General features: G+C 37.9%; 4 protein-coding genes and 1 pseudogene across 5 annotated transcripts; 3 read left to right on the forward strand and 2 right to left on the reverse strand.

The window, feature by feature from the left end:
* Window positions 1–342: 342 nt before the first annotated feature.
* LOC148854758 (carbon catabolite repressor protein 4 homolog 3-like) lies at window positions 343–9,599 on the reverse strand. The gene is made up of 12 exons (XM_088984856.1): window positions 9,314–9,599; window positions 9,028–9,096; window positions 8,862–8,927; window positions 8,688–8,739; window positions 8,481–8,566; window positions 6,105–6,191; window positions 2,308–2,400; window positions 1,992–2,198; window positions 1,609–1,737; window positions 1,349–1,434; window positions 1,151–1,235; window positions 343–863 (listed from the first exon to the last, which is right to left on the reverse strand). The coding sequence occupies exons 1-12, from the start codon at window positions 9,542–9,544 to the stop codon at window positions 708–710; spliced, it is 1,347 nt and encodes a 448-aa protein (XP_088840982.1). The 5' UTR covers window positions 9,545–9,599; the 3' UTR covers window positions 343–707.
* A 342-nt stretch (window positions 9,600–9,941) lies between these two features.
* On the forward strand, window positions 9,942–22,629 carry LOC148854759 (protein FAR1-RELATED SEQUENCE 5-like). The gene is made up of 7 exons (XM_088984857.1): window positions 9,942–9,977; window positions 10,122–10,231; window positions 16,985–19,325; window positions 19,444–19,527; window positions 21,092–21,154; window positions 21,219–21,279; window positions 22,555–22,629. The coding sequence occupies exons 1-6, from the start codon at window positions 9,942–9,944 to the stop codon at window positions 21,273–21,275; spliced, it is 2,691 nt and encodes an 896-aa protein (XP_088840983.1). The 3' UTR covers window positions 21,276–21,279; window positions 22,555–22,629.
* A 1,496-nt stretch (window positions 22,630–24,125) lies between these two features.
* LOC148854760 (Ribosomal protein L12/ ATP-dependent Clp protease adaptor protein ClpS family protein) lies at window positions 24,126–28,450 on the forward strand. The gene is made up of 3 exons (XM_088985593.1): window positions 24,126–24,515; window positions 26,922–27,072; window positions 27,701–28,450. Exons 1-3 carry the CDS (start codon window positions 24,452–24,454, stop codon window positions 27,960–27,962), a joined length of 477 nt encoding a protein of 158 aa, XP_088841719.1. The 5' UTR covers window positions 24,126–24,451; the 3' UTR covers window positions 27,963–28,450.
* A 2,236-nt stretch (window positions 28,451–30,686) lies between these two features.
* On the reverse strand, window positions 30,687–40,685 carry LOC148854761 (GDT1-like protein 5). The gene is made up of 12 exons (XM_088985594.1): window positions 40,241–40,685; window positions 40,080–40,148; window positions 39,164–39,223; window positions 39,005–39,052; window positions 34,066–34,154; window positions 33,192–33,228; window positions 33,068–33,115; window positions 31,833–31,901; window positions 31,712–31,756; window positions 31,545–31,606; window positions 31,115–31,187; window positions 30,687–31,007 (listed from the first exon to the last, which is right to left on the reverse strand). Exons 1-12 carry the CDS (start codon window positions 40,259–40,261, stop codon window positions 30,936–30,938), a joined length of 693 nt encoding a protein of 230 aa, XP_088841720.1. The 5' UTR covers window positions 40,262–40,685; the 3' UTR covers window positions 30,687–30,935.
* A 17,823-nt stretch (window positions 40,686–58,508) lies between these two features.
* LOC148854762 (putative disease resistance protein RGA3) lies at window positions 58,509–61,002 on the forward strand (annotated as a pseudogene). The gene has a single exon (XR_016112976.1). The product of XR_016112976.1 is annotated as a putative disease resistance protein RGA3 (transcript).
* The last annotated feature ends 2,384 nt before the right edge of the window (window positions 61,003–63,386 follow it).

Below are 63,386 nucleotides of genomic sequence, written 5' to 3' on the forward strand. Positions count from 1 at the left end.
GGCCACGGGCGGCCCGGCCCAATTTACACCTCTAAGCGTATCCTATCAATATTTTAATACTTGAATGACAAGAACTTTTACTTCATGTCTCTCTCAAAGTCCTCCCCCCTTCCCTTCAATTCTTGGAAACTCCCCCGGATTTCGCCAACTCAGAAAACCATTTTCCCTGCCATCTTCTCATCATATACATTTTGGCCAACTCAGAAACCCATTTTCACTTGAAGTCTTAAGATACAGAGGATAGCTCCTTTAAAATGATGAAAACTCAAACTTGTACTTGGGTTGTCTGTTCAGTAAACAATCTGTGTACTTTCCAGAAAAATCAATAATTAACACGTAAACTAGACAAGTAACCTAAGTATTTATTATAAAACTAAAAAATGAATCATTTTGATACTCTCTTCAATATAGCTTTCTAATAATACATCTTGAATAGCAGCAAACACCAGAAGCATTTAATACAATTTTGACACTGACCCGGTAAACATATCTAGGAATGGTGCAAGCTGAGTTTATTAATAGCAGGTATAGTCCAGAAGCTACCAGAGCCACAATATTGATAGCAGGTATGGTCCGTAGGTCATGAAGCCAAGCTGAAAGAAAAGCGCTCCTGCCAGTTTATGATAACCAAATTCTTTCCACATTGTATTGTATATTGGCAACTTTTCCCCCTTGCTTTTGCTTATGCTCTTTCCTTTCATCCACCCTCAGTTACTCTTTGCTGTCACTTGAACTAATCTATTTGTCTTTAGTTGCTGAATGGATGTCTGATGTGGGTCTTGATATGGTGTGGGCTTCAACTTCCCTTCTGCCTTCTTGAAGGCAAATTCAGAAACCAAGGCTAAATGATCACTACCCAATTTCTGTATGCATTAGAAAAGAAAGTGGAGGAAAAGGATCAGATATGCATGGCTTTAGATATAAACAAGATGGAAATTATCAAAGAAACAAGGAATGCTAGATAATGAGGGAGACATCATCCTTGGCATTCAATCGGACTTAGTGCACAGACATGGGTTTGCCACTGGAAAATCAAATTTTCTTCCCAATTTCAAGTTAAGCAACAGGAACCTCATATCCAACATATTTGCATTTAGGAATTACTTAACTAATGATCGGCAATGAACCCTTGAACCAGAAGAATGCATACCTTGGATGGCAAACCACCTGTCTTCCTTAGCATATCAACGGGAGGAGTGTCAAGAACTCTTGTAGGAAAAAGACCATCTGAGTACCTATATCAAGAGTGAAAATACCCGCATGTAAGCTTATTGTAAGAAGATGCCTCCTACCTTTTTTTAAGAAGCAGCTTTCCTTTTTATATTCTTCAGCAATGTCACTATTTTACCAGAGATAGTCAACAGTTCCGAGAAATCTTGAATGATATGTGGTAGCTAATGGTTCACCATGGGAACCTCTTGTCCTTGCAGATCCCTGCACAAGACAAATATTAGATCTTAAAATTTGTCCTTATAGATCCCTGCACAAGACAAATATTAAATCTTAAAATTTGTCCTTATAGATCCCTGCACAGGATAAACATTAAATCTCAAATTTATGATGCAAACTTAAGAGAGGAAAGAAGTTGAAGTGAAGCAATTTACCAACCTTTACAGTTAAGTAAGAGCTGTTGAGTTTCAAAGGATGCTCAACTATGGTGCGATTGGGAATGCCAGTTGCGATGTTGACCTGTTCACCACTCCAGCTATAATTCAAACATCTGGAGTGAAGAGCAATAATTCATTGGTGATTGCAGATTTCACTTAACAAAATGAAAGTCTATAAAGGAACTTGTGTGGTGAAACTTAGGTTTCAAACAGTCTATATGAATGCATGTAATGGTAAGCATCAATTAAATGTGGCAGAAAACTAGAGCAAGTTGTGACACTCTCATATCAATATCAGCATAGAAGCTCAGAATAAAAAGTTACCCATCAATCAAAACAAATGGCCTTCTCATTGGTATTTGGCCTGATAAATATCTTCTATCATATAGTGTGACATTCAGCAGCAAATAAGGACCATAAGATAAATTTCAAGAAATTCAGGTATATACCTAGGAGTATGAATTGTATACTGGTACCATTAGATTTCCCCCCCATTTCAATACCATATGACATAAACAATATCTGAGATAGCATTAGCATTACTACAGAAAATTTCACCTCTGATGACGACAAGAACTTGTAAACTGTGCTCTGCAGACAATTAAATTACATTTAGCATTTACTGTATTAAACAAAATCCTTAAGTCCCTAAATCTTACATACAGAAACAAGATGAACAGCAATTAAATAGGCATTAAACCTGAGGAGTGCTGTTGAAGTCACCAACAAGCACAACAGGGATATTGCCCCATTTCTCTGAGAGAGCATGTGCCCTCTGCAAAAGCAGACGGATCTGAAAAATAGAATGATTCAATATTAAATCATATCAAGGAACAATTTAGAGAACTAACAAAAAGCAAAGCTAGACTTTTTTTTTTTTTTTTTTGATAAAAAGCACAGCTAGAATTGGATGACAAAAACAAGATATGTGTTTTGGGAGCTTCCTTAGCTCATACAATCTAGATGTAATGTATGAAACGGTACAAAGTGGATGTTATTAAAACAATTCATTCATATATTATGCACATCTAGATGCACAAATAAGCTTTTCACAAAGTTCAACAAATTTCCATCAGTAATCATGGACTTTATATTCACACTTTCATAAACACATTTGGAAAGGGAATAAACAGAATGGAATGGCAAAACAGGATTCATATGGCTGACCTCATATAGTTGGAAAACTTAGATGATGATGATGAAACAAAGATTCGGAAAGGGTTTATGAGAAATTCAAAAAAGTTCTGGGGTTTTAGAAGGAAAGAAACGCAAACATCTTTTTATTGTAGAGCTTCTTGAGCTAGGCTGCTCATTAAAAGTAATATTATGGTTAGAAAATGTGAAAACAGTTTTACCAGTTGGCTTATGTCTGAGTCAATATGAAATCATGACAGACAGAAATAAAATCAAAACAGTAAAAGCAATTGTTTGAGGAAAGTAGTAGAGAGAGTAAAAACAACTTAATAATAAAAACTACTAAAAAGGTAGATAATAAACATGTAACATTTACACACCATCCTACTGCTAACAACATTCCGTTAAAGTAATAACATAGGTTGTGATAACCCTGCATTTTGATGCCTTAAGGGCATCAATTCAAGGGTATTTTCGGCCTTAGAATAGTCAAAGTATACCCTTTTCCCAGTTAAAATCAATTATGTTACCTCTGAGGGTTTTTAGACTGAAGTGCAGTTTTTGGGAAGCTGGTGTAAAGACCAGCTAAGAGAGGGGGTGTTTTTGTAAAGAACTGAGAACAGGAGGGCGCCTCCTATCTGCTAAGCCCAGTTGGCACCCATCCTATTGTATTACCATGCTCCCCTCTCCTTAGTAAACCCTAGGGAGCTTTTTTAACCTAATCTTTTCACTCTTAGCAAACCCTAGCCACCCCTAGGTGTTTAATTTCCACCCTCCACCTCTTTTAATCTCAACCACTCATTTTAGGGCTCTCCTTTATAGCTTTTAAACCCTAAGGTGCCACTTATTCTGCTAAACCTCACCATTCAGCTCCTCACCATTAAATCTCAACCACTCTCTCCATCTTATATCCCAACCATTCAATCTAGGGCGCCACCTATTCTTTTAATCCTAATCCATCAACCCTAGATGTTCTAATCTACACCCTCCATTCCAAGGTGCCCAAATCTCAGCCCTACATAATATTGGGCGCCCTCTCTTTTTATTTTCAGCCATAGGATCACCCCAAAACCATCTTAGCCATCCATTAGAAACCCTAGGGCGTCCCTAACTTTGTTAAAACCCAGCCATAGGATCACCCCCATCTTTCTCCTTATTTCCAATTGTGTCCACCCTTCCCTATAAAAAGGGTCCTAGTGGCCCTGTAGAAGGGGTTGGTCAATTCACCCAGGTAAGAAGGAAGGCTGGTCTTGAGAAGTTCAAGGGTAGAGGAAGAGGAGGGGTTCCTACTTGCAATTCGCCAACACCACTACTGCCACCTCTGGATTTGAATCCCAACCATTTTTTCTTCAGTTTTAGAATTACTTTCTATTCTTTATTTTAGTTTATTTTTCCTTCATGCAAATTTACTTTTCTTAGATTTAATTTGTGTTTTAATTTTCTTCTGTAGATTTGAAATTCGGCTAGGTAAGACGAAAGGCCTAACTCGAGAAGTTCGAGGGTGGAAGGAGAGATCCGGAAACTGCTACCTCTAATCGGATTCTCAAACATTTTTATTTTGTTTCTTTTATTTAGTTGTTTCTGTTATTTATTTATTTTTATGCACTTGTTATTCTCAGTATTGTTCGAATTTGGTTTTAATGAATTCCATTTTTTAATTAATTAATTTTATATTTCTGCAACTCCCCTTTGTGTTCTTTCTCCCAGATCTAAGAAAATATTAGTAGTTGTTTGAGAATCGGAATAAAATTATAAATGTTTAAACTAGTGTTCCGAAGTGGTTAACGACACACTCCAGATCACACCAAGCTGCATTAAGCTACTTGGGTGGAAATGGAACTAAATTACTTGTCAAATACTGACAAGCTTCCAAATATGCTAAAATGTGTATATCATGGGCTTAACATTACTAGTTTTAGATTCCCCCATATGTACAAATAGTGGAATCTGGAAACTTGTAGAATAAAAATATTGAATTCTATTTTCTGCTCCAATTTCCATTGAAACAAATGGTCCTAGGAAAAAAATTTCAATTGTTTTGCTCATTTGAGGGAAGGCATTGAAAATGTTTAAAACGGAAACTCCTCATGTGATCTTGAACAACAACTAAAAATAATATTTAAGAGTGATATGGTTGACAAAGTTGTAATCACCACCTTGCAAACCACTGAACCATTTCAGCTTTTATCTATTTTGATATTTGGGCATTCATCATTTCAGGGAGTCTTGATCTTTTCTTTTCCTTTTTTAAGCATTTATGAAATTTCCACAATTATTTCCATTTCATCTCGATTGCTACATTTTTTAAAGGTCCATCTCAATTGTTGCATTGGCACGGGTGGTTTTGTGAGTGCCCAGTGCTATTGTAGTTTTTGCCCTTAAGTACTATGTTAAGAAATTAGGCATTCTAATGATAATTGCTACACAAGATATAGCTTCTATCCTATGTTGACTTTAAATTCTTACCTTAGTGCATATGCCACAAATTATTGCTGGGTAGCCACCCTAACAGGTTGCAACATTGTGTGAGTGTTAAATTTCATTCATGAATGGATGAAACTCCAGACTCATTTAGAAGTGAAAGATCAATATGTAACATAATCTGTATGGGTCCCTTTCTCGACGGATATTGCATTTCGTGTTCACCTCATAATCAATCCATAACCTGAGTATTATTTTATCTCAGCTAGTCAGCTTCATAGTTATCAATGGAACTTATTTGAGATGAATGTGCAAATTCAATAGTAGATCCCCAGGTTGTTCTGGATGGATGTCAGATGATTCAAATGGTCCATGGCCTTTGAGACCTATGATCAAGAAGGTAAGAGCCTTGACTTCAGGGTAAACATCCTATTCTGATGTCTCCCAGGGTCTGGTATCAAATAGTTTAAACCAGGAATTGGGCTTCAAGATTTGAATTGTAGCTGCTCCTTAATAAAATTTTGTTAGAATCAAAAAGAGTTGGCAGGGGCTATTGCTTGGTGTAATGGTAAAATCTTGTTATAAAGGCTTTTTTATCTAAAAGAATGTTGGAAGTGTGAAACTAATTCTCTTTTAATAATTTATGTTATTTGATCTGAAATTTATAGAGATAATTTTTCTCACATGCATTACAGATAGGGCTAACTGGCTAAGTTATTTTTCCTTCAAATTAAGTTTTTGTTTTCTTATCTTATTTTTCTTTTTTTCCTTGTCAGAAGTTGGATATCAACGTTTGATGTATGCAGGGATCCTAGTCAAAAGAAAAATAGCACTAAGAGAAAGAAAATTAAAAATCCATGGTTAAAGATCTCAGATTGACAAGAGAGAAACGAGTTAGTAACATCATTCACAACAAATAAATAACACTATTCAGGAACTTACTTGACCTAGTTTAATATCTCCCCGGCTTGGGTTAAAAAGCACATGGATATTCCCAACCAATACTCTTCTTGAATCAGCCCTACACATCTGACTGCATGGCACAAAATAAGATACAGAACATACAACATCCTATCTTGCTTAATTTAAAGAACATAAAACACTGCTTTATGCATAAGAAGGTCTGCATAGCTTGGTATCCTGGTCTAAATTCTAATGCAAAATATCTACAGAAATATAGTGAATAAGGATTTTGTCATGAAATTTATTAAAGTTGTTAGGTGATTCATGAACAGGGGACACCAAAATGTTAGGCCCCTGCTCACCTGGTATGTGACGAAAGCTCTTTATTACTTGCAAAACAAGACTAATAGCTAATATATTATTTATCAAATCCTTCTATGGAATTAGTTGTATGCAATAGGTTGACCAATACAATCATCTATTCATTGCTTATTAGCAATAAAGCTTAGCTAACCATGTAATAGTAAATAGTTAAAGATCAGCAGTACATGATCATCCATTGGTATCAAACTTTGCAATTTTGATCCAGTGTCCTGAGGCACAGCAGATCATCTCACTCAATGCTTGAGGACATCTCATAGCCATGGAAAATGCCTATAGATGAGCCAGCAACACATAAAGGGCATAGCAACCCATGTCTAGAAGTAGGCCTTATTAAGTTTCAAAAAAGGAGACAGGCCAGTAATCCAGCATAAGGTCATCTGGTTTATGAGATTGAATTAAAATTCTCTATAGGTAATTCTAATATGGTATTTTCTTTGATTTCTAAGGAAACAAGCATGTTTTTATATAGGATAGTTTTAGCCATAAGATGCAAACCTGTGGGATCACCGAAAAAAGGGAAAGAGACATGAACTTAAAGGTGCCAACTGGCTCAGTTATTAAAGCTTCTATCTGGTTGTAGTGAGAGACTTGGGAACAAATCCTTCCTTTACCAGGGTTGGGGGGATTATGGGTTTGCGGATGGACTGCCCCCTGTTGTGTAGCCCCATGGAACTAAAAGAAGTTGCTAAGTTTATAAGAGTCAAACAAAGAAATGAATGATAAGAGGAGAAATGGAAGGGGAAAAGAATTAGTAGCAGAACTAGCAACAATAGAAACAATAAACTGTTGGCCACAAGCACTTTTTTTCCTATTTCTATTACTTCTTCAATATGATTAAATTTCTCAATAATTCAATGAGTCATTAGTCACTTGCCTGTCATAGGAGATATGACATTAGCATCATGGCATTTGACAACAGCCAGAGTCCATAACCACATTTTCTATATAATAGCTTCTTCTAGGGACTAAATAGGCCTTTTACAACTTTGCAAGCATTCACCAAGATGTGGCAGTTTGTAACATGTAAAAACTCATTATCATGCTGACTGCATAGGCAATATAACACTGACTAATCATTTAGTGGATCGCTCATAGGATCAAACTTCAAATTGGAAGTAACTCAAAATTGAAACTTATTATTATCGTTATTATTATTTTTTTTTGGTGCTAACAGCATCATACCTCCCTCGCCCCCAACCCAAAAAGGAAAAAAGTGAAAGGAAAGAAATAAATGGATAAAATAATGGAAGAATAAGAGAGGATATGAAGCCAGAAAAGCATACAAGATTGGAAAATCAGGGACCAAGTTTTCATCTTAGATTGTTAATCCAGATGTGCATGAGGAATTAGTTCTTTTCTATCTTATAGAGTGCAAACAAACTAGAGTCTTCTTCAGCATATTTGCAAGAAGTGTTCGTGACCATAAAATTATTATGCAGGTATGATAGAACTCAACCATGGTATATTCCTAAGAAGGTCTGAAGGGTAACATGGCCTAGGTATACAACAAATAGGCTTGTACATGGATTACAGCTTCAGGGTGAGATATAAATTTCTAAGGAAGATCGCAATGCTTGTTCATCAAATTTTCATCATTATAAAAAGAAGAATCTCCAGTTTGTTGGTTGCATGCTCATCTGTCAAATGTCCATTTCCTTTTTGGACCATCTACAGTATCAACAGGAAGAAGTGATCAGTTGCAAATTGAAGGGTTTAGAAGAGATAGGGATGGCCCAGAAAGGGCGTGGGTTGAAGTAAGAAGAAATTGTTTGAGGGTCTGTACTTTAACAGTGGATATGAAACTCAAAGAGTGGAATGACAGAACAGGATTCATGTAGCTGACCCAGTATAGTTGGGACAAGGCTTAGTGACAAGTTGACTTGAGTTGGATCATAATAAGAACTTACAGTTTGTCTGTCATCGAATCCTACTAAGATATACACGATTGAAAACCAAGAGGCTAAAAGAACATGCAATCAAGACAAAATAGAGCAGCGGCCTTCTAAACAAAAATACCAATTTATAATTTACTACCTCAAAAACAGAAAGTTGAGCAACATTATCACGAAGACCAAACATTCTGAATTCAATGCTCTCTCCCTCCAACAGCCGAAACCCAACAAATGAAGCAAGAATTACTCATTCCAAACTAAATTAACCTAATTCTTTGTTTTTGGGTGGAAAAAATAGCTTAATTCAATTAAACAAATTAGCAAATCATATCAGGGAATTCTCACGTAGTAGCTCTCCAAAACAAAGCACAACCATCAGTAGCCTGTCCAGTACGTCTCTGTAATAATAAGTAAGCAATTCAGTTTTCCACCATAATCTGAATATGAGACACATGTGGGTCCAATAACCAAATGTCGACCCATGTAACACCAAGAGAGATGGAGACAGACATTCATTAACCTTGTAGCTACCAGCATAGCCGTTTTTCTCCATAATGCTCAATAGATCATAATACCTATCCACCTCCTGAAAAATCAAACCAAGACCCACAATTTCCAGCATCAAACAGTTGAGTTGCAGCACACTCTATCACTTAACAAACGCCATACCCAACCGGAACACATGCCTGCAAACAGATAATATCAGGCTTCCATCCAATGAGTTCCTGGCAGATAAGCCTTTTACGCCGTTCCCACTGAATATAATGAAAAACCACATGTGAGTACAACTCTCTGTGATTGGAAGCATTCTTATCTCCCAATATGTTATACGAGACAACTATGAATTTCTCTGGCAAAACAGAGCCCCAATACATTCAACGGTCAAAATCTTAACTTATAAAACAAAGTATTTTAATTCACCCGGAAATTTCCATTAAAGATTGCACAATTTATATGGACAGTATTCGGTACCTTTGGAGTCGAATATAGGCGGATTATCAGCTTCAATCCAGTAACGAACGATCTCCGGCTGATAGACTCGTTTCTGTCTGTCGGGGTTGTACCAACGACGGACTTTGTGCGTGGTTGCATCGGTGCCATAGTTGATGCAGCAAGAGAGGTTGGATTTAGAGAACCGCTCGCATTTGAACGAACAATGAACCCTTGTGGCCAAAGGCGCAGAAGGGAAGAACCACCAAGCATGACAAGCCATCGATACACAGCGACTAAGCGAGGGTGTCATCCAGCAGTCTACGGCTAAGATACGAGATTTCTACTGGAAGGAAATGTTGTTAGAGTATAGAATATAATACAGTAAGATTTATGTGAATGCATCTCGAACCGTTCATCATTATCATCATCTGTAGACTAACCTGAACGTATAGAATATTCTATTCTTATGGAATACGATGCACTTGCAAGTGACACGAGAAAAACAGGGCAGATCATAGGATATATACGGGCCGGTTCATCTTCATCCATGGCGGTTCCCATTTCGTCCCACAATTTCCTTTCTCATATTAATTCTCTCGGGAAATCCCATACCTCTAGACTCTGTGTCTCTCTCTACCTCTCAAAGCCTACCTTTTTCCTTCAATCAATGACAATTCCAATATCTATTCACTTCAGCTTTCAGGTATATGCCTCTCTCTGCCTTCTTTGGAGCCGCTTCTTCTGACCTGTTCGATTTAATTTGAAAGAGCTCCTCTAAATGAACAAATTCTCCCAAGGTATTCTAAAGCTTCCATTTTGATTTCAATTTCTCTCCTTTCATTGTTAGTTTATCTTCACAGAAGAAAGAGGGCTTTCTTTACTTACACAGATAGTTTACAGGTTTTTGGTTGGTTTCAGACGCAGTGCAACGTTGTTAAATTACTCTTGTGTTGAGAGGTATGTACATCTCTGTCTCTGTTTGTGTGTACGCCTATTTGTCATGAAGCTTTAGCGCAGGAGAAGATAAACATCAGGGCAGTGTAACAAATACTCGACCCTATAAGAATCATGTAAGTCGCTACCTTCTTTGGCGCAGCAACAAAATCCTGGAATGTAGAACCTGGGATTGAAGGCACTACCTTGTTTAGCGCAGGAAAAAAGATCGTGAGTTGGTAATTCGTATAGATATAGGTATTTTGGGTTCCAGAACTTGATTGGAGTCTTGGAGCTTCAGGGTGAATTTCTTTATAACTAAAGCCAAGGTTAGCCTGCAGAATATAGGTAACTTATGTATGTATGCTCCCGAGTCCGTTGCTTTCACACTTCATCATGTCAAGAAACTTTTGGAGGATCTTTGAACTTTTAATAAAGAAAGCATCAAAACCTCAAAAACTAAAAGTAGGCTTTGCAGACATCTAGGAGGTATTTTATCTCTTGTTTATGCAAGTTTTTGGTTGTATGATATCCAACACAAAAATGCAAATGGATCCATGTCATGGACTAGGAAAAGAAAAGAAAAACACCAATAACATAAAAAAAAAAATGACGAAGTACATCTTTAAATGTATAAACTCAGATTATCTTACTGCCCTCTCTCTTGCTCTCAAAAATCCATATAGAGGGACACCACTTCTATCCTAAGGAAACCAGAAATCAAGCTCAACATATCTACTATTTCTTGATTTTCTTGAGCTGTACCTTTACTTGCCCGTATCTCTCTATTTTAGGAAAACTGGAATTTTCTGTCTATCCCCAGATGATATGTCTGGTATGAATTGTACAACTGAATGGCTACTTTTAGAAATGCATCATCATGTGAAGTAGGAATTGGCGAAAGAAAAGTGAAATGGCAATCAACAGCATCAGACAGTCATAGAAGAAGTCAATGATGTTGCTTAAATTCTAATAAAAAATAGCTTCAGAAAAAATGTTGCTTTTAAAAATCAAGATGTCTCATTATTTTTTTTTTCCCCTCAAAAGTTGATCCATAGTATACTGTTGCAGGCAAATATGTGAACTACGAGAGAAAGTAGACTAAGATGGTTTGGTTATGTGCATAGAATACCATCTACAGCACCTAGAAGAGGAACTGATCTGTTGCAAGTTGAAGGGGCTAGAAGGGCTGGGGCAGACTAAAAAGGACATGTATTGAAGTAGTAAGAAATGATACTAACAATTTAACAATGGATATGACACTGAACAGAATGGAATGGCGAAACATGATTCATGTAGCTGACCCCATGTAGTTGATAGATAAGGCTTAGATGATGACGAGTTAGGGATATCACTAGCCAAGTTAATTCTAGTGGCAGTACCTGATTTTTTTTTTATCAATAACAGCTTCATTAAAATTAAAAGAAAAGAGAGATTATGGATACAAGAGGGGAGATAAAATATCTTAGCTCCCCAATAATAGAATACAAAGAGAAAAAAAATTAAAAATTAGCCCAAAAGTTAGACTCCCTATTCACCCCTTGCTTGGCCAACCCATCCGCAAATGAGTTGGCACTCCTCTTTACAGCTGTATTGTATCTCCATGTCCCTACACAGCCATAAGAACTGTTTCTTTTCATTGTTATAGCTCCACAAACCACTGTCCTCTTTCTTCAACCAGCTAATCACCACCTTCGAATCACTTTCCAGGATCAACCGGCTGATATTTAATTCTTTTGCTCTTCAAATTCCTTCCAGCACTGCAAGGATCTTAGCCCTAAGAGAGTCACCTTCCAATAGGGCCAGAGAACAAAGCAATAACAATCCCTTCCTCATTCCTAAAAACTCCTCCAATCCCAGAGGGCCCTGGATTCCTTACACTACTACTATCAAAATTCAATTTTATAAAACCCAAGGGGGGAGGGGACCAAGAGGGACAAAGAGTCCTCTTGCACCGAGCAGTGGTAGCAACCTCTTTCTAATTTCTTAACAAGTCATCCACAGGAAAGTCTGAAAACAACTCCAAAGATTTTAGCTAGGGGCAGCCTTAATAGAATTAGGTTTAACAATTCTTCCAGGTTTTTTCCTTGTCTGAAAAAATACATGAATTTCTTTCTTCCCACAGTGACCAGCACACAGCTGCCCTAATACTCCTCCACATAGTCTTCCCTCGCTTCTTAGGCCATCTGAAACAAGGAGGAGAGAACAAACTTTGGACACACTCAGGAGGATTCCAAGAACACCCAAAGCGGAAAAAAACCCACTCCCAAACAGTTTTAGTAACCTTACAAGAGACCATGAGGTGGTAGTCGGATTCCCCATCAGCTTTACAAAGAGAACATCTATTAGGAAGTAGACAATAGTTGGGTCTCTTTCTCTGAAGTAAGTCAATTGTGTTTATTCTTTCCAAGAAAATTTCCCAAGAAAAAAAGCCAACCCGAGGAGGAATAGGCTTGCTCCATATTTCCTTAGTCGGAAAGGACAACCCAATAGGGACAGAAGGTTGAGCTAAGGTTTCAAAGAGTGAAGCACAAGAGAAAGTACCAAAGGTGGAAGGGGTTCAAAATCTGGTGTCTTCCTTATCAGGATTTAGGAAGACATTCTCAAGGGTGACTAGTAAAGGTAACATGCTCTCCAAATTTGTATCCCTGATTGCCCTACGTAGGCCTAGGTTCCACCCAAAACCAGAAGTGGAGTCTGAAGGAACCAAGAAAGAAGAAATATGTTCATTTTTCAAGTCTGACAGACCATACAAGGATGAAAATTGGTCCTTCAGAAGTGAATCCCCGACCCAAAGTTGTTCCCAGAATTTTATTCAGCTACTAGAGTTTACACCATACCTGATCCAAGGGGAAAAAACTGGAAGCAAATTGTGAATGGATTCCAAGGAGAAGCATCTGTAGCCCTTGCCAAGATTCTAGGATCCCAGCCATTGTCTTCCAGCCCATGTATGCTAGCCACAATCTCAGTCCACAATTTATCCCTTTCCAATGTAAACCTCCACAACCATTTTCCCAGCAAAGCCATATTCCTTTTCTTGATGTTACCAATCCCAAGACCTCCCAGTTTTTCACACTTAGTTACCACTTCCCAACTCATCCTATGATCTCTCTTCTCCTTTTCAGGCTCCCATAGAAAATTCCTTATTAACTTTTCCAAGAGATTGGAGACCTTAGAAGGGATCTTAAACACTGATAGATAGTAGACAGGTAGGTTAGATAGGGTAGACCTAATCAGAGTGGCTCTCCCTCCTAAAGAAAGATATTTTCTCTTCCAAGCCGCCAGCCTCTTCTCAAACCTCTCAACTACTGGATTCCAAAAGCTTACATTCTTAGGATTATCTCCTAAAGGGAGGCCCAAGTATGTCAAGGGCCAATCCAAGATTGCACAACTTAGCTTACCTGCAAATTCCCTTAGGTCCTTTTCATCCACATTCACTCCCACCACACAACTCTTATCAAAGTTCACCTTGAGGTTAGATATCTGCTCAAAGAGTTGTATTGCCAACTTTAAATTCTAGATCCAATTAATGTTCCCTCCTTCACAGAACAAGATTGTGTCATGGTACTTGATTCCAAGTTAAAAATGGTCTAATGATTGAAAGAAACCCAATTCTGTTCAACAACCTTAATTGGGTGTTCATCACAATGTCTTTCTCACATAAAGTGAGTATGTATCTGAAAATGGAGATGTTATTCTGATTGCATGCAGGCATGCAGGTAGTAATGATGTTTCATTAATTGAACCTGTAAGTACTGCCATTTGATCTTCAATCAGATGACTCTGGTTGGTAGTATTAACCAAGATTTAGAGGACTCTGGATCTCCTGCCCACGAGATCTCTGCCCATGCCTACCCATAATACACTACCCCCGTGAATTAGGACAATCTCCCCCTGCATAATTCTATGCAGGGGATGAGATATTCTCTATATGTGGCTGCGATAAATGTGGGCAGGAGATCCGGACTCGATTTAGAGCTTATATGCTTTTAGGCCAGTAATGAAGCTATGCCCATTGGTTCTTCTTTATCCTCCTCTTGGGCCTAGAATCTCTGAAAATTTTTTGTTTTTTATTTTTAAAAAATTAAAACCCAAAATTTCGTAAATTAATCTAATGTGGCAGCATATTGTCAAGCTCCACTTCAACAATGAAACTTTCAAATATTGAATTGGACATAACATGGTATCCGACATATCCCAACCTCTTGAATCAGTTTAATCATTTCTAAGAATGAAATTAAATCATGATTCATTAAGAAACTATATTTTGCAGTGCATATGAAGCAACAGTCTAGGAAGATCCACTATTGGAAGGAAACAATGGAGAAGTTACTGTCAAACTCACAAATGCTGTTCCAAAGGACCAATACCATTAGGGCACGTGGTCAATGCTGTCCTGCTATTTCGAGTAGTGGAGATAAAATGTGAAGGAAGAGGGAATATGGAGATGGGGCTGATTTATACATTTTTTCCTGCTCTTTTTTTTTTTCTTTTTCCCTTTAATTTTAAGTAGAAATATCTTTTTTCCTACCCAATAAGGGCCATTTTTTTACACCATTCCCATGCATCAGAGGTCCCTAATACCATACACTATATAATAGAATGTATTAACACCACATATCGATAATAAGATGCAGCCATAGCGATAATATTATAATAGGGTGTCCGTCTTGTGATTTTTATTGTCTAGGACGGCACCTAGTTGCTTAGATAGATACCTTTTTTATAGAAGGCATTCAGGTTAGGCACCCAGCCAAGGGCAGGTAGTCACCTAAGCAACACCTTGACAACTATGCTAATTTCATAGATCTTTCTTCCTCAAACAGATCCCATTCATTTAAGCAAAACACTACTTTGCATAGAGAAGGTGTAGTAGGATTTACCCAACTTATTTCATGGAAAATGCAGTGAGAGTGGAGTGGAAATAAAAAATTAATGTCTATGCAATTCTCTCTTGAACACTTGGGAATGTATGAAAGCTTCCAATGGGTTCAATTCTATTTGCAGTTTATATTGAAGGTCAGAGATTGTTTTGTAGTTGATCTGAAGTATCTCTTTGTTACTTGCAGTTTTAACTAAAACAATGGTTTAACAAAATAGCTTGAAAAATATCCCTTTTTTCTTTGTAAGTGCATTAAGGGAGCTCACTTGTAGTTTGTTAATGGATATTTATGGAACTGGAGGACACTAAAGGACTTTGTAACTCTGGAATTGGCAGAAATATTTGATTTTTAATAGCTTAATAGAAATAGACACACAAGTCTTATTAAAGCATGAAGTCTGTTCTCATTGTCCTTCTCTTCTCATCCATAAATTTTCTTTAGTTGAAAGCAATGTAATGATAACTATTAAATTGCCATCATGCACTATTTCCTTGAAACTCACTTAAAAATAGAGATGCTACTGGAGTAGCTTCTCAGAGAATATTCAAGTACCTGATTTCAAAATTTTTTATTATCTGTAATCTAAGGATTTATAAATTGAACTGACAAACAAAGAAGTTGAAACTAAAAACTTGTATGATTACATATTAATATATTTATTCTTTTTTATCATCTATAGTGTCTAAAGTAACTGTAACTACTTCTTAAACATAGACAAGGTAACCGTTGAAAACTGGGTGTACACACAAGTTTAGTTTGTATTGTCCTTTACTTTTTTGGTTGGGAGTGTTTTAAATCCCACTCGTTTTTTTTTTTTTTTTTTGGTAAGCATGGTCCCATTTTCAGTTGAGATTTTCCCCCTAACGAAATATGAGACAGAGAACCCCAATAATAGTGTTTGATTCACATTAACCTCCAAAGCTAACAAAATTATTGTTGGGGATAGCAATGTTAGAAATTGCACACCTGATTTCTAGAGAAGGGGAAAGTTTCAAAGGATAAAAATGCTTTAAAGTCTGCCTAGGTTTTAATGAAGATGATATATGCTTTTCAATCTTAGGTAATCAAGTCTTGTTTGTGCATGGCACTGAATCTTTCATCAATGTAGAATATGAGACAGAGAAGCCCAATAATAGTGTTTGATTCACATTAACCTCCAAAGCTAACAAAATTATTGTTGGGGATAGCAATGTTAGAAATTGCACATCTGATTTCTAGAGAAGGGGAAACTTTCAAAGGATAAAAATGTTTTAAAGTCTGCCTAGGCTTTAATGAAGATGATATATGCTTTTCAATCTTAGGTAATTAAGTCTTGTTTGTGCATGGCACTGAATCCTTCATCAATGTAGAATACTGCAATAATAACACTTCCAATGAGGATTGAAAATTAAAAGCTCTATCTGAATTGTAGAATTTGAGGAGTGGAAGTGGAATTGGTTCTCCAAAGTTTCCTTTCTTGTCTGTTGAGTGGGAACAGTTTATGGCGGGCTTCCATTTTCATATGGGAGTATAGATGTGTTATTAGATATCCACATATGTTTTATCTATATAAAGAAAAAATAATTCTACATTTATGCTTTTGACATATTGGTTGAAGTTTTATATATTATTGATGTAAATACATTGCAAAGCTTCTTTATTTTATGCAGGTATTTGTTTATCAAATCAGGTTTTACATTTGTTCTTCATATTGCATAGTCCATCGGGTTTCTTGCATCAGACCTTTGCCTTAATCTATTGAATCTCTCCAGACCAAAGTATCTCACTATTCATCAATCTAAATGTATGTGCATTTAATTTTGTTTCTATTTGTTTTATAAGTTTAACTGCTTATGGGAATTTTTAAACCCATTTTGTTTTTCTTGTCTAACTCACTCATTATGGAACATTGAAGGTCAACATCAGCATATAGTGGTAGTTCTCATGAAAGTAGTTCATCTGAAAAGGAAAGTAATCACAATGGTGGAGTAGCACGCCAGTCAGAGTTGGAAAGTGAAAAGGAGTGTGAAAACTTGGAATGTTTAGATGAGTCAAATTCTCAGCTTAAATCTCCAGAGATCAACATGGAGTTTAAAAGTGAAGAAAATGCATTTGATTTTTATCAAAATTATGCCTTGAAAAAGGGGTTCACTATTCGAAAAGATTGGAAAAATAAGAACAAGTTGGGGGTGGTAACAAGCAGGAGGTTTTTTTGTAGCAAGCAAGGTTATTGGAAGCCAGATAAACGGGATAAAGGAGTGAAGAAACCACGTAAAGATACAAAATGTGGTTGCCGTGCCTTTATGACCATCAACTTGAAAGAGAATGGTAAATATGTTATTGCCCACTTGGAAAAAAATCACAACCATGATCTTGTTATTCCAAAGAAAAGTACTTTAAAATCACAGAAAAAGCTTACTAAAGCTCAAGCTACTACAACAGACTTATCAGATGATTCAGGGGATGCACCCAAAACTACAGTTGAATTCATGAGTAGGCAGGCAGGTGATCAAACAAACAATGGCTTCCTTTCATTAGGTTATAAGAATTGTCTGCTTACAAAGCGAGAGAGAGCATTAAATTTGAGAGATGCTGCTGCAGTGATGCATTATTTTCAAAAGAAGCAAAAGGAGCATCCCTCATTCTACTACGCTATGCAACTTGATGTAAGTCAAAAGATAACAAATATGTTTTGGGCAGATGCTAAGATGATTGTTGATTATGAATATTTTGGTGATGTGGTATGTTTTGACACAACGTATATAATGAATCGTGAAGATCATCCATTGAGTTTGTTTGTTGGTGTTAACCATCATAAGCAATCCATAATTTTTGGGGGTGCTCTACTATACGATGAGACTACTGAATCATTTGAGTGGTTGTTTCAGACATTTGTTGAGGCAATGTCAGGAAAAAGACCAAAGACAATTCTTACAGATCAAAGTGTGGCTATGGCTAATGCAATTAAGTCAGTTTTTCCAAATACATGTCATCGAATTTGTGTCTGGCACATATTTCAAAATGCAATGAGGAAAATCAGTTTTGCCTTTCGTCGTGGGTCCACCTTTGGTAGGGACTTCAGTAAATGTATATTTGATTGTGAGGATGAGGAAGAGTTTGTACAAGCATGGAATAATATGCTTGAGGCACATGATTTGAAGGAAAACAATTGGTTGCAAAAGCAATTTAGTAGCAAAGAGAAGTGGGCTTTGGCTTATGGGAGGAACACATTTTGTGCAGATATGAAGAGTACTCAACAAAGTGAGAGCATAAATAGTGTGTTGAGGAAAGACTTGAACAACAACATGGATTTGCTACAATTCTTAAAGCATTTGGAAAGGGTTGTAGATGATTGTCGCAATGCAGAATTAAATGCTAATTTTAAGGATAGCCAAGGTCCTCCAAAGTTAATGGCAAAGGTGATGATGTTGACTGAAGCAGCGTCAATTTATACTCATGCTGTTTTTAAGAAGTTTCAAGAGGAGTATGCTAAATTGTTGGCATGTGATTGTGTTTGTTGTAGTGAGTTTGGTACAGTTTTTACATACAAGATTACCATGGAAGATGAGCAACGTGAGCACTTGGTTACATTTGATTCATCTAACGAGACTTTGGATTGCAGTTGTAGAAAGTTTCAATTTACTGGGATTTTGTGTTGTCATGCAATAAAAGTTCTCAATTTTAGAAATATAAAAATGATACCACGACATTATATCTTGAAAAGGTGGACAAAATTTGCAAAAGTGGGAATAGTAAATGACTTGCAAAGATCTGCCATAGAAGTTGATCCTAACTTTGAAGTATCAAGTCGTTATCAAATTTTGTGCCCCATTGTGGTTAAGATGGTAGCAAGAGCAGCAGAGTCTGATGCAGCCTTTAAATATATTTTAGGGCATTGTGATGATTGGTTAAATCGTGTTAACGATCTCATTGTTAATGACCCTCCTAACAAATATCCTACTGAGAAGGGGCATGGCAGTACAGTACAAACTGAAGGTGAAAAAATTTCCATAGATGGGACTGATTATTATGTTAACATTGATGAGGGTTCACAATCTGTACAAGTTCAAGGAGTCGCTTGGAATGAAGAGTGCTTGCGTGGTAATAATAAAAGAACAAAAATCTGGAATGAGAAGCTCCCAGCAAGACGTAAGACAAGTTCACATGTTCCATCACAAAACACTTCCTCCAATGTTGACAATAATCTTTTGTCTAACTGTTCTGTTATAGACTCATCACAGAATCAATTTGAACAGGTATGACAACATATATTTTTACTGTAGCAAAAAAAGATGGCATATATTTTTATTTGGTTTTATTATTTGTATGCTAAAAATGAATTAACATGTTTATGGAAAATATGGGTTTGAGCAGAGGCATTTGGCTTCTTTTAATATAAATGAGAATCTTCAGGCCTATCATCCTGTTACAGTCCCATCACAGACTCATGTGGAACAGGTATAAATAATATTCTACTTAATTTTATTTTTTATATTGTCAAAATACTGAAGTTGGAATTTTAATTTTATAGGGATCACATGGGTTTAATTTAATGGACTCAACTTCCTAGTTCCCATAATACCAAGAAGAATATTCAGGACACCATCATGTTGTTATCCTACCATAAAATCTTATAAAGTAGGTACTACAGATCCATAACAAATACATTTACTTGCTTTTATTATTTGTATACTTAAAATGATAAAATATAGAGTTGATGTTGGGCAGGTTCCTCTACCATAGAAATGTAATGGTGGAAAAGGATTCTTGGGTAGTAGTGGGTTGGTTAAAGAATAATAACAGGGCTTATGGAAATAGCAATGTATTATGAAGGAAATAATGATATCTGGATAGGTAATTGAAGCTACCTTCAATTGGGTACAAAGATCAATTAATAGTTTTGGCCTATGCAATGAGAATCTAGAAATTGACTGTTCTCAGTCAAATCTTTCTACAAGGATTGTCAAGGTCAAATGGAGAAAGTTCAGAATTGAAACGAATCTGGGGAAACCCTGTCCCTCCACGGGTGGAAGCTTTTGCATGGCTAGTAGCATTAGATAGCATTTTGTCATTGAATCATATTCAAAACAGAGGTTTTCACTTAGCTAGCAGATCCTAACTTTGTGAGAATGCAGATGAGAATGTCTTTCATTTGTTTGTTGAATGTCTTCACTCTAAGTTTATTTGGGGTTTCTTCTATGGGATCTTCAAGACTAGTTGGTGGTCTCCTAATTTGGTAGAGGAGATTTTCTCCAAGTGGCCAAGTGTAAGGAGAAATGTCAAGGCAAAGATCGTGTGGAACTGCATTCCTTTTGCTGTTTGTTGGGAACTCTGGAAAGAAAGAAATAGGAGAATATTTGAAGAGAAGGTTCAAGCAAGGAGGCATATTACCCTACTATGTGGTAAAAGGGGACTGGGTTCTCATTCTCCCAGAGTTTGAAAGACTCACAAAAGAAGACCTTGGTTCTGGTTTTTGGAACATTCTGGAGTTAGCTTAAAAGCTTTGCATGTTATTGGTTTTTGTATTTCTTACTTTTTCTATTGAATGTTTCCTTTTTGTTTGCTTTTATCTCCTTTGTAGATTTGTTTTCTGGTGATACCTCATCACTATCAGATGTACTACACTCTTTTATTAATATATTTTCTTTTTTATTTATTACCAAAAAATCATTCAAGGGGTGAATATGGACTGTCTCTTTGAGTGGGGTGGTTAAGGATCTCCCAATGATGGTTATAATTTGTAAATAAACAGGGTAGCTAGCAAAAGGCTGCTTAAAACAAAGGGGTGCTTGCACTTTTTCGTAACTTTAATTCTTCCACTATTTATAAAATTTGACTATTAACCATAAAAAGCATTATAAAATTGGAAATATAATTACATCGGGATCATATGGATTTGAACCAACACATTTGGATCATTATCAAAGAATGCTTCCATTGTTCCAGACACAGTATATCCTAACTATTAATTTTATTCAATTGAATCTGTTTATTTCTAAGTTTCTTTGTTTTGATTATACAGGATTCAACACCTCAGTTATATGTTTGGGAATCAATCTTTAGCAACAATTCTCAACCATGTCAGGTATAATAAACAGAGCCTTTATAGTGAATATTGTTCATGTGCACTGACTTCCTTGCATATATAGGAGTCTTCGGTGGTTGGAGTTCCACAGAATATAAGTGGTGAAAGTTCTGATGGCTGAAGAGGTACAATGCGTCAAATCACTGTTTTTCAATTTCTAGGTCTTCTACTTGTAGGTTCTTGTGAAATGAAACTTTAAGCTCTTCTGGGCTTGCATAGTAAATGTTGGCTTCATTTCCAGGCCTCAGTTAAAATGCGTGGCATGGTCAGTTTTTGCTAGCACATTCAGTACAACAATTGGAGAATCTTGCTACTTGGTTGCACTCACCTTTTGCTGCCATTTAACAGAAAGTTATTTATGATGGTGTGGCGGCTTATTATGCCTTTTTTTTAGATAGTAAGAATAGGCACTCACATAATGATTATGATATGGTCAAGATTCCATGTTTAGGACCTAATTGCTTGTGAACCTATGCCTATTAAATTCATCAGCAGTTACTCTTGTGCTTCAACTTTATCATAAATCCAACTAGATATTTCTGAATTTCAATATGGAAAACAGAAACGTTTGATATTTTTTACAATATTATACACACTCACATGTAGACAACAACACAATTAAAGAGATTGTATTAAGAGGACAACAATATATTTGATAAGCGAAGTATATAGACAAGTGGCGTGCACACTAGGTTAGAAACCTGCCCTTAAAATATATATTTTCTGATAAAAACATCACTGTTTGTTCATTGTGCCAACCATTGTTGGTCATTTGACTTGGTTAAGTCTGGCCTCCCACTATTACAACTTGCCCAGATTATGTTACAAGTTGGTAGCATCCTCGGTTTACCTATTGAATATATTTGAAGGGATTAAAAGAACAGTCTAGGTCACCTGCCACCTATCTACCTTCTTGTGAGACCCCAATAATGGTGGTTCAATTGCTGGCTCTTCAATGATTGCGAGTGTGTTATATTGGTGTGGAGGACTGGAACATGGAAAATGCAAGAGGCATCAGGCATTTAACATCTTGATGTTAAAGCAATCCCATGTTCATTGCCATTTCTTATGTGCATTCTACATAAAAATGGTGGCTTATGTGACAGCACCTTTTATGTCATTGCCTTTCCTCTTGTCCCAAGTTTCAGCATGGTACCCTTGCACCTCAAGGAGCTCTCTCTTTTGGGTCTCTTTTTTAATTAGAACATTGAACTTGCAACAGCTAGGGGCCATTACTTGGTATAATGGTCAAGACTCCAGATAGCTGGGACCAACAATTGGTAATGGCCAATGGCTGGTGTTGTTATATAAGCAAGGGGAAAAACAAAACAAAACAAAACCTTGTGTTTGTGCATGTGTGTGTTTTTATCTGGCATTGAATTTTGCCTGCATGTGAGCAGGCTCTGTGTGAAGCTCTAATGAGGCAAGAGAAACTACTTGAATACATAGGCTGTCAAGAAGAAATAACGTTCCAGGTGAGTTCGATATAAGTACTGCATTGTTGTGTACAACAAGATTGGTTAATTCATTGGAACGGAATGCAAAACCTCTCCTTTTATGTTGAGCAGAGAAAAAAAGCATGAAGCTTTTGCTGGTGAATGAGAGAGAGCACCAGAGAAGTTGTGTTGCAGATTGCACACGAGCAGTGGACTTTGTCTATATCCTGTCATTTCTATGCAAATGTTTGAGGTGGTGCTGCAGATGAGTACAGGGAGAGGCCATACTGATATGGAACTGCGACATTTCAGGCCATTGAGGAATGCAGAGTCTGATCGAAAAGATGGAAATAGAGCAGGATCTGTTCTGAAGTATTGCTTTAGTAACTTGGGGATTGTATGCGCTATGCAAGTATGCAGTGGATGATATGCACGGATCTTTTGTATCCATTTGCCAATTAGCTTTTTGCAGTTTACCAAATAATTTGTAGTAGTTGCTTAGTTTTGTTTGTAGAGGCAAACTGGGTGCAAAGAAAATGTGACAATAACACCAAACATACCCATGCTTAAATAAAAGAAATAACAATATCTACTCCAATCAGTTACTCCATGACAGTTCAACTCAGACTTCAGATAGACTGTTGAGACTAGGTATGTAGAGTACATTCTGGTTCATGCAAATGCAAATTTGGCTTAGTTTTGCATTGATAAAGTTACTTTCTTGACAAATGATTTTTAGTTGTAATGGGTGTAAACATGAGTCCCGATATTGTAATGTATATTGATCAACTTTGAATGCAATATTTTACAACCTCCTTCCCATGTAAATTTTGCTTTCATTTTGCATGCAAACATGCCTTGAAACTTGTGAAAACTATCACTATGTAAACGCAATCTTATCAAACACCAGCAAAACTGCACCAAACTAGCATTTGCACTCTTTCCTAAATAAACATGAAATTTGGATATATTGGATACAATCCATGCAGCCAGCCCTAGTTTAGACAACAAAACTTTAAAGAAAAAAAAAAAAGAAAAAGAATTATTTACATGAGGGTGACCGCTTTTATGCAAAAAGAAAAAAAAAATCACACATTGAAAATTTAAATGTCATGGAAATTTGTGAAATTCTAAATGTACCAAACGGTAAATAGTTACAGAGAAAAACCTACACGGAGTGACGGAATAGGAAATATATCAGGGACATTACAAAAATCCCTGAAACTCTGAAACTGTGTTTGGGATTCCAACTCTTCATTTTGCCCAAATTTTGAGATATAACTTTATGATAATAATATAAAATGTATTATAAAATTTAACTAATTAATTAGTTCTTTTATTACTTTGCCCTGGGTAGGGATGGGCCGGCCCGGATCAGATCCGGGCTATTTCCTAGCCCAAGGAATCTTCATGAACATGGGTGACCCATCATTAACCAAAACGGCAAAACTGGGTCCCGCTGCTCCAGCATCTTATAAATCCGGCCCTGCTATATAAGCCTACGTCATGACAGAAGATACCATTTGCATGGTGTTAAGAAATTGATGCTTTCTATGAAGGTCCCACCAAAGGTAATCTGAATGGTCCAGATCAATATTGGTGGGTGATGGTGTGTACAACACAGAAGTTTCTGTGTTACATCACACACGATATAATATTTCCAAACTGAAAAGCCCACCACTAGTGATTTATTGTATTTTTTCCGACTTAAAAAAAAAGGAAGAAAAAAAACGAGTGGGAGAAGCGGAGGAGAGGCAGCCAGTAGTCAGAACGCCAGTTCTGGTTGAATTTTGTCATCGGTCGGAGAAGAGGGTGTTGGGTGAGAGTGAGGTTGGGTTGGAGAGAGAGAGAGAGACCGGCTATGGAGACTGCCATATGTGGGAGAGTCACTCTTTCGCCCAATCACGTCTTCAACCCTAAACCAGGTTTACTCTCTCTCTCTCTCTCTCTCTCTCTCTCTCTCTCTCTCTCTCTCTCTCTCTCAATTAAAAAATTCATCTTTTTCTCGTTTATTTCTACTGGGGGAAGATTTCAATGCTTAGAAATATAGATTCTGCGGTTACTTTGATCCTTTCCTCTTTTTCTAATACCACCTTCTCTTCTTGTGTCTCTGTGCTAGCAATTGCTAGTTCTGTCGTTCTTTAATAGACCTTTAATTAATTCATATGCCTCTTCAAATTTATCTGATTTCTTCCGATAGACGGTAGTAATTGGGTTTAGTAAGTACCATGTCTTTGTATTGAGTGTAACTGAGACTTGTACTAGAACTTTTTTGTTTTAATATTCGTATAAGCCGAATATAAGATATGAGCTAAATATTGTAGTGGGTGTCTTATTAATAACAAATGTTTGGCGAATTTTGCACTGGATTCTGAAATGCTTCGAAGACTGAAATTCTGGGATAGATAAGATATTGAATTAATTTTTGGTAATTTCACTAGATTTAATTTGATGTCCAACTTAGATGAAAATACTAATATCTTTTTTTTTTTTTTGACATGTAAATTGTGCTTCTTCTGAATCCTAGATGTAGCAGTTCCATTATAATATCAGATTCGTAATATTCTGGGTTTCCAACTTTCAGATGGAATAATTTGTCGTAAAGTTTCCTGGTTGATCTTGATGATAGGAATTGAACGAACATGGTAGGTTAGAGGGAGAAAATGGTATAGAGAAACAAGTTGGGGGAATATTCTTATCAGACTTGCTGTAAAGTTTCCCACTCGATCTTGATGTATCGATAAGAATTGAATGATCATGGTGGCTTTTCAGTTGCTTTTCCCTAAAATGATTTTACAGGTTTCCCCTTGATGACTATAATATGTTTAGTTTGGCCCTCCTATCTTTTTGTAAAGTAATTATGGAACAGGAGTTCTGTATCACAGTTAATCATAGTGTTTTCTTCCTCTACTTTTGATGCTTTTTAACAACCTTTTTTTCTAACTAATCGAATGTTATCCCTTTTCTTCTGATCTTTTCTTTTTTTACGGGAAAATTTATGATGCGGAAAAGATATGGTATGGAAAGAGTTTTGACCAATCAAAACCCACCCATGAATTTTGATAAATAACACCTTATTCACTATCACATTTATGATTCCAGTTTATCGGTCAGTTGTTTTCGGATATCATATCTTTTCCATGTCATGGTCGAAACCTTTTTCTACACTTATAACCTGGCTGCTAACTTTGAATTAGAACTTTGTCTTCTTGACATCTTCATTAGGAACACTTATTGTGATATTTATATAAGCCTTGCAACAATTTTATGTGCCTTATCTTGGAGGTCTTCCAGAATGAAATCTCAGATTTCTCCTAAGCATCCAAAAACTTTTGCTTAGATGATCTCTTATATGTGCCTTTTAAGCATGCATGTGGATTTTGGTGACATAGGTGCCATATCTGGTGTATTAACATTTCTTTATATTAATTTTGATTGTCTCTCTATTACAAATAAGTGATGTATTAAATTAATTAAATCTTGATTTGAGTTTATATGAAGAGCTCAATTCTGTAGATATCTCCACTCACCTTATGCACATCTGAGAAGAAAATGTGTATGAGTTGGCATGTTTAAAGAGAATAGTATATCGCTATATGCATCTTATGGAGGTTCAGCTTTTGTTTTCAATTTGCAAGTTCCATGTTTAACATTAAAGTCAGTGATTGCATTCATATGCATAAAAAGAGATTCAGTTAGTATGGTTGCTTTGTGTTGGGTGCTCCTAAAAACCATGGCCAACTATACCTCTTATGATTGATAATGGAGATTTTATCTAACCCTTGAAATTTTATTTAGGCATATCGTCGGAAGCACCAACAAAGCTACTCATTGGCCAAAGGTCATTTAGCCCTCTTTTGCTTTTTAGAGAACCTTTTAGAGGCTATTTACCAAGAAAAGAAAAAATTCATGAACATTCTTTAGCAACCAAGTATTTTTTGTTTTCTTTATCTTTTTCCCCTTTTGTTGAAAATTTAATTAGTGGTACAATTATAGAGATGTATAAAAGCAGGGTAGGTATACCCCAGAAAGCCTTTACAGCATACTACACTCCATACTCAAAACAGAAACCCAGTTGAACATAAAATCCCTCCTTTTGAAGTTATTGAAATCTTTCATTGGTAAATTCCAATTTATCTGACAGTTGCTAACATCCTATCTGAAAGTTGCTAAATTCCAACCCAGTCGAGACATGCAGTTTTATGCTGAACTACCAAAGCATTGATGTGTAATTTTGAGGCTGAAGCATCAAATGCCCTACCTTTCTATAGATCACCTCTAATGTATATATTCTGACCGTCTCTCCCTGGTGCCCATACTGTTTATTACAGGGGATAAACAGCTTCTTTATAAAGGATCATGTATAAATCGAGGCATTCTCATGTCAATGTCAGTTACTTCTCAGGGAAAAGGTGGTGGTTTGTTGGAGAGACCAACCATAGAGAAGGCCACTCCTGGTCGTGAATCTGAATTTGACTTGAGGTATATATGGGATTCTTGAAGTTTACTACTTTTTTGAGTTGTTTTCTTTGTCATACAGTATTATATTACATGTCGTTCCCAGTCCCAGCCAGATATATCTCAGTCATTACTTCATGAATAATGCCTACTGCATTCTAGATTAACCTGAACAAGGACTACTATCCTACGCCTTTCATAATAATTAACCAAAGATTAGTATTTGAGAATCCAGGTGAAAGAGTTGGATTTGCATTAGGACACTTGGCATTCAGAAACAAAACTTAGTATCGAAATATTTGACATATGGAGCATTGCAGCTCAACCTGCTTAAAAATCATGTTATTTAACCTCTAGCAGCTAACACCTTTTATAATTTCAGGGGAAAACCACATGTAAGTCAAAATTGGTATTTTCTCACTTTCTAGTTTTCATATTGCTTATTTGCTTCACACCATGAAAAGCATTCCTCCTTTTTAAAAGAGGCGGAAGTAAGTTTTCCCCTCAATATTGGGTATGGAACATTTTCATAATTTTTTGGAAGAATTGGTGTAATGTTTGCTTGTTTAGTGAATAATTCGACATGAAAAAGCATATGAAGTATGAGGAAAAAGAACCCATTTAACTTCGATCACTGACGCCTAATTTTCAGGAAATCAAGGAAAACAGCTCCTCCCTATCGCGTATTATTGCATAATGACAACTTCAACAAGCGAGAGTATGTTGTTCAAGTTCTAATGAAGGTCATCCCTGGAATGACACTGGACAATGCAGTTAACATCATGCAAGAGGCACACTACAATGGCCTGGCGGTGGTGATTATATGTGCCCAAGCAGACGCAGAAGAACATTGCATGCAGCTGAGAGGCAATGGTCTCCTGAGTTCAATTGAACCTGCAAGCGGTGAGTGCTGAAGGACAGTGATCGTGGAAAGCATACATTATCTCTGCTACTGGTTATCTCCATCCTCTTTTAAGCTATCCGTACAGTCTGAAAATTATTCATATTATGTGAATCGACTTCGATTTCGTCAGGTTAAAAAGCAAGGGAGATGGATAGTACGACATTGAGGACACTTGTACAGTGACAAGTCTGGGCATTGTGGTTTTGGGGCTTAATGAATTGAATAGTATAAAAATGTAAATGAAGCTAAAGAATTCTTAGTTCCGAAATTGCTACTTTTAAGCACCCCCCCCCCCCGCACCCCAAAGTTTTGATACGGAGACGTTGAATGTCCTCTAAATAAGTACCAAAACCACAATTGGGACTAGGGTTTGATAAGAAGGAAAATTGAATTTTGGTTCTGGTGTGGGTCATGCTGGAATTATACAAGGTTCAAAATATGGATATTGTATGTTGTATTGGAAAACTTAGATATGGATGCATATTGCACTTCAAATACGCATTGATACAATAGCCAATGGGAGCATATAGATAGGTTTAGATGAGTTCACAGGAAGCGTGAACCCACCAATACGTATTGAACACGTAGCCAACAATGGGTTAGAGGCAAGCTAATGGGAACTAATGGAGCTATTCTGTTAATGGCCAGCTAATGGAAACTAATGGAGTTATTCTGTCAACGGCCGTATCATTGGTTGGACTGATCAGGCATTAAAAGACAAATTAAGAAACCCACCCTTTTTAAAAGATTCAAATGAACGAAAATCCCCTTCTCCCACTTTCACTCGAACTTCCCTTCCCCTCTCTCATCTAAACCCTAGCCAAATTAGATCACCGGCGATGTGTGTGGGGCAAACCGACGTCCAACAATGTTGTGGTGAAAAACGAATTCTTCTTTTGCTTTTGAATTATTTATTATTCCAGAACCGAAGGTACCCTACCTCCACTCTGAAATGACTAAACCTCCAAATCGATCGAACACATGGTCTCCTTGGTGAAGCCAATCTTACCTAGACTGAAAAGTTATGGTGAGTTTAAGAGATGCTGAAAAGTCATGATGAGTTTTAGATAATTTTCAAGTAATAAAATTATAGTTTAGATTTTATAGTTTTCCAATCATAGGATAATTAACAGTCCACTTCAAACCATGGTTTTGAAAACTGGACCGGACCAGAAAAACTGGGAACCAGTTTCACTTCACCTTAAAATTGCTTTTTGGCCAAATTTATTGATTTGGTCAGCGACCCACTGACTTGGGCAGTTGAACCATTGAACTATCAACCCAAACAGTTTTTTATCGTTTTTTACTTTTTTAATTTTTTTTATTTTTAAGTCAGAATGGGCCATCCGTTCAAACTGGACAATCGGACCATTCAACCCAGGAACCAGTCCCAGAACGGTTCCTTGTACAGTCCAATTTTAAAAACCTTGCTTCAAACTTACACATGGGCACTTGGTTCTAAGGGGAAAGTAACACCGATCAGGCAACGATACAAGGTCTGAGGTTTGAAAATGATAGCCTCACGAGAGTGAGCACCAGTGCACCACCAGGATCTTCAATTTCAAAAGACAAATCACGCTAGCATTGATCCAAAGGGTTGTTGACAGATGTAAGATTGACTTTGGGATGTTTCTGCAACGGTGAAACCACATAAATAAATGAAATAAGAGCATCACTCTAATAAACAACAACGGGTGATTGCGATGATTTTCTCAAAACTGATATTCGGCCCAATTTATATTAATAACTAATCTAAGTGGGGACTAATGACAAATGAGTGCTCTGTTTTTATTTAGTTGCACTCATGCAAAGGGATCATATGGCCATCAATAATATGGAATCTGGATTGGAACAGGCTGCGTCATTCTCGTGCCCTACCCACCACTTAACTGTCGTTATGTGGCTTGCATTTTTTTCAAGTATATGGCTTATGGAAAGTGAATTCTGTGACAAATTTTTGAGTCATTTTTCTGGGTAAATTTTGCCCTTCTGTCTTCTGTCAGGTGGACAATCAGGTGTCTTTATTAAAATTCATGGGTGGATTGTGATTGATAAAAACTATTCAGAATTCAGATACCATGTCTTTCCCGCATCATAAATTATCCCTTTCCCTTGCTGAGAAGTTATTTACTCAGGCCTCAGGTCAAGTGTCACCTGATTCTTTTTGCCGGGAAGTTGGGTTAACGAGTCAATTTCTCAAAAGAACCTTAATTTTTGTGCGCAGTCTGCGATATTTTAGCCCCACAATAGTTTGGTCAATTTTTTATTCTTTGGCTAATGAATTGGCTTAATTAAAAGAAGCAAGAAAATGACAGGGAATAGTCTCCAATTTTCTCAGGGAAGACTATTCCACTTCCTCTTTTTCAATAATTTTCAGAAACCTGGAAATTATCTTTCCATCTCCCTGGAGTGTAGAATGTGCGCTCGGGGGGTAGAAATTTTACCAATCTCAAGATCCAAAAGGAATTTGGTTTGCCAGCTAATCAATGGCTGATAATATCATAATACCCATTGGCTATTTTTGGTAAATTGTAGGAAATTCTTCAAGTCTCAAAACTCACTGATTTTGACACAAGAACCGACGTAATACATCATTGGCTGCAAAAACTGCATGGGGTACAACTGTACAAGAGCCTAGGAGGACTCAAAACCAAGTAAAAAACAATAAATAAAAATAAAAGGGCAAACAAATACATCATTCCCCATACCGGAAGCTTCTAATGACACAGAAAACTTTGAATGCACAAAGACATTATTTCCTTATACAATGTTTCCTGTTGTACCAGAAACAGATACAATGTTTCCTTTTTCCCTAATAAAAGCTATTGCCCTCCAAAGAGTGAGAGTCCGAGAGGTCATAGCAATCCCAAAAAAAAACCGTCACAAAAATTAATTTTTATGTTGAAATGTAGCAAAAAAAAAAATGTGCATCGGTACAAGGAATTATAGGATGCGGATTCGTTCAATCAGCAAGCCTTTTACATCATGGTTCGACGGTCGATAAATAGGACTGGATACCAAATACTAGAAAAAGAATTCCACCTGAGAATGCAACCTGCACAAAGATGGATAAAATTTGATTTTACAAAAAAATCAAATAAAGGACCAAGATTCTATTATTTCAAGTAAAATTCAGATAGCACGTTAAGATGACTCAGTTACCAATTTCTCAGATATTTGAGATGCCAAACTCTTCCCACCAAGGACTGCTGCAGTAGTACATAAGGCTTGTCCTCTGCAGAGAACCAAAGGAAAACAATCACCACAAACACACATAATATAGGGTCTGCATACTGGAATCTGTGCATGGGGCATGGCATATGCAGCATTACTCCACAATAACTGAGCCATTCACAACTATTTTAACCATTTGATTATAAGAAGCGGCAATTCTTGATCTTCAAGCGGTCAAATGTTCACATTGTTGGATAATTCCTGACCAATTTGACAGCCTAGCTTGCAATAAGCCAATTTTTAAGATTACTAGGATCAACAAAATACAGTTATTACATCTATCAAGAAAATGGTGAATAGCAGTGAATGGTTGAATGTCAGTCTTTACTAGGACACAGTAAAAGATGGTAAAACATACATGATTCCACCAAGGACCACGCCCAATGGATTTTCATCTGCAGCCAAACCAATTGTAGCAATCTGAAAAGGTAGCAATTGTCAACTGAGGACACTGACAGACGGACAAAGTAGACTAACTGTAATCCAGTTAATATAGGAAAAGCAATTATCGGCTTTGCTACTTACCTGGCTCTTGTCACCCCACTCGCCAAAAAAGGTAATAGAAAATGCCTGCAAGATGGACAAGATGAAATCGGTTAGATGACTACATAGTCAGATCTCAACCAAATAATATAAGAGTTTCTACCTTTAAAAGTATGGGTGAGAAGAACTGTGTGAGAAAGGGCTTCCTCTTCTTTTTTAAATCATCATCTGCCTGGAATAAGAGTACTAAGCATTAGCATCATTTAAAGCAGTGTTTTGAATATTGATTGGAAGGAAAGTTGCTGGTATGCGGAACCAACAGTGAAATTATCAACTTAAAAGAACCAAGTTGTCCTTCTCACTTGAAAAAGATGGATATTGATTTTGAACACAATTTCTATTTTCCAGTGTTAAAAAAAGTTAGGATCCCATAAAATGCCTGATGAAGATTGAGGAACTGTGTTAACTTCACTAGACTTGAAAGTATAATAATAGTTAGCATGTTTTAAGTGGGCCATCACAACACTCGGTACATTATCGGCATTTGGCAAGCATATGGCATTAACTGGTCATAATAACAAGACAAAAGTGTATACCAAAGAGAAACTGCCTGGAATATATTAAAGAACATATAGCATACAAGAATAATCCTATAGGGCTGGGCATGAGCCAGGAAAATTGGGCTTGACTCTGCTCCAGTTGAGCTTGGGTTTAGACATCAGGTAACCAAACCCAAACCCAACTCGAGCCTCCATACCCAACCTTTTATGATACATGCATCACTTAGTATGCATGTACAATATGCTCATGTATACATAATACAATGGATGAATTGATAAGCTGACAATGATGAGAAATTGAAATTGAACATCCAAATTGCACTTTGATTTGGGTTGGGGGATATGGAAGCCACTATTTGAGTCGCATTCTGATAATAAGAACAAGCTTTCCAACTAAGATTGAACAATACGTACAGTTGCACACACATCACAATGAGTTCATACTGATTCCAACCCAACATTTTATGGTAAAATCCAACCCAACTGAGCCTGCATGCCAAAACTTTTATAATACATGCATCACTTAGCATGCATGTACAATGTGTTTATGTATTCAATGGATGATTGTTAAGATGACACTGCTTACACATTTAGCATCTAAAGTGCACTTTGATTTGGATTGGAGAATATAGACAAGCTATCATCTGACTATCTGAGTTGCATTATGGTATAAGAATAAGCTTTTCAAATAAGATTGAACAATATGTACATACACAGCAATGAGTTCATATGATGAATGATGCTAGCACATTCATACACTTTAAATGCACAACACAGAGAAGAGGGAGAGAAAATATTAAGCAGGGGTTGATATTGGTTGCTATATTCTTCACTTCACCTTGGGATCTGATTTGGTTTTTCCTGTGTTTCCCTTCAAATCAGCATCCTAATCATTTCATGAAAGAAAATGTCAACAAGAATTAAAGAATTAAGGATGACTAAAAAAAAAAGAAGATACCAACCAGTTTTGCTTCAACTTCAGCCAACTCTTCAGCCTCCCTGTTGGATCAAACAGAATCAACCTTTAGTTAGGGCTGTTCACGGGTCAGTTTGGTTCAGTTGCATTTAATTTTGTCAACCGAACCGAAAAAGTTTGGTTGACTTTGAGGCCAACTGAAACCGACCAATAAAGAGAGAAAACCAATTTCAATTTTCATTTTATTTAACAATGGTTTAATCGGTTTTAGTTAAACCCAACCAAAATTAATGCTTATAGCCTAAAAAGGCCGATGGATCTAACCTGTACCTTTATGCTCCCTACATTTTATGACCACTTGCAGTTGGTTAGTTGAGTGTTAGTCAGTCCCTATATAGGTCCAACCTGTACCTATATGCTGTCTCTTCGGTTTTCACTCCTATGAATAGACTCAAAACTTTTTACTTTTTTGTCAGTCCCTATATTTAATTTTTGTCAGCTAGATTTTACTTGGAAAAAGATGGAGATGATCAGAAAATAGTGGTGTCAATCAAAAGTAAAATAAGATATATGAACCACAAAAGGCAAATATGTGTATATATACATACTCAGTTGGTTTCACATAGGGTTACAAAAAGCATAACCACAACCGAACCAGGACATCAGGTTTTGCCCTTTTTTAAATCGAGGCCGACCAAAACATTTTAGAAACCGACCATCTCAGGTCGAGTCAGTCTGGTTTGGTCAATTTGGTCGGTTTACAACATCTTCTGAACAACCCTACCTTTTTCTGTGAAGAATAGGGAGAAGATATTGAAAAATAAAGAAGACGAACTGAAAAAAAAATATCCATAAAAGGGAATTGTAATAAAAAAATTAAAGGAAAAAGAAAACAATGAAATTGAGGAAATAGGTTTTACCCTTTGTCAGTGAATCCATCCCATAAGGACCAAAGCCCAAATGCCAAGAATAATATCGTTGTTATATGATGAGTCCACTTGCGAGAAATCTGCATTGTTTACATCATTCAACATTGGAAATGGCGAAAACAAAGACGAAACGAAAGCAAAATTAGGGAAAATAGAAATAAAAGAAAAGGATAATAGTAATAGAAGCACTCCTGAACAGTTTCAAGTAACTTGGTCATACATGAAAACTAATGCTAGTTAACCTTTTCAAACTAAAAATGTTCACTGCAGCTAGACCTGTTCATAGGCCGGGTAGCCCGATGGCCCGGCCTGCACCCCAGTCGGGCTTGGTCATGTAATTAGGCCCGCGGGCCTGACCTCGGGCCTAACACAGTAAGCCCAACTGTTACGGGTCGGGCTCGGGATTTGTCAAAAAAGCTCGGCCCAAGCCCGGCCCGACCTGACTCAGCATTATATATTTTATAGAATACATAATATGTATTTTATATATTATATAAAATATATAAATAATATAATATTTATTGAAATATATATATTTATAATTTAATATATACATTTTTTTTTCTTTATAATTTCTCTCTCTCTCCCTATTCAGCTGCTTTAGCAGTAGTAACAACATGGGCTAAATTTTGGGCTCGAGCCTGGGCTTTTTATGAGGGCCGGGCTCGGACCCAAGTTGTAGGCCCGACGGTCAGGCCAGGCTCGGGCTCGGGCCTTAGAAAAATTTGTTAATACAGAGTGAGAGCCCGGCCCGGCCCATGAACAGGTCTAACTGCCGCTATCACCAGGAAAGGGCACAAGTCATGGCAATTGAAAAGATTAAAAAAAGAAAAAATAATAAATTGATTAGGTACTACTCACCTTAAATGCTATTCTTATATTATTTTTCCCACCTCTATTTTCCTATACTTCCATCGCTTAAACTGTAGCCTAACTCCAACTAATTTACACCAACTCCTGTAGTCCTATAAGGCCATGATGTTATCTTGACAAACATGAACAGATGTCTTTCACAAGCATGTCTTCATTTTATGTCTTCTGCTTCAGATCAACTGTCTTTCACAGTTCACTACTAAAAATATTTCTATATTTCTGTCCAAAATTATGCTTGTTTTCCAATGGCCTAACCTTATAATTGCCGAGCAATACAGACCATTTCTGCGTCAAAATCATTGGACCATACAGGAGAGAGAGAGCACCAGGGGTTCAAGGAAAAGCATTTTGGCTTTCATTCATTAAATTTCTGAATTCCTCTCTCTGTGGTCTCATGCCTTAATCTATTATGTTGACTGTAATCCACCACAAATTGAATTAGATAGGATGATTATATTAAACATAGTCAAGCACTGAATTAGATTCCCAAATTGTGAACTGTTTCTTGGATCAGCTTATTCTACTCAGATTCATCACTAACATCTTCTTTGAGTGTCCCATGGCTCCCACATCTGATCAAAAGGTTTATGTGGTCAAGCTGCAGCTTGATGGTAGCTCCAAAAGTATCCTTAGTCCAAGTGGGATGTTCAGTGGGAATTCTACAGATACAGAAGGGGTCTTCCCCCTTTTTTTTTTTATAAATGAGAGTAATTTTATTGAAAGAGTATCAGAAATACATGCAGCATGGGAAGAGGCACGAGATGTTACCTCCCCCAAGGACTGAATCATAAGCACTAAAACATGCCCAAACCTGAGAAACAAATTACAAATTAGCCCAAAACAGATCACCCCTTGCTTGGCCAGAGAATCAGCCATTACATTTGCTGATCTGCTAACCCACTGGAACCTAACAGTCATATTTCTTGTCACCATTTAACTTTCTTTACCAGATCCCTGTAGCCCCAACAAACTGTGTCTGGGCTATTCAGCCAGCCCACTACTACCTTGGAGTCTCCTTCTACTAACAAATTGCATCAAAGTTCAATTTTACCACTCCATTCAGTGGGGGTTTCCATTCAACTTGTAATTTGTTCTTGGTGGAGACTGTAGAAGCCACTGCTTCCCGAATTCTCCTTAAGTCATCAAAGGAGAAATAGGACAAGAATTGTGAAGATTTCAGCCATGAAATTGTCTTTGTCAATATACTTTCCATGACTTCAGCAAGACTTCTTTCCTTTTCTTGAAATATTCTAGCATTTCTCTCCTCCCATAAGATCCACAAGGTGGCGGCTCTGATACATTTCCACATTATCTTCCCCCTTTTTGTCAATCTCCCAAGAGCATCTGGAGTGAACAGTAGCTTTATTTCAGAGGGCAAGTTCCACCTGCACCCAAATAAAGAAACAACCCAATTCCAAATATTGGCAGCAAAGAAGAACGATATCAGCAAATGGTTACAGTCCTCACCCTTCACTTTACACATAAAGCACCAATTTGGGGACAGACACAAAAAAGGTTTCTTCTTTTGCAAGTTTTCCACAGTATTGATCTTACCAAATCTCCTTTTGGGAGTTCAAATAGCTAGATGGCTCCAAATCTCCCACTTAGTAATTTAGGGTGATTCCAAAAACGTAATCAAGTTTCACCAAAATGTGGGCACTGAGCAGCAGTCCTTGGAAGCTGGTACACTGCCTTAATGAAATGAGAGAATTACTGGCTATGAATCTATGATCAATGTCCAGGGTAGATGGATCCCAAGGGAGTTTAGTGATATGCTTTCCAAATCAAGAATTGATAAGGTCATTTTGCACAGTGACAACACCCTGCTTAAGTAGTTTTAAATTAGAAAGGGGCTCACTTTGTCCAAATTTTGTAAAATCTCTACATCCACACAGGCACTTGCTTATTTCTAATTAGGGGTGTCCACGAGTTGAGCTTTTCACAAGCTATTTGAGCTTGGCTCATGAAATGCTCGATTTGGCTCGGTCTAAACCGAGCTTCAAACCAAGCTCGAGCCAAATATATAAGTTTGTTTGCTAATCGAGCCGAGCTCAAGCACAATAAAGCTTCGCTCGTGAGGCTCGCAAGCTTAATTGAGCTTTTACATACATACATGCATACATACATATAAAAAATAATATACATAAATAAAAAATATTATAGATATGATATTTTTTATTATATATATATATATATATATAATAATAACTAGTTTTTATAATTCTTAATTCTTTATATGTCAAATAAAAATTTTTATATGTGTAACTTTTTATTTTTATTAAATGTTTGGCTCATAGTCAAGCTTGAGCCGATCTCGAACTTATGAGCTTTTGCCTTGACCTAAACTCAAGCTCGAGCCTTATAATTTACTGGCAAACCAAACTCGAATAGCTAGATATTTGGTTCGGCTCAACTCGACTCGAATCCACCCCTGTTTCTAATTACAAATCAGTTATGGAAGTGGTAGAGGCAGTTATGCTGGTGCTTGCATAACTGGCAATTATGGTGATGATGGTGGTGGTGATACTTGATAGCTATGGAAGTGGTGCAAGCAATATAGTGGTGATTGCAGCTGTGGATATGGTGGTGAAAACTTTGGTATTGGAGGTAGTGGCAGTCACAGCAGTAGTAACTACAGTACTGGGTGTTATGGTGGAAGTGGCGGTGGTGAAACTGGCAGCTATAGCACTAGTGGTAGTTATGATAGCGGAAGCTCTGGTGGCCATGGCAATGTCAGCAGCAGTGAAAAATATGGTGTTACAGGTGGTGGGGGTTACTGCAACCAAAACAAACCGAGCTGAATTTCAGCATGTCTTGGCTCAGTTAAGTTCAACTAAAATACTCGTATATTTGAACTTGAGTTTGAGTTCGATTCAAGCTCCATTTTTGTATTTGAGTTTGGCTCAAAAGTTCAAAAACTTAATATATATTAATCGAGCCAGGCTCGCAAACTTTCAAGCTGGGTATTTTATTGGTAGAATTTGAGCTCAAACTGTTCAATCAAAACTCAATTCGATTGCACCCCTATTGGGGGTGGCAGTGGTGCAAGTGGTAAGAACAGATTTGCAAGTGGTGGGTATGATGGAAGTGAAATATCATATCATGGTGTATACTCTAGTAATCAAGGCAACATGGGTGTTGGAGAGTATGGCCAAGGTGATCCATTAGATGAGAATTTCAGGGCCAACAATAATGATGATGATTATGCAAATAAGAAGGCCTGATAAATGCAATACAGCAGTTGCTAAGGAGAAAAATGGTACTTGGACCTTCGTCATAATCTAGCCTAATTCTCTTTCATTATGTTTCCTTTCTTTCTTTTGACTTTCTTTTGAAGAGTAATAAAAGAAATTTTATTAAAAGAAAAAAGATAATAAGGCAGAGGTGACAAGCAGGCACCTCGACAATACAAAGCAGCTAAAAACCATAAAAACAAACTGCAAACTACTACAAATCCGAAAAACAAGTACAATCCACTAGATCTCCCCCAAATCTCAATTGCAACTCTACTCAAATGCTGGGGTCATCAGACCCAATCCAAGACGAGATGCCCAACTAAATCCACTGGCACCTTAATAGAATTGAAACACCACCCCTAACAGGTCAGCACTTTTGGATAAGAGGCTTCTTATCAGGTTCTCACCAAAGATCTCCTGTTTCTCTTCCTCAATCCTCTCTAGTTCAGCTTAACAACCTCAACCTCTACCCAAATCTTTCAAAACTAAGAGTTTGACTCTTCACATACCTCACCCAACACCTCCTCCTCACCCATTTCTTCATCCCACTCTCTCTCTCTCTCTCTCTCTCTCTCTCTCTCTCTCTCTCTCCTTGCTTCTCCTCTCCTCTCTTTTCTTTTGACTTTTTTTTGGACCGCCATGCAAGTGCATGAATACAGTTGTTTGGTAATATGAAATTTCCAAATAACTTATTACTAATGAAAAAAGATATACGAGAAAAAGGAGTTATATCTTAAACTTACATCTAAACAACCAAATCCAGGAACTATTATCAAATTTACCATTTTTGAGCTCTCATTTGTTATAAGTAAACATCTTACCATATTGGGGGCAGCCCAGCCAAGAAGCACAGAAAGAATAGTCATTACCTACAATTCAATGAAGGCTTCTGTAACTATTATACTCTAAAGAAAAAAGTAAACATCTAGACTAATAAAATAATAGAGCATCTAAATAAAATATTGACAAGGCAAACTTACAATCAAAGCTGCCAAGCAGCCTAGCAAGACAGTCCTCCTTGGGTGGCGCATTGCCAAGATCTAAAAATATGAATCACCATGTGAGATAGAATCGAGCGAAGGGCTTTGTCATTCATGAAATAATCTCATACGTTCTAGGAAGAACCTTTGTCATTGTGTATGTCTGTGTGTGTGCACGTGCATTTTTCTTCCTAAGTATTAATTTGGTAAGAAATACTCATGAATGGCTCAGTGCATTTTATTCTCACTCTGCAGTTGGGAAAGACTAAATTTTAAAGATAAAAAAAAAAAAAAAGAACGGTCAAAAGGATAACGAAAAAGAAAAAAAATCCTAACGCTATGTTTGGTTTGAAAGAAAAGGTAGGGAAAGATACCTTTCCCTACCTTTTCTTTCAAACCAAGCACAGCCTAAGGTTGCAGCCCAGAAGGTTTAGTCGTTTAGGTGAAACAGAAGCCAAAAAATAGAATTACCATATAGATTGGAATCATGATTGTTTGCAAATCTCTTCTGTATCACTAATTGTCTATCATTCAAGAACCCTCATCCCTTATATTTTTCAATTTATTCTTTTCAGTATAGACTATTGCAAACCATAACACGTGTAATAGAAAAAATTTTGTAGGAGGGTTGTGCTATTAGCACCACTTTCCATTTTTTTCCAGGCAGTTTGTCTGACGTTTTTCTATACCAACTAAATTCTTTCGTCCAAACAATCCCAAATCGATGACGACCCAATTCCAATATCATAAATTGGTTCCACCCCCCCCCCCTTGATATAGTGGTTCTAGGCTCCGGAGACACCAAAACACATACAAGCAATCAAACAATAGATCTTCCAAATTGAACAGTAAAAAGAAATTGGAATACAAGCATTACGTATCAGGAAGAACAGCAATGCAACAGTAATATACTTACAGCAGCAGCAAAAAATGTCTTGTCTCCAATTTCAGAAAGCACTGTCATGGCAAGAGACTTGGTAAAACCCTAAAATGAAAAAAAAAATACAGAAATGAAACAAAATTCAACTCTAAAAATTCTGGAAATGAAACTTGATTGACTTGCAGAGTGAAGTGTACCTCCAATACAGAGAAACCCATGTTTGCTCAGTTGCAGTGAGTACAGCAAAAGAGAAACAAAATACGAAGAGAGAGACAGACGGAGAGAGAGAATCAGAGTACGAGAGAGAGCAGACAAACAAGACTCTCTCTAGTCTCTCCGCCTCGCGCACGAGTCAGCGCTTGACTCGTCCGAGGCTGAATAAAGCTTAAATCAGGATTGGCGGATTGAGGCGCAGAAGGAAAACTCGCATATCAGAATCAGGATTCCCAAGTGCAGTTATTCCCACGACGAGGTCTCGAGAAAGTGGAAAAGATGCATTTTCTCTTTTTTATAATTAAATAATTAATCATTAATAATAATTTTTATTTTCTTATTTAATTTTATTTATAGGATTCCGCTTCATAAGGACTTCTTTGGCTCCGGGTCCTACACTTGTACATAATTCCTTCTGGGGAGGTTTCCATGTGCAGAGTCAACTTGTAAACGTGTTAAACGTTAAGAGCATTGGGCCCACTTAAGAAAATCAGCCTAACCAGATGCCAAATCGTAACCATTCAAATCCTTCTTGTTCGTCTGATTGATGTTGATCTTTGTGCTAAGATTGGAACATCATTTTTCTCTCCCAGGAACGAGGAATCCTCTCCCACGTGCACTTGCTTTAACATTAAACACAAAAGGACAAAATTTAAGCATAGTCCTATACGCTAATTCCTAGGGTTTAAGGAGATGGATGGTGACACCTGATCTTTTGTGCTTAAGTGTGTCGTGCTCGTTAAATGTTAATTTCTAATCGTTGGATCGGCATCAGTGCTGACAAGAAGTTGGATTGGTATCAATACGTCAACTAGGAAGATTCCTTTGGGCCTTAATTAGGGAGACCAGCCCAATGGGCTCCCAAACCTATAATGTTGGGTCCATGCCTTACTTTCGTGTCAATGGGTCGGATTCGGTACGGGTTTTCTTGACTCCGATACTTCAATTTTTCCACCTGAACCTGACCAACCACACACCACTAGTAAACATGTAATACGCCAATACTCTCACGATCCTGTAGGGTTCAATTCCATGTTGACTAGGGTCGGTTTACGGTCTTTCATTACATTTTTTGTAACAGATTTTGAAAACTTAAAAGGGTCCATTTGCATTTTAGGAAGTTGTTTATCCATTTTCTTTTATTTAAGTAATATAATGACTGTTTTAACCCTAAAAATTTATTATTAAAAGGAGTAATTTTATTGAAGTGTTAACAATTTCCTCATGCGAAAGTTAATTACCCATATTATTCACCCGGGTAATTGATATCAAAGGAAAATAAATTTTTCATATGCCTCACATAAATCTAAAAAAAGAATATAAGTATATTTATTAATAGGAACCAAAATCCCATTAACCAATTTTCACCCTCTCAAAATCCAAAAAAAAAATGGATATCCCTAATAAGGCATTAGTAAGTTGGAATTTGATATATAGGTTCTAATCTACCATTTCTTCCAATAGAAAAACCAAAATAAACATTAATTTGAGTCATTTTACCCTACACCTGAATAAACCTAACCCTAACCCAAACCTATAGGGTCCAGTCAAGTTTGACTTACTACTTAACCCAACCCATTAACATCCTCTACTTGAATAAACTTATGTGGTGAAAGGCCATTAAGTGTTAAAGAGTTTAAGAACTTTGATGGATAATAGTTATGTGTGTCATCAATTGCAAGGTCATAATTGTAATAAGTCCATATTTCAACTTTCATTATACCAAATAAAGTTACCACATGAAACACTAAAAGCATTACTTATAAAACTTGACAGAACACTCTTAGAAACACTACCTCTATTCAAAGCAAACAAAGACAAAACTCCTTGGAACACTAAAACCAAGACCACAGGACACAAAGACATTGACTCAAAACACACTGTCATTTTAACTCATGTCAACAGTCCAAAAATTCCATGTCTAATTGCCTCCAACCAAATAGTACTCTTTTTTTTTAGGATCGTCTTCCACCTCAATCACTTCTATTAGGTTTGAAATCTCGGCCTTTAATCCTCAACGTGATCTTCAAATTGTCTACACTTTTAACGATAGCTTTCTAATTGTTTATAGTTGACAAAAAAAAATTATGTTAAAGAAATCAACCATTTTCTTGACCACTTCAAATGAGCCATCTTATTCTGATTCTCTGTTGTTAATTTTCCATAAAATCTCATGTTGTCTTCTTTAAGTCTAATAATAATTGTAACTCTAACGTCTATATCAACATCCCCAACAATCATTCTTAGAGGTGAAATTTGCAATTGTATACTCAACTCATTCAATATGTTCTTGAAGGAAGGTTGGCTTCGTATGATCTAGCCATTTATTTATGCAAATAAATTAAATTGAAACAAAAAAAAAAAAAAACTATGCATATACTAATTAAAACTATCACCTTCGTATAACCTTAAGGTTTCTTTTTTTTTTTTTTTTGATATTGTAGATATAATAAAGACAAAAATAGACTATAGATACAAACAAAAAATAAAGGATTTGAAATAATAAAAACACATTACATGGTCTCAGTTAGTCAAACATTTCATAAACAAACATAGACCGCAGACACAAATTCATTATCAAATTACCATATATAACTTTAATGGTTTTCATTTGAATTTTGGTTTTTATTTACTCAGAAAGATAAAAAAAAAAAACAAAGGGAAGGATTTGAAATAAGTAAAAAGCACCTTCAATGGAATTGATTAAATTTTGATTTATTTATTTATTTGATAGAAAAAATATGAAGAAGAGATAAAGAAAAAATGAAGGATCATAAGAGTACATGGAATTGATTAAACACGCATTAAGTAAAATGAACCAACAACGAAGTATTTGTTCAATTTCCAAATCCATGAACAACACATTGCATTGAAATTAAAAATTGAAAATATTAAAAGAGAAGAGAGAAACGTCTCACCTCTTCTTGCTCAAATGCTTTCTATATTGTATAAGAATCCTGAGCAAAACCTTTAATTACATAAGATGTTTATTAGGTGCACCACGTTTTAGAAGATGAATTGCATATAAAAGGCAACAAAGACGCAATTAGTCAAGTGTGTAAGGGGCACATGTGGTAAGGCCTAGGATGGTGGCACGTGGCATTGGTCGGATGCAATCCTGGCCGCCCATCACCAATCACCTTCAATCACTTCTAAGGCAAGGTCAAGTATAAATAGGGGTGCCCCTCTCTTGGTAAGATCATCTAGCTCCTCATTGTTCTCAAGCTCTCTTGCTCTCGAGTGACCTCATCTGAGTCCTCACCTCAAACCTTGTCCAATCCCCTTACACACTTGACTAATTTGACTACCGGAACCTTTGCCCCTGGGATAACACCCAGGGCCTCTGATGCATGATCTCTTATTTTCAGGTTGGACACTTCAGCCTCGGCTAAGGAAGTGGATTTACCTTGTTGCCCTCAGCCCATCATTGGTAGCAACAATTAGTGTTGTCTATGGGAGCATTGCTAAAATTTTCCTTAAGTGAACACTTAACTGAAAACAACTAAGCTTCCAACAATGACTGATAACCAAAGACAATAATCCAAATGCTAAGAACCTAGTCACCATGGACCAACTTAGAATGGTCCTTGATAGATTGGACAACATAACCCAAAAGATTGGACGAGGTGGGGCATCCAACAGGAGGCCGCCCATGAGGTAGCCGCCCCGTTGGGAGCCAAGGGCAGTACAATGGACATTCTACTCATGCTCCATTGGTCCAACACCCCCTTGGCCCTCGCAAAGCCAACCCCTCAGTGTCCTACGACAGTAGTCAACGTGCCAGCAATCCATTAAAGACATCCTACCTCCCCAGCTGATGGGGAGATGATCCAATAGGGTCCTATGACAACCGTTGAGACCATGAACTTTACCACCATGTAGAGAGCCACCGGGACGAAGGCGGGCACTTTGGTCACTATAGTCCTCCTCCGAGGGTTGGAGGCTGACATCACGCCTCACCCTCTCTAGTATTGGACCTCCACAATCTCCTCAATGATCGCCAAGCCCGAAGGAACCAAGACATACTAGCATCTGAAAACTCTAGGAACCGGGCTAACCCGTTCTACATTAGAGAAGACCACAACAAAGCCCAGGCTCCCATCAACCGATAAATTGGTGACCTACATGGCGTAAATCAGCACCATGAAAGACAAGCTATAGCATGTGAAGGAGGGCCGAGGTGATGCCTCCACCAGTTAGAACCCGTCGTCCACCAGGATGAACGCCTTCACTGACTCCATCACCTCGGAGTCATTCTTGCCTTACTTCAAGGCTCCCACACTAGAGACATATGATGGAACCACCGACCCGAACGACCACTTGGAGAGCTTTTGGGCGCTCATGCTTCTCTATGTGTACTCTAATGCCCTGATGTGCCAAGCTTTCCAAGCAACATTCAAGGGAGCAGCGTGCAGATGGTTTTCCACTCTCCCTCCCTAGTTCATCAACTCGTGGGAGTAGTTTGCTGACCTCTTCCTCTCCCACAGCATCCGACGATGCCAAAAAATCATCATCTCGCTCATGTCAATCAAACAGAAGCACGAGGTCTGAGGCATCGACCCCTCAGTATCCATGCATGTTGCCATCAACGACCTCCAACCTGGGCCCCTTAAGTGGTCAATTTCCAAGACGTCGCCCAAGAACAAGGCTGAATTCCTGAAGAAGGTGCAGAAGCACATCACCGCCGAGGAGGCCTCGGTAGGAGAGCGCCTCCAAGAGCATGAGGCCAACACTAGCTGAGGGGCTTCAGAGAAGAAGAAAAAGGATAGAAATGGCCACAACCACAACCACCACAACCACAACCACAACCACCACCACAACCTCAACTCCACCCAAATGCATATCTGCGTACAAGTGAGGAAGGAGGAATACATGAAGTGACCAACAAAGATGAAGAGGAACCCCAAGAGGGGTAATCCGAAGAAATACTGCAAGTACCACTGCGGAACCAGCCATAACACTGAGGACTGCTACAAACTCAAAAATGAAATCGAGTCCTTCATCTATCGTGGTCACTTGAAGGAATACGTGGGGGCGGCATCGGTGCCTTGTCCTTATAGCAGCAGCAGCAACATCACACCTTGGCTAGGGTCGATATCATCGTAGGGGGCACAACCTCGAGTGGAGCCTCAACCTCGGCTTGAAAGGCCTACGCTAGGCAACTTAGCATCCAAGGTCCAACTTCCAAAAAGTCGAAAACAGACAACGCCATCTCCTTTTCAGACGATGACTTGAAGGGGGCCTCGGTACCCCATGATGATGCATTGGTGGTGTCGATGACTATCGCCAGTTATATGGTGAAGAAGATACTTGCAGACAATGGGTCATCAACAAACATCCTCTTCTATAATACCTTCGAGAAGATGAAGTTGACACGAAATCGGCTACACCCAGTCGACATGCCACTGGTAGCTTCTTCGAAGCTGTCATTGAACCATAAGGAAGAATCACCCTACTGGTCACAATAGGGACAAAGCCTCGGTAGGTGAATAGGATGACTAAGCTCTTAGTTGTGAAGATAGGCTCCCGTACAACACCATCATTGGGAGGCCAACCCTTCATGCACTCAATGAGGCCATCTCCTCCTACCACATCGCCACGAAGTTCCCAACTGAGCACAACATTGGAGTTGTCCGAGGTAACCAGCAGATGGCCAAACAGTGCTATGCGACAACACTAAAAGGCAAGAATAAAGGAGCCCTACCGTTGGAAGGGCTCGGCCTTAAGGATGAACTAGTGAGCCAGGGCCTCGTCTTGGTTCCCCTAGACAAGGCCAAGCCCAGGAAGACGATGCACGTTCAGTCCAACCTTCCTCTAAACACCCTTTTCAAACTGGTAAGCTTCCTCAAATCTATTACCGACATCTTTGCTTGGTTTGCTGTTTACATGTCTGGAATTGACCCTTGGTCACTACTCACTGGCTAAGCATGAACCCAAGTCGTAGGCACGGTTCAAAGTATCGATACGATACATCCGATACAGGGCATATCGTATCGTATCTTTTGAAAAAGATACGGTCCGAAACGCCTGTTTCCATGTGTTTCGGACCCCCAATTTTTTTAATACTAAAAAGCATGCTAAAAGCTTCCCAAAAAACCAAAATGTAAAAAAAAAACTAAAAAAAATTAAAGTTTCAACTGTTTCTAAGTATCAATACGATACGATACGATCAAAACTCGTATCATATCGATACTTTGAACCTTGGTTGTAGGCCAATTTGGCATAAAATGAGAAACTTTGCACTGGAGCATTGGAAAGCCATCAGAGAAGAGGTAGACAAACTACTTAATGTTGGCTTCATCCGAGAGGTACACTACCCTAACTAGTTGTTCAATGTTGTCATGGTTAAGAAAGCTAATGGGAAATGATGGATTTATATTGAATTTACAGACCTCAATGGAGTTTGCTCCAAAGACAATTTTCCTTTGATAAGGATCGACCACTTCTTCAATGGCACCACAGGGTACAAGCCATTGAGCTTCATGGATACCTACTCCAAATACAACTTTCCTATTAAAAGATTATTTGTTAAATACTCAAACAGGCAAGGGAAGCAAAATTATAGTGACTACACGCAAAGATAGTGTGGTTGATTTAATGGGCACGCTTCCTAGGCATCGTTTAGGATTTCTATAGGGGAAGATCGCTGGACCATATTCAAAAATAGAGCGTTTGCGGAAGGATCAGGGGCACTAGAGACACCAAGATTGGTTTAAATAGGAAGGGAAATAGTAGAGAAACGTGATGGCCTACCTTTAGCCGCAAAGACTCTTGGAGGTTTTATGTACTCAAAGAAAGAAGAAGAGGAATGGGTGTCTGTCCAAAACAGTGAAATGCAGTTGCTTAGGGATCTTTGCATAGGGGGAATGGAGTTCAAGTGTATCCTGTTTTATGGAGTAGTCAACAACAGTAATAGTAGAAATGCGGTCGTGGTGGTGATTATGAACCAACAACGGTAACATTGTTTCCATCGTTGAAACACTTGTGGCTGATAGACATGCCTAATTTAGTAGATTGGAAGGAAGCTTCATCATCTTGCTCTTCTAATTCCATTTTCCCTTGCCTCGAGCAATTCACCATCGAGAATTGCCCTAAGTTGACAGCGACACCAAATTGTCTGTTCCCTTCTCTCAAGATATTAGAGATTGAATCAAGCAATGCCTTATTGCTAAAAGGAGGATCCTTTGTAGCCAATCTCAGGTCTCTTGTTGGCCTTTATATAATCAAAAGTGAAGAGCTTACAGTTCTACCGGAATGGCTATTACAGAACAACGAAAATACCCTCCGCCGGTTGGAAATTATCAACTGTCCCAAGCTTGAATCTATTCCCAGGGAAAGAGTACAAGTCCTCATCACATCTCTCGAGTGGTTGAAGATGACTGGTTGTCCATCATTGCCAGATGTTTCATGCTGGGGTGACTTTCAGAAATTATTAGGACTTGAAAGAAAATAATGCAACAAATTGAACTAGTGTTTACAAGAGGGGATTACGGTTCTTCACATTAATTCACGACAACACTGCTTGATTGTGGGATGCTCGTTTTCTCGACAAGAATCGTGAAGGACCAATAGCTCCTTCCATTTCAGATGCATTCAAGTGTTCACTAATTTGATTCTTTGGGAGATCAAATCAGTCCCTTACAATACATCCTCGCCATGTACTGGAAATATCTCTCGGTGATGACATCATCATTTCTAGTATTAAGAGATGTTATTAATACCCGATGGGAATGTGTTGTGGGATGCTGTAGGGGGGCAATCATGTGGGGCTGATTTGAATTCATTCTTTAGTGATTTCCTGACATTATCTGACCAATCCCTCATCAGAAAGTCTTCTACACTCCACGAAGATCCCTCAGGTTAATTTGTATCTCCTCTCCCCAGCAATTTCATATGTGGCTGGGTTTTGTTTGTTTGTAAACGAGTACCAAATGTCTTTCTTTCTGTGTGTTGTTAGTTGGGTGAAAGTCAATCTACTCTGCTCTGTGCTGTGCTGTTTTCGTTTGGTATGCTTCTCTTTTTAGTCTGTACGAACTTTTGGTGTTTGTGTTGATAAGCAAAAAATAGTACCAAATATCAAATAAACATCCTCGTGGACAAGGTGGGCATTATTGTTAGTGTGTTTGAGTGATGCATGGGATAAAATATTATGAGCCAGAGTGTTGTGCCTCCTTTTTCTTTCCTTTTTTTTTGGGGGGGGGGGGGGGTGTTAAGGGTTATACTGTAAGTTTAATATTATTCTGAAAAACAAAATAATACGTGTTGGTCAAGCCCCCCAGGACAATTGGCTGGAGGAGAAAACCTAATTTCTTGGATAATTAGATTATGATTTATTTCCAATGTAGTGTTGATGATTTTCTTTGTTTTCAAATTCAATCAAAAGCAGCCTAACCTTGCTTGGGTTTTAATTTTCTTTTATCAAAGTTAATTTCTATAATTTTCTTTTTAAATTCATTTAATTTTGGAGAACTAACTAACATTGTTTTGGCTTCCAACTTGATTCTGTTTTTCAACTTTTGGATTTAATTTCGGGGAACTAATCTGAATTAAATATCTATGATCATTAATTACTTTTTTCTATTGTTTCAAATAAACATTAATTACTTCAGGTTCTAGCTAAGTTTAGTGACCGAATCCCCTGAGTCAATTTCCATTCACATCCTTAGGGATTCATACAAATATTTATATGTAGATGGTTTTAAAATATACGATAAGAATTTCGTTGTTGTATGCTTAAGAAATTTAAATAATAGACTTACTGAAACTTTCGTTTTTCTATGAGAAATTCATGACAATCAGTGATCACATATGACTTAAAAGTCATTATCATTTTAAATTATTTGATTAATGATTTTTTTTTTCTATTTGAATTTTTCTATGTAGAAAGGAATTAATAAAATGAATGATCACCCCATATAATGGCAAAATATTATAATTATAAACTACGATTTTCATGTTATCATTTAATGGGTTGCTCAACAGTTTTTATAATGATCGTAGTTCATGAGTGTGGCCATGTTGGTTGTTGACCTCTGCATTTATGCCATTATTTTAACAGAAACACGTTCCCAATGTTTAATTTGGACCTAATTAATCTCCACTGGGCCAAGTCTAAACCCAACCATACATTGTAATTCATGATTGGGCTCATTACCTTGGGTTTGTTACGAGCCCAACAACATGCAAAGCTGAGCTGTGAAAATAATGTTTACGGTTGTGCCGGTCCATTTTGTCCCATTCTTAATGGAGGACCAACCTGATTTAGACCTGAACCCAGGTTACGTAAGTTGGTGCTATTCCCCGACCCTGACCAGGAGATGGCCAGGTCCCAGAAGAAATAAAACCGGTCCTGCCTTATTATATTTGCAACCGAGAATAGGATGGATGTGCATTGTTTTAGGCATGCATTATTTGGTCATTATGTTATATACATCTTAATTATATATAGTTAATTTATCAATTGTTATTGTTTAATTTTAACTTTTATTCATTATTAGCGGCGATTGCGCAATGCACAAGACTTGTTAAGTAAAAGTTGAACAATAGAAACAGACAAGAGTATACAATTGTTTTATATTTTTTACTTTTTAAGTAATTAATAATTATTTATATTTTATATAATGCCTTTAATAAATTTGTTATAATACAAAATTAACGACAATTAATTTTAACTAGGATTGTTCATCAAATTGATGAAACCGACCAACTCGATCAGCTTGACCTGAGTTGGTTGATTTTCTAGTATTTCCGATCAGCTTTGGTGCAATAATTTACCAATTTGACCATGTTAGATAAGTTCCGTTTTGGTCATTTGTAAATCGATCAAAATCAAACGACCTGACCATATATATATTATTTTAAATATAATTTTTTAATATAGGAAATTGAAAAAAAAAATTCTTATTTCTAAGTCTAAAATATTTTATGTCATAATTTTAATTTTTAAATTTATTTTTAATAATACCTAGGGTGAGAAAATGGCTAGGCTCTACTTGGAACCAAATGGTACCACAAACCAGCCTTGAACTGACCCTACTCAATCTGTTAAAGGGGAGGGTCTGGTTCCAAATTCTTGGAACCGACTTCCACCTAGGCAGGTTCTAGGGTCTAGGGGTTTACCCTATTCAAATAGACCTTGGTTGGCCTTGGTGGAACCCACCTTGAAATAAACCCCAAAATAGTTTTTGATTGTTTGTTTTCATTTAATATTTGAATGTATACAATAAGTAATGTAAAAGTAATGCTTATCAAATTTAAATCTAACTTATAAGTTTTGAACCATATTGTGATAATCTACATATTAAGTTACTCAATAATCAATAAAGTTTTAAACTATATATTATATTTATTAAAAACCAAGTATTTAAAGAACATGCTTTTTTTATCAAATTTCTTAAAGTACTCTTATTGTTTAGGAAATTGACTAACTCTACCCTTAGGTTATGCTTGGTTTGAAGGAAAAGGTAGGGAAAGTAAGGGAAAGGTAGGGAAATTTATACAAGTTTAGTAAAGATTTCCTTACCTTTTCCTTCCTTTCCCTACTTTTTCCTTTAAACCAAACACAACCTTACTATTTACATATTGTCTTAAAGTACCCAAGTTTTATGACAATAATCTAAAACCTACTTTGCTGTTAACATTTTGTTATACTCCATCGCGTGTGACATCATGTGATTGATATATTTTCCAAAATTTTCTAAATTACCCTTTTTGATAAATTATCTAAATCCACTCCATCTCTATCTCCATTTTCGTCTCCCTCACTGGTATCATTCTGACAACACCCACATTGTCCCGCTTTGGCAGTTTTTCCTTTCCTTCGAGTACAGGGGTTTCCTATTCAGCGGAGAAAATAAAACCCATCTGCCTATTGAGAGAGAAATGGCAATAGCTCACTAGATACAATTAATCTTAGTAGAGTCAAAGGCCCAAGGAGAGGAGAAATCCGGAAAAACTATGAGGAGGTGAAATGAGATTAAGAAAAATTTTCAGAATATGTTCTCTCTTTTTCCACTCGTTTTCCTGTCTGTAAAGCATTCAAGCATAAACCACCTCTCTCTCTCTACATCACTTGCTCTCACTATCGAGTGTCGAGACTCCTCTCTCAGAGAGCGAAGTTCATGGGCTAATAGAAAGGCTTTCTTTTTCTGCATTAATTGATTCTTGTTTGTGAGGAAAAGTCATGAGGCTTCATTTTATTTTGTTAAGTGTTCTTTTGGTTTGTTGAATGTGAGTGCTCAAGTATGCTTTTTTAAGCTTTTAACTTCATAGGTTTTCTTTCTTTTGTTCACTAGGATGTGACTCGAGATCTCGTACTAGAAATTATAGACTGATGTAGAAGGGGAACTCGACAGGCCTCTAATCATGCCATGTGGCGTCGACCAAATCAAATCCTAGCCACACATCCCCAACTACTTCCAACCAATCCTAAGGAAAGGTTAGATATAAAAGGGGGCACTCATTTCAAGGTAAAGATTCATTCAGACACATTACTACTCTTGGCTTTTAAGGACTAAGCTCTGAGCTCTCATCTCTTGCCTGGTCCGACCCCTATCTAAGTGCTCGACTAACTTGACCGTCGACGTCTCCGCCCTTTAGATAACACTCGGGGCCTCTGATGTGTGCTCTTCCTTTTATAGATCGGACCCATCAGCCTCGAAAGCTATGGAAGTTACCTTGTTGCCCTTAACCCCATATCTAGCAACAACAATTGGTGTCATCTTTGGAAATGTTTTCAAGACTCCCCTCTAAAAAGAATATGACTTAATCCAACAAGTTTCTAACATGGCTGACAAGCAACACAACACTCCTAACGTTTAGAACTTGGTTATGATGGACCCATTCAAGTTGGTCTTGTACAGGTTGGATAACCTAGCCTAGCGGTTAGATGAGGTGGGGCATTGGACAGGAGGCCACCCCTAGGGTGGCCACCTTGTTGGGAGCTAGGGACAATACAGTAGACGATTCACTCATACCACATTGGGCTAATGCCTGGTCAGCCAAGGGAAGGCTGACCCCTCGAAATCCAACAGTAGCAGCTGATGGGCCAACAAGCCCCCATTGAAGACCTCTTGGCTCCCTAGCCGGAGAGGCAAACCTATGGGGTCCCATGCCAACCGTATGGACCATGATTGCCACCATCGCCACACGGAGAGAAATTGGGATGACAGTGGGCACTCTGGCCACTACAATCCTTCTTTGAGGGCTGGAGGTCGACACTACGCCTCTCCCCCGCCAATGTTTGGCCTTCGCGATTTCCTTAACGATCGTTGAGCTCGCAAGTCTCAGGATGTACCCGCGTTCAAGCACTCTGGGAACAGGGCCAACCCGTCCCACATGAAAGAGAACCCAGACGAGGTTGAGGCCCCGATTGACCAATGTCTCGATGACCTTTAGGTGCAAATAGGCGCCATCCAAGATTAGATTTGACAAGTGAAGGATGGCCGAGGTGATGCCTCCAGCAGTTAGAACCTCTCATCTACTTGGATGGAGGCTTTCACTAACTCCATCACCTCGGAGTCTCTCCCACCTAACTTCAAGGCTCCCACCCTAGAGACCTATGACGGGAGCATGAATCCCAATGGCCACTTGAAAAGCTTTAGAGGCCTCATGTTCCTCTACAGATACTCTGATGCACTGATGTGCCAAGCCTTCCAAGCCACCTTCAAGGGAGCAACACGCAGATGGTTCTCCACGCTCCTCCCTCAAACTGTTAACTCTTGGGACTAGTTTGTAGATCTCTTTCTCTCCCTCTTTGTCAGCAACCGATAGTACCAAAAGAGCGTCGTCTCCCTATTGTCCATCAAGCATAAGTGCGGGGAAAGCCTTCGGGTGTACATGGATAGATTCAAAAGAGAGGAGCTTGAAGTAAGGGACCTTGACCCCTCGGTCTCTATGCACGCATCCACCAACGGCCTTCATCCTAGACCACTCAACTGGTCCATCTCCAAGACTTCGCCCAAGAACAAGGCCAAGTTTTTGAAGAAAGTTCAAAAGTACATCGCCGCCAAGGAGTCCAAAGCCAACAAGTGCCTCTAAGAATCAGAAGCCGAGCCCAACCAAGGGGTCATCGACAAGAAAAGGAAAAGGATGGTTGTGGCCATGACCACATCAGAAAAGACAATGAGAAAAAGCCGCCAGCCCCTTCCTTCAACAAATACACACCACTAAACTTTACCTGAATACACATACTAATGCAAGTAAGAAAAGAGGGGTATATGAAGTGGCCAACCAAATTGAAGAGGAAACCTAAAAGAGGTAACTCCAAAAAATACTACATGTACCCCACCGCGACATTGACCATTATACTGAATACTGCTATGAGCTCAAGAATGAGATTAAGTCCTTCATCCGCCGCAGAAACTAGAAGGAGTATGTCGGGGGTGACGCCGACGCCTTGTCCACGCAACAATAACAATAGGCCGGGCCCTAGGCCCATCACCCTCTAGCTGGAGTCTTTGTTTTCAGTTGCAACCAAACACGGTCTAACATTGTTTGGATTTTAAAATAGGATCTTGACTATAATGTTAGAAAGTTGGAAAAACTTATAACCAATCGACTGGTATCATTATAGTGATAACCAATCAGGTGAGATTTTCATCGGTTTGATTGATCTAAACATTTTTGGTATTATAGATTTCTCCTTTAATATAACGTTGCCATTCACACTGATTGGAAGTAGATGGTTTTAAAATATAACAATTATCTTGATGTATGCTTAAAAAACTTATATAATAGATTTGTTGAAATTTTCATTTTTCTATTAGAAACTTACGATAATCAATAATCATTTTGTAGGAGGGGTAAGTCTCAGTTAGAGAATGGTCTCTTTGAAAGACAGAGAGAGGCCTGTGAGTAGGAAAAACGAGCTTTTGGGGTTAAGGATGTGAAGGCAAGGGATTATAGTGGAAGAGTGCTCGAGAGTGTTGGGTGTCAAATGCTAAGGATCAGATGAATTTCAATACGAAGAGGACCTCCATTTATAGGGGGAGATCTTGAGATTCTAAAAGGTAGGAGATAAGGGTATTTGCATCATATCGGAAAAGGGAATATTGGATCCGTTGTCAATTATTAAGTGTGCTACCGGGATTTCGCCATGTGTCTCATGAGGATCTTTCTAAGGATTGACTTTGCTTCTCCTTAAAATTCCTCATTACTCATGTGTGCTACTACTTTTTACGTGATTTAACTTAATTGATGTGGCAATAATGACATCATCGCTTGGTGGGCGCTACTTTGCCGACTCCATGTGGCACTTCGTCACGTCTTTTGTTGTCGTAGGTTCCACGTGCCTTCGGGCACATGTGGGCCTCACCATGGGCTCGACCTGGGTTCTTCTTGATCTGGGTTACGAGTGAGTTTGTAAGCCATTGGTTTATTGCACTTTGTGGTGGGCGTGGGTTCATTGCATGCTCAAGTAGGCTTGAGGCCCTTGGATGGGTTCGATCATGATTTCCCTTGGTTTGGGCACCGAATAGGCTTGGTGGATCACAAGTTTATTACAATTTTATGATACACATTATGATTTCATTGCGGAGTTGATGGTTTGTTGCAGGTTCATTGTAGAATGGATTAATGATTTGAGCGAGTATCTGAGCGAGCACTACATACCTACACATTTATTTATGAATTGAATGTTATTATTTTATTTTAAATTAATTGATTAATGATTTTTTCCTATTTGAACTTCTCTTTCATGAATATGAAAATGTAGAAAAGGTATTATTGAAATGAATGATCACGGCCGATAATAGAAAAGATTATAAGTAATAAACTACAATGTTCGTCGTTATTATTAATGGGTTGGTAAACAGTTTTTATTCTTATCATGGTTCATGAATCATGAGCGTTGGTTGTGTTCCTCTTCATATATGCAATTTTTTAACAAAATGGTTTCAATGTTTAATTTGGACCTAATTAATCTCCATTGGACCAAGCCGAAGCCCAACCATTCATTGCAATCCTGTTTGGTATCGTTTCATTGGGCTTGTTATGAGCCCAACAACGTGCCAAGCAGAGCTGTGAAAAGAATGCTTTTACGGCTGTGCCGACCCATTTTGTCCCATTCTTAATGGACGACTAACATGGTTTCAAGCCTGAACCCATATTATGTAAGTTCAACAGTCTAGCACTCTAGTGTTAATTTTTGGGCCGCGTGGTGGATTCCCGGAAGAGATAAACCCGGGCCTAGCTTATGCAATTTGCAACCAAAGATTCTAATCGGACGGACCTACTCTATTTTAGGCCTGCATTATTTTTTTTGTTTTTTTTTTTCCGAAAGCCACTAGCATTATTTGGTTATTAGAAGGGACTCATGCAATGTGCAGGTTTTGTTAACAGAAAGCTAAACAATAGAAATATATAAGAGTATATAATTATTTTATATTTTAATTTTTTAATAACTAATTCGATCAAAATTGATTCAAGTTGGTCGATTTTCTAATATTTTAGATCAATTTTGATTCAACAATTTTCCAATCTGATCAAGTTAGGTTAGTTTTGGTTTGGCCATTTGTAAACAGACTCGGCTATATATATGTTATATTTTAAATATGATTTTTAATACAGGAAAGGTGAAAAATTCCCATATTTTTAGACTAAGTTATTTTATATCATAAATCTAATTATTTTTTAGTTTATTTTTAATAATATCATTATAATTTATTAAATTCAATTTAATTTTTAAGCATAAATCTTTTGAACAAACAAACCAAATCGAAAATAGACCCAAACTGACATAGCCCAAATTGGCGGGCTTTCACTAATGGTCAGTTAGTTTCGGGTGATAAACTCCTGACCTGACCAAGTCGATTTAGTAGGCAAAACAGCCTAGCTACAACCGAACTTAATCAATCCATGAACACTCCTAATTTAAGTTAAATTAATAGTTTAATCTCCAATAATTATTAAAAGTTTATAGTAAAAATACACAACTATTGAAGATAAATTTATAATGAAAATATAATAATTACAAAAACACAATAAATACTGAAAAATTTGACATAATTGTAAGTAAACCCCCTCTTAATGCCTTTATAACATAGGAGGTCTACTTGCAAGAGTGTTGGAAAATTGAAGGAGATTTCCGCAATGGTCAGAAACCTCAAAGGAGATTTTAGCAACCTACCTAAAAAGACCCTCTTATCCGAGGATTTATGCTATTCTATTGGATTGGGTCCAGACCACAGACCAAAGACCACAGTCATCCTGTACATGTTCCGTTCACATATTCTTTCCAATTGCTAGGGGCAAAGTGCAAAGCAAAGATTGATGATTTAATTCTACTCTTCCCATTGCTCATTAATTAACGAGCTAAAAGAGACTTAAGCCTGGCTTTAATAACAACCAGAACGAAAAAGCTCTGGGCAAAGGGCTGACGCCCTGCTTGATACTTCATTTTCCAACTTCATAACTTAAAGTTGCTCCAGGCGGGTTGCAGTCCTTGCAGAAGCACAAACTGAACACCCACCACCAATCCCCTCTGTAATTCCATCTCCATCAATGGCGCCCAAGCTTCAGATCTCTGAATTAGTCGTTTTATGGAATTTGTTAGGCACTTTAAGCCATGTATATATCAAAGGGGTTCAACACAAAGGAAGATAATGCAATATACGTTGAGAGGGACCCAACTTTTAGCGATGATCACTGAGCTACGTACAAAGTTAAGAAGCTAACATATTTCTTATTGTCTCAATTTTTGTTCCAATAAGTTATATTGAACACACATTGTGTTTATTTATTTATTTTTTCTATTAAGTTATATACATGTTAGGGCTGGTTTAGCCAGCGTGATCATTCCAGCATTATCATCAAGGATAAGGCCACAGTTGATGTCAATACCATCATTATTGTCAAATGTCTAAACATCAATATATTATCCCCCTGTGAAGAGCTGACATTACTTAGACTTCCTGATTGGTTTGGAGAGCTATTTATGTTGGAGATCTGTAGGACATCAAGTGGCCAGAGTATGTAGTAGGGAGCATAGAGATTGGTTGACAATTTTTCAACTTTTGTGTAAGATATAAAGGCATTAATGCATCACTCCTTCAATACATCTTCCCTACTCCTTTCTATGTTAATTGAATATGAAATCAAATGCTAGGTAGAAACTAGAAACTACACTAAGAAACAGTGGCACGATTTGAGATTAAAGAAGATAATTCCATCTTGATTTCTTACTTCATCAGTATGCCAATCACTATATAACAACTACAGGATTAAAGAAGATGAGCAATGTCCAAAGATTTGCCAATCCAAAGTTCCAACCTACACATAATTTGAGAACTTTGAGAAATAAAGACAGTGGCATTGAAGCTAGGAGAGTTGAGAGAACTGAGAAATATCTTTGACCCTAATAGCTTCAATGGTGAAGTAGCGGTGTTGAAACCCAAACAGTTTCAACCCTAACTTCGATTTGGTGACTAATGGAATGGAAAATTGAGAGAAGAAACTTATGGCTTAATCTTCAATGGTGGAACAGATTCCAAGCCCTAATAGCTTTTGACCCAACTAACCCTTACCCTTTATGACCCAATGGGTACCCTTAATCTAACTGGCCCTGACCCTTTACCACCCAACCCACTTTGACCCTCTTCTCGTGACTCTAATGGGTCACTTGACTCATACGACCGGCTGCTGGAATGGGTGGATTTTGTAGGCTCATTTTTTGGTAGCAGTTAATATACACGTTTATTTTGCACACAAAAACAAAGGAAAAAAAAGGGTTTTCTAATCCGAACCTCATTTACAAATAAGTCCAGTTTCATCCTTGTGATTCCCGAAAACTTTAGAAATTATGTTAAACCCCCCTTATTTTACTGAGGATGAAGGAACTTAATTTCTATCAAAGATTCCATGTGGACAAGTGGCAATTCAGTAAAGAAACGCAAAATCACATGGTGACCCACCCACATCACTTCTACCAAATTAAAACCACATGACTTATGACAATTTTTATTACGGAAACTGTTTTAATATTGTTATTTTTCAAATTACTAGTAAAATGTGTGATGAACGGTATGTATCATACGGCATTGACCATTGAATTTTTGAGGGATACTGCTGATTCACCCATGCATTTTGTGACCACTTATACTTGTTTTTTACTACATGAAGTGATTGTTTCTTAGTCAACCCACTTCATTGTCAACACTGGCTTTTTAGTCAATCCCTGGAATGAAAGATTGGAATTATCCTGGTGGCTTTTCATACACCTCAAAAGAATCACATTCTTGCAAATTAAGGAGGAGAATGGCCGGAGACCTTCTCATTGGCGTTGTTGCTCAGGAAATCTTGAGCAGGGTGATTACCTTTGCTGCCCAAGGGATTAATCTCACCAGGAATTTCAAGGCAGAGATTGAAGATCTCAAAGTTAAATTGGAAACGATTCAAGACGTCATAGAGGACGCCCAGAATCGCAAAGTAAAAGAACAGTCGGTCAGAAAGTGGTTGAAGCAGCTGGAGGACGTAGCTTATGATGCGGAAGATGTGCTGGATGAGATCACAACACACACTCAACTACAGAAAATGATGAATAAGAAGAGAGACAAGGTACGCAAGTTCTTTTCAACGTCCTCTAACCCAGTTGTAGCTCACTTAAAGATGGTCAATAGGATTAAAGATATCAATGCATCTTTTGACTAACTTTTAATGCCAGCCAATGCCATCCAACTTGCGCGGGCAGCCGATAGGGGGGGGGGGGGGCTTCGGAATGTGGTCGAATGTATCGAGACACCCATTCTGTTGTAAATGAGTTAGAAGTCGTCGGAAGAGATGATGACAAAGAGAAGATAGTAAACATTTTAATTAACAACGTCCCAAACGACGACCAGAACCAGAATGCTGCTATTTTAGTCCTACCCATAGTAGGAATGCGTGGTCTCGGAAAAACCACTCTTGCTCAATTGGTCTTCAATGATAAATCGGTGGAGGCACATTTTGATAAACGCATGTGGGTTTGTGTGATTGAAAACTTCAATATTCACAAGATTTTAAAAGAAATCCTGGAGAGACTTGTAGAAAGGAACACCTTAACAAATCTGGATGTTATTCTCCGCTGCCTCCATTTTAATTTGGGTGGAAAGAAATTCTTACTTGTACTTGATGATGTATGGAATGAAGAGCGGAGTAGGTGGGATATCTTAAAAGATTATTTGTTAAAAACCCAAGCAGCCAAGGGGAGCAAAATTATAGTGACAACGCGCAAAGTTGAAGTTGCAAAAACAATAGGCACACTTCCTCTGCATCGTTTAGGATTACTATCAGGGGAAGATTGCTGGACCATATTCAAAAGTAGAGCGTTTGCGGAAGGAGGAGCGCTAGAGACTCCAAAATTGGTTGAAATAGGAAGCGAAATAGCAGATAAATGTAAGGGCTTACCTTTAGCCGCAAAGGCTCTTGGAGGGTTGATGTACTCAAAGAAAGAAGAAGAGGAATGGGTGTCTGTCCAAAACAGTGAAATCTGGGACTTATCTGAATCTGAATCATCTGGAATCTTACCTGCATTAAGGCTGAGCTATGACCATTTGCCATCACATCTAAAATAGTGCTTTGCTTACTGTTCCCTATATCCTAAGGGTTTTATGATCGATAAAATTGCACTTATTCAACAATGGATGGCACAGGGATTCATTCAACATCAAGGGTCGACATTGGGTGAAGGTAGAAAAGAAATGGAGGATATTGGCAATGACTATTTCAATCACTTGTTGTGGAACTCTTTCTTTCAGGATGTGGAGATGGACAGGTAGAAAAGAGGTTGGTTATCAATTACAAAGCTGGAGAATGTGAGCAGTGTAAGAGAAGCCAAGGAGGCGAATATAAAGGACAAGCAAAATATCCAACGATTGGATTTGGTATGGGGTAGCTGGTGTAATTTGGATACCAACACCATCGATGATGATATTGAACATGGTATACTGGAAGCCCTGCAACCTCACCCAAATTTGAAGGGGTTGCAAATTACTGACTTTAAGGGCAGTAGATTTCCTCTATGGATTATAGAGATCGATTCTTTCCTCCCCAGTTTGGTCGAAATCTATCTAATGGCATGCTGGAGATTAGAAAATGTTCCCATGCTTGGCCATCTACCATTGCTTAAGGATCTTTGGTTACAGGAAATGGCGTTCAACTATATCCAGTTTCATGGAGTAGTCAACAATTGCAATAATAGAAATGCAGGTCATGGTGATGCTGGTAGTGGTAACCGAGCAAGAACGGTAACATTGTTCCCATCGTTGAAACACTTGTGGCTGATAGACATGCCTAATTTAGTAGAGTGGAAGGAAGCTTCATCATCTTGCTCTTCTAATTCCATTTTCCCTTGCCTTGAGGAATTCACTATCGAGAATTGCCCTAAGTTGACAGTGACACCAAATCGTCTGTTTCCTTCTCTCGAGGCATTGGTGATTGAATCAAGCAATGCCTTATTGATAAAAGGAGGAGGATCCTTTGTAGCCAATCTCAGGTCTCTTGTTGGCCTTCAGATAATCAACTGTGAAGAGCTTACGGTTCTACCGGAATGGTTATTCCAAAACAACAAAAATTCCCTCCGCCAGTTGCAAATTACCGACTGTCCCAGGCTTGAACCTATTCCCATGGAAAGACTACAAGTCCTCTTCACATCTCTCCAATGGTTGAACATAACCGATTGCCCGTTAACGCCAGATGTTTCATGCTTGGATGACTTTCAGAAATTATTAGGACAAGAAAGAAAATAATGCAACAAATTGAATTGGTTACAAGAGGGGATTCTCTTTTCTCGAGGAAAGAACCAGAAGGATAGTTCCTCCTTCCCTTTTCAGATGCACGAAGAATCCAGTTTTGATTGAGTTCTTTGGTGATTTCCCGACATTAAGTAATCAATTCATCATCATATAGATTTAAAGCATTCTACACTCTACGAAGAATCTAGTTTTCATTGGAAGGGTTTTGTTTGTTTGTTGGTAAAATGGAAACAACTACCAAATGACTTGTTTCTTTTTTTTGGCAAAATAGAGTGGCCTTCATTACTGAACCTATAAAGTTACATCGCTCGGAGCTTTTTGGCGGATTACTAACTGATGGAGGCCCATCCCAAGGCCCATCTCACTCCTAGGGGCGGCAGCTCCTAGGATAAGGCCAAGAGTCCAAGATAATTCAAGAATACAAGACTTAACAAAATTCAAGAATTCAAGACTTATCAAAATTCAAGAATTCAAGATCCATCAAGAATTCAAGAATTCAAGACTCATCAAGAATTCAAGAATTCTAGATAATCCAAGATTCATGCATGGATAAGATCAAGGGAGATCGGACGGGGGAGATCAAGTCAAGAAGAGTTCGATCCTATCTACAAGTCAAGAAGAGTTCGATCCTATCTACAAGTTTGAGATGTTTAGATCAAATCTAATTTCTTTTCCTAGTTCTTTTATAATTTCTCAATGTATTATAAATACTACTATTTCCTAGAATTATTAATCAATTCATACTTCAGATTTTCAGAATTTCTTCAAGTTCTCTTCTTCCTATTTTTGCTACATTTTTCTCTCTCCTAGAGAAATCGGTGTTTTTCGCTAGGTGCTAGCGGACGCCCGGTGCTTGCATAGCCAGCTCCGGTTCTCATTGCTTCCATGCTGCGTCAGGTGGTATCAGAGCAGGGAATTCGCCCAGTCATGTCCAACCCAGACGGTAGCAGTCGCAACCCACCCCGTGACGGAGATCAGGGGTTCCCAGTTGTTTGGAGAGCAATTGAAGAGCAGCGTACAGCCACACGTAACATCAAACAGCAGTTGGCAGAGGTGACTGAACAATTGCAAACCTTGTTACGGGAGGTTGTCCCACGAATTCGGGAAAATCCACAGCAGACCGCAGGAGGCGACCACGACAGACCATCCGTCGCTACTGCGTCCCGACGTCCAGTTCTTGACGACGACAGTGATGATGATTTCGAATTTGGTGGTGCTCCAATTCTTCCCGGCAACGACAGAAACGGTAGAAATTGGCACAATCAAGGTAATTTCAACCCCCGTAGGAATAATGATGAATTTAAATTCAAGGTAGATATTCCTACTTTTAGTGGAGATCTTGGTATAAAGGGACTTCTGGATTGGATCACAGAAGTCGATAGGTTCTTTGATTACATGGAAATACCAGAGGAACGAAGGGTAAAATTAGTAGCTTTCCGATTAAAGGGAGGCGCATCTGTTTGGTGGGAACGGATGAAAGAGACCCGGATGAGAGAAGGAAGAGGTCCTGTTCGAACCTGGAGGCGCATGAAACAATTAATTAGAGGTAGATTTTTACCTCCTGACTATGAACAATATATGTTTGAATCTTATCAGAGGTGTGCACAGGGTTCTCATAGTGTTAATGAATATATATCTGAATTTTTGAGATTAGCTGAAAGAAATCAATTATCTGAAAGTGATAACCAGCAGGCAGCCCATTATCTAAGCGGTTTAAGACCGTCTATCAGAGATAAAATTGGTGTACAGATGGTTCTTAGTGTGCAGGAAGCAAGGAACCTAGCCTTGAAAGCAGAATTAATGTTCCAGGACAAGGCACGCAGTGATAATTATCGCCGGTACAACGAGAGCGACAACAGGCTAGCAACTGTCGACAGGAACAAGTCAGTTCCGGCAGTACAACCTTCTCACCCGGCAAGTACAAGTAACGCCGGTAAGGCTACTACAGGAGGACATACTCGAGGTAATCCTTCCAACCCTCCTAAACCCAGTAACCCTTATGCAAGGCCTGCTCCTATTAAATGTTTTAAATGTAATGAGGTTGGGCATAGATCCAATGACTGTCCCAGGAGGAAGGCAGTTAATATGGTAGAAAGGGAAGATGAAGAAGATATTGAGGAAGAGGTATATTGTGGACCTGATGGGGAGGATGAAGAGGGTCCATATGAACATGAGGAGTATACTTGTGTGGTAAGAAAATTAATGTTGTCCCAGAAAAATAAGGATACTTCTCAAAGGCACAGATTATTTCGTACCAGATGTACTATCAAGGGAAAATTATTTAATTTAATTATTGACAGTGGTAGTCAAGAAAATATTATTTGCAGGGATGTCATCCAACAATTACAGCTGATTCCTGAAAAACATCCCAACCCATACATAATTGGGTGGATCAAGGAAGGAG

This window comes from Nelumbo lutea, chromosome 4 (genome assembly GCF_056320005.1).
Source record: "Nelumbo lutea isolate HS-2025 chromosome 4, American lotus-T2T, whole genome shotgun sequence".
NCBI classification, from domain to species: Eukaryota; Viridiplantae; Streptophyta; class Magnoliopsida; order Proteales; family Nelumbonaceae; genus Nelumbo; species Nelumbo lutea.

Coding starts and splice junctions, on each gene's coding strand:
- LOC148854758 (XM_088984856.1), bottom strand. CDS start 9,544: ATGCTTGGTGGTTCTTCCCTTCTGCGCCTTTGGCCACAAGGGTTCATT. Junction 6,192..8,480: donor AACTTTCTGTTTTTGAGGTA/GTAAATTATAAA, acceptor CCATGCAGTCAG/ATGTGTAGGGCTGATTCAAG. Junction 1,236..1,348: donor GGAACTGTTGACTATCTCTG/GTAAAATAGTGA, acceptor CTCTTGATATAG/GTACTCAGATGGTCTTTTTC.
- LOC148854759 (XM_088984857.1), top strand. CDS start 9,942: ATGACAATTCCAATATCTATTCACTTCAGCTTTCAG. Junction 10,232..16,984: donor AATTACTCTTGTGTTGAGAG/GTATGTACATCT, acceptor GGAACATTGAAG/GTCAACATCAGCATATAGTG. Junction 19,528..21,091: donor CACAGACTCATGTGGAACAG/GTATAAATAATA, acceptor TTGATTATACAG/GATTCAACACCTCAGTTATA.
- LOC148854760 (XM_088985593.1), top strand. CDS start 24,452: ATGGAGACTGCCATATGTGGGAGAGTCACTCTTTCGCCCAATCACGTC. Junction 24,516..26,921: donor CGTCTTCAACCCTAAACCAG/GTTTACTCTCTC, acceptor TGTTTATTACAG/GGGATAAACAGCTTCTTTAT. Junction 27,073..27,700: donor GAATCTGAATTTGACTTGAG/GTATATATGGGA, acceptor CCTAATTTTCAG/GAAATCAAGGAAAACAGCTC.
- LOC148854761 (XM_088985594.1), bottom strand. CDS start 40,261: ATGGGTTTCTCTGTATTGGAG. Junction 33,116..33,191: donor CTGAAGTTGAAGCAAAACTG/GTTGGTATCTTC, acceptor TGAAATGATTAG/GATGCTGATTTGAAGGGAAA. Junction 31,008..31,114: donor CTCAAATATCTGAGAAATTG/GTAACTGAGTCA, acceptor ATCTTTGTGCAG/GTTGCATTCTCAGGTGGAAT.